At 44.8% G+C, this 72,089-nt stretch overlaps 2 protein-coding genes across 2 annotated transcripts; one reads left to right on the top strand and one right to left on the bottom strand.

The window, feature by feature from the left end:
- The first annotated feature begins 38,994 nt into the window (after positions 1–38,994).
- Positions 38,995–49,834, top strand: LOC125546105 (villin-2-like). Its single transcript, XM_048710248.1, has 25 exons — positions 38,995–39,275; positions 40,441–40,568; positions 40,692–40,791; positions 40,889–40,957; positions 41,036–41,272; positions 41,367–41,544; positions 41,633–41,765; positions 42,569–42,728; positions 42,818–42,974; positions 43,055–43,158; positions 43,265–43,423; positions 44,025–44,093; positions 44,181–44,249; positions 44,625–44,762; positions 45,043–45,171; positions 46,782–46,932; positions 47,071–47,081; positions 47,163–47,303; positions 47,389–47,514; positions 47,763–47,819; positions 48,027–48,125; positions 48,193–48,300; positions 48,366–48,609; positions 48,914–49,167; positions 49,332–49,834. Exons 2-25 carry the CDS (start codon positions 40,516–40,518, stop codon positions 49,443–49,445), a joined length of 3,060 nt encoding a protein of 1,019 aa, XP_048566205.1. The 5' UTR covers positions 38,995–39,275; positions 40,441–40,515; the 3' UTR covers positions 49,446–49,834.
- Positions 49,835–50,935: 1,101 nt separating this feature from the next.
- LOC125549325 (NADPH-dependent aldehyde reductase-like protein, chloroplastic) lies at positions 50,936–52,165 on the bottom strand. Its single transcript, XM_048712764.1, has one exon. It carries the CDS (start codon positions 52,090–52,092, stop codon positions 51,274–51,276), a length of 819 nt encoding a protein of 272 aa, XP_048568721.1. The 5' UTR covers positions 52,093–52,165; the 3' UTR covers positions 50,936–51,273.
- Positions 52,166–72,089: the final 19,924 nt, after the last annotated feature.

The following is a 72,089-nucleotide window of genomic DNA, read 5'->3' as shown; positions in this document are numbered from 1 at the left end:
GATAGTTTGTCAAGTTGGTGTTGTTTTAACCTTTGCAAGGACCGGGCGTAGCCACACTTGGTTCAACTAAAGTTGGAGAAACTGACACCCGCCAGCCACCTGTGTGCAAAGCACGTCGGTAGAACCAGTCTCGCGTAAGCGTAATGTCGGTCCGGGCCGCTTCATCCAACAATACCGCCGAACCAAAGTATGACATGCTGGTAAGCAGTATGACTTATATCGCCCACAACTCACTTGTGTTCTACTCGTGCATATAACATCAACGCATAACACCTGGCTCTGATGCCACTGTTGGGGAACGTGGTAATTTCAAAAAAAATCCTATGCACACGCAAGATCATGGTGATGCATAGCAACGAGAGGGGAGAGCGTTGTCTATGTACCCTCGTAGACCGTTCGCGGAAGCATTATATCAACGCGGTTGATGTAGTCGTACGTCTTCATGTTCGACTGATCCAAGTACCGAAAGCACGGCACCTCCGAGTTCTGCACACGTTCGTCTCGGTGACGTCCTCGCCTTCTTGATCCGGCAAGAGGGGCGAAGTAGTAGATGAGTTCCGATAGCACGACGGCGTGGTGACGGTGTTGGTGAAGAACAATCTCCGCAGGGCTTCGCCTAAGCACTACGAAAACTATGATGGAGGATAAACTAGAGGGGATGGGCTTGCCGGCAAATAGCTTGGTGTTTCTTGATGTGTCTTGGGTGCTAGCCCTACCCCTCTATTTATATGTTGAGCCTTGGGGTCGAAACTTGGAGTAAAAGCCTCCACAAAGTCGGTTTCACCCGAAAGGCAAGAGTCCTTCTCGGACTCCAGGGCCAGACGCCAGGGTTCCCGGCGTCTGGACCCAGACGCAAAGTATTACGCGCATTCTCCTAGGGGGATAGATTGGTAGGAAAAGACCATCGCTCGTCCCCGACCGCCACTCATAAGGAAGACAATCAATAAATAAATCATGCTCCGACTTCATCACATAACGGTTCACCATACGTGCATGCTACGGGAATCACAAACTTTAACACAAGTATTCTTTAAATTCACAACTACTCAACTAGCATGACTTTAATATTATCACCTCCATATCTCAAAACAATTATCATGCTTCAATCTTTTCTTAGTATTCAACACACTCAAAAGAAAGTTTCACAAATCTTGAATACCAAGCATATTATTATTAAGCAAATTACCATGCTATTAAGACTCTCAAAATAATTTAAGTGAAGCATGAGAGATCAATAGTTTCTTTAAGACAAATCCACCACCGTGCTCTAAAAGATCTAAGTGAAGCACATAGAGCAAAATTATAACGCTCAAAAGATATAAGTGAAGCACATAGAGAAAAACTACTTAGCTCAAAAGATATAAGTGAAGCACATAGAGCAAAACTACTTAGCTCAAAAGATATAAGTGAAGCACATAGAGCAAAACTACTTAGCTCAAAAGATATAAGTGAAGCACATAGAGTATTCTTTCAAATTTTAATTCATGTATGGATCTCTCAAAAGGTGTGTACAGAAAGGATGATTGTGGCATACTAAGACACAAAGACACAAATAATACAAGACGCTCCAAGCAAAACACATATCATGTTGGTGAATAAAAATATAGCTCCAAGTAAATTACCTATGGAAGTGGACGAAAGAGGGGATGCCTTCCGGGGCATCCCCAAGCTTTGACTTTTTGGTATCCTTGGATTATCTTGGGGGTGCCATGGGCATCCACAAGCTTAGGCTCTTGCCACTCCTTGTTCCATAATCCATCAAAAGAATTCACCCAAAACTTGAAAACTTCACAACACAAAACTCAAAATAGAAAACTCGTGAGCTCCGTTAGAGAAAGAAAACAAAAGACCACTTCAAGGTAATGTAATGAACTCATTCTTTATTTATATTAGTGTTAAACCTACTGTATTCCAACTTCTCTATGGATTATAAACTATTTTACTAGCCATAGATTCATCAAAATAAGCAAACAACACACGAAAAACAGAATCTGTCAAAAACAGAACAGTCTGTAGTAATATGTAGCTATCGCAATATCTGGAACCCCAAAAATTCTACAATAAATTGACGGACGTGAGGAATTTATATATTAATCATATGAAAAAAGAATTAACTAAATATCACTCTTCAAATAAAAATTACAGCAGTTCTCGTGAGCGCTAAAGTTTCTGTTTTTTACAGCAAGTTCAATAAGACTTTCCCCAAGTCTTCCCAACGGTTCTACTTGGCAAAAACACTAATTAAACACAAAAAACACAACCAAAATAGAGGCTAAATAATTTATTTATTACTAAGCAGGAGAAAAAAGCAAGGAACAAAAATAAAATTGGTTTGCCTCCCAACAAGCGCTATTGTTTAACGCCCCTAGCTAGGCATAAAAGCGAGGATAGATCTAGGTATTGCCGTAGTAATAAGATAGATCGGTGAAACTCATTTCATATTCTCTACGTTCGGCACCAAGTTTTCTTTGAGGCAAGCAAAAGTAATAAAAAGGGCTAAATTTAATAGGACAGAAGTCCCCAAGATCAATTTTAGGAGGTATAGGTTCCTCTTTCGGCCCTTCGTATTGTACAACCAATTCATCATTATAAGCATTCTTTTGACAGAACCTTGTGAGCCTAAACACAAGAGAGCATCCTAGCTCATTATTTCGAATAGCCAAATCATCATTAAGTTCAGAGATTCTATCAATTAAAATATTGATTGGTACCTTTTTCTGAGGTTTTCATTAAAGGCAACATAGTCAAGAGATTGAAAGCGCATAATTTCTTCTTGATCGAAGAGGATAGATTCTATGGGAGGACGATAAGCGTCCACCCTATAGTGCGCAGAGATTTATTTGGCTTCTATATTATAAATCTGAATTCATGAGCCAAAAAGATAGTAGCGGCACGCTTAACAGAGGAATGCTCGATATTAGAAAATTCTAGGAAAACTCTTTGTATAGATGGGTGCATATGCATAAATTGCCTTTCAAGTTCAACGATAAGCATGGCAATAGCATCCGCAAGACTACTAGTTCTATGGAGAATAGAACCGCCCATAGAGGGCAAAGCACTGGCACAAGTAAATAAATCTTGAATAACTTCTTTTCCAATAATATTACCACTACCGATTCGAAATCTTTTTGTATGGTAGGTAGGGGGTTCTTCAGCAGGAGCATCAGAATTTTCCATGATATTGTTATCGCCCATATTGGCGATAACTTCCCCAATTTCAGACATAACGACAAGCAAGCAAACTAGCACACGAGCAAACAAGAGCAAACGGGCAAAAAGAGGCAAATAGAGAGGGAGGATAGAGAGAGAGAGGGAGACTAAAACGGCAAGGGTGAAGTGGGGGAGAGGAAAACGAGAGGCAAATGGAAAATAATGTAATGCGAGAGATAGGATTGTGATGGGTACTTAGTTGTTGACTTTTTGCGTAGACTCCCCGGCAACGGCGCCAGAAATCCTTCTTGCTACGTCTTGAGCTTGCGTTGGTTTTCCCCGAAGAGGAAGGGATGATGCAGCAGAGTAGCGTAAGTATTTCCCTCAGTTTTTGAGAACCAAGGTATCAATCCAGTAGGAGGCCACGCTCAAGTCCCTCGTACCTGCACAAAACGATAGCTACTCGCAACCAACGCGATTAGGGGTTGTCAATCCCTTCACGGTCACTTACGAGAGTGAGATCTGATAGATATAATATTTTTGGTATTTTTGGTATAAAGATGCAAAGTAAAAAGTAAAAGCAAAGTAAAAAATCAAAGCAAGATTAAAGTGACGGAGATTGATATGATGAGAATAGACCCGGGGGCCATAGCTTTCACTAGTGGCTTCTCTCAAGAGCATAAGTATTCTACGGTGGGTGAACAAATTACTGTTGAGCAATTGACATAATTGAGCATAGTTATGAGAATATCTAGGCATGATCATGTATATAGGCATCACGTCCATGACAAGTAGACCGAAACGATTCTGCATCTACTACTATTACTCCACTCATCGACCACTATCCAGCATGCATCTAGAGTATTAAGTTAAAAATAGAGTAACGCCTTAAGCAAGATGACATGATGTAGAGAGATAAATTCATGCAATATGAAATAAACCCCATCTTGTTATCCTCTATGGCAACGATACAATACGTGCCTTGCTGCCCCTTCGGTCACTGGGAAAGGACACCGCAAGATCGAACCCAAAGCTAAGCACTTCTCCCATGGCAAGAACTACCAATCTAGTTGGCCAAACCAAACGGATAATTCAAAGAGACTTGCAAAGATAACCAATCATACATAAAAGAATTCAGAGAAGATTCAAATATTATTCATAGATAGACTTGATCATAAACCCACAACTCATCGGTCTCAACAAACACACCGCAAAAAGAAGATTACATCGAATAGATCTCCACAAGAGAGGGGGAGAACTTTGTATTGAGATCCAAAAAGAGAGAAGAAGCCATCTAGCTACTAACTATGGACCCGAAGGTCTGAGGTAAACTACTCACACTTCATCGGAGAGGCTATGATGATGTAGAAGCCCTCCGTGATGACGGCCCTCTCCGGCGGAGCTCCGAAACAGGCCCCAAGATGGGATCTCGTGGATACAGAAAGTTGCGGCGGTGGAATTAGGTTTTTGGCTCCTGTTCTGATCGTTTCGGGGTATGTAGGTATATATAGGAGGAAGGAGTACGTCGGTGGAGCATCGAGGGTCCCACGAGGCAGGGGCGCGCCCTAGGGGGGCGTCCCCACCCTCGTGACCGCCTCTTTGACTCCTTGGAGTAGGGTCCAAGTCTCCTGGATCACGTTCGGTGAGAAAATCATGTTCCCGAAGGTTTTATTCCGTTTGATATTCCGTTTCTTCGAAACACTAAAATAGGCAAAAAATAGCAATTCTGGGCTGGGCCTCTGGTTAATAGGTTAGTCCCAAAAATAATATAAAAGTGGAAAATAAAGCCCAATATAGTCCAAAATAGTAGATAATATAGCATGGAGCAATCAAAAATTATAGATACGTTGGAGACGTATCAGGTACGTGGTACGTTAAGTAAACCGACTCCAAAACAGTTATAATGGCAATTTTTCTCCGTTTTGGAATATTTAAGAAAATAGGAAAATAATAAGTAGACCAGAAAGGACACGAGGCTTCCACGAGGGTGGAGGGTGCCCCCTACCCCCTGGGCGCGCCCCCTACCTCATGGGCACCTCGTGTGCTCTCCGGACTTCGTTTTCTTGCACGATACTTCTTTTGGTCGGTAAAAATTCATTATATAATCTCCCGAAGGTTTTAACCATCGTATCATGAAAAAATCTCATGTTCTTGTTTCGAGCTGTTTTCTGCCAAGGTTGTCAAGGCGAAGCATCATGTTGTCTCCCTCCTCCTCCAACAATGAGGGTAACGATGCTTGGCTAATGAAGATAGAGCTGAAGAGAGAAGAACCCGGAGAGATCAACAAGCATGATGGGATCAGGAAGGCCATGGGGGATCAAGTTCCGGCAGTAGCAGAAGAAGACATCCTTCCACCTCGCCACAATCTCTTTACCCCAATAGAGATTGAGGCTTTCGAGATGATTGAGTTAGCTCGTATTCAAAACAAGTATCTCACAAGTGAAAATATTTTGTTGAAGGAGCATATCATCGCACTCAAGGGAATTATCCGCAAATTGGAGGATCTCTTATGCTCGATGTGCGACTACCCATCATCACCAACACCTTCTTCACCAACAAAGAAGAACCGAGCATCGGGTATGGGCACTCCCCTTGGCAACTGCCAAGCTTGGGGGAGTGCCCCGGTATCGTATCGCCATCACTTTTATCTTTACCGTTTTTCTTAGTTTGATCCTTTTGATAATATCTTGATCTAGTAGAATAAATTTTTAGTATGATCTAGTTGTGAGTTTTGCTTTATGGTCTTCCTATGTAATCGAGTCCGTGAGCTATATATAATAAAGATTAGTGTTGAGTCAAGGGCTTGATTATTTTGCTATGATCTTGAGGGAAATGAATAAAAGAGAAGAAATAAAGAGATCATATGGATCTTATGGAGAGTAATGACTTCACATATAAGAGTATGATGAATAAAAGTTGTTGAGAGTTGACAAACATAGTTTTGGTCATCGTTGCAATTAATAGGAAGTAATCAAGAAAGAGGGGTTCACATATAAATATACTATCTTGGACATCTTTTATGATTGTGAGCACTCATTAAAATATGACATGCTAAAGAGTTGACGTTGGACAAGGAAGACAACGTAATGGGCTATGTTTTCTTACATCTGAGATAAATTATATTGTCATGGATCATCCAACATATTGAGCTTGCCTTTCTCTCTCTTGCTAGCCAATTTCTTTGCACCAAGTAGATGTACTACTTGTAATTCCAAATATCCCTAAACCCAGTTTTGCCATGAGAGTCCACCATATCTACCTATGGATTGAGTAAGATCCATCAGTAAGTTGTCGTCGGTGCATGCAATAAAAATTTCCCTCTAATGTATGACTTATTAGTGTGGAGAAAATAAGGTTTATACGATCTTGTGATATGGAAGAAATAAAAGCGACAGACTGCATAATAAAGGTCCATATCACAAGTGGCAATATAAAGTGACGTTATTTTGCACTAAGATTTCGTGCATCCAACCATAAAAGCGCATGACTGTTGGGGAACGTAGCAGAATTTTAAAATTTTCTACGCATCACCAAGATCAATCTATGGAGTCATCTAGCAATGAGGGAGACAGGAGTGCATCTACATACCCTTGTAGATCGCGCGCGGAAGCGTTCAAGAGAACGGGGTTGATGGAGTCGTACTCGACGTGATTCAAATCACCGATGACCTAGTGCCGAACGGACGGCGCCTCCGCGTTCAACACACGTACAGTTAGGAAGACGTCTCCTCCTTCTTGATCCAGCAAGGGGGAAGGATAGGTTGATGAAGATCCAGCAGCACGACGGCATGGTGGTGGATGCAGCAGGATCCCGGCAGGGCTTCGCCAAGCGCAAGCGGGGAGGAGAGGTGTTACGGAGGGAGAGGGAGGCGCCAAGAGCAAGGGGTAAGGCTGCCCTCCCCCCCTCTTTATATAGGGGCCTTGGGGGCGCGCCGGCCCTAGGGAGATGGATCTCCAAGGGGGCGGCGGCCAAGGGTGGCTTCCCCCCCAAGCCAAGTGGGGGGCGCCCCCACCCCTAGGGTTTCCCAACCCTAGGCGCAGGGCAGGCCCAAGGGGGGGCGCACTTGCCCACTAGGGGCTGGTTCCCCACCCAATTCAGCCCATGGGGCCCTCCGGGATAGGTGGCCCCACCTGGTGGACCCCCGGGACCCTTCCGGTGGTCCCGGTACAATACCGGTAACCCCCGAAACCTTCCTGATGGCCAAAACTTGACTTCCCATATATAAATCTTTACCTCCGGACCATTCCGGAACTCCTCGTGACGTCCATGATCTCATCCGGGACTCCGAACAACTTTCGGGTTACTGCATACTAATATCTCTACAATCCTAGCGTCACCGAACCTTAAGTGTGTAGACCCTACGGGTTCGGGAGACATGAAGACATGACCGAGACGCCTCTCCGGTCAATAAACAACAGCGGGATCTGGATACCCATGTTGGATCCCACATGCTCCACGATGATCTCATCGGATGAACCATGATGTCGAGGATTCAATCAATCCGTATACAATTCCCTTTGTCAATCGGTACGTTACTTGCCCGAGACTCGATCGTCGTTATCCCAATACCTCGTTCAATCTCGTTACCGGCAAGTCACTTTACTCGTGCCATAATGCATGATCCCGTGATCAACCACTTGGTCACATTGAGCTCATTATGATGATGCATTACCGAGTGGGCCCAGAGATACCTCTCCATCATACGGAGTGACAAATCCCAGTCTCGATTCGTGCCAACCCAACAGATACTTTCAGAGATACCAGTAGTGTACCTTTATAGTCACCCAGTTACGTTGTGACGTTTGGCACACCCAAAGCACTCCTACGGTATCCGGGAGTTGCACAATCTCATGGTATAAGGAAATGATACTTGACATTCGGAAAAGCTACAGCAAATGAACTACACGATCTTTGAGCTATGCTTAGGATTGGGTCTTGTCCATCACATCATTCTCCTAATGATGTGATCCCGTTATCAATGACATCCAATGTCCATAGTCAGGAAACCATGACTATATTTTGATCAACGAGCTAGTCAACTAGAGGCTCACTAGGGACGTGTTGTGGTCTATGTATTCACACATGTATTACGATTTCCGGATAACACAATTATAGCATGAACAATAGACAATTATCATGAACAAAGAAATATAATAATAACCATTTTATTATTGCCTCTAGGGCATATCTCCAACAGTCTCCCACTTGCACTAGAGTTAATATTCTAGTTACATTGTGATGAATCGAACACCCATGCAGTTCTGGTGTTGATCATGTTTTGCTCTAGGGAGAGGTTTAGTCAACGGATCTGCCACATTCAGGTCCGTATGTACTTTACAAATCTCTATGTCTCCATTTTGAACACTTTCACGAATGGAGTTGAAGCGACGCTTGATATGCATGGTCTTCCTGTGAAACCTGGGCTCCTTGGCAAGGGCAATAGCTCCAGTGTTGTCACAGAAGAGAGTCATCAGGCCCGACGCATTGGGTATGACTCCTAGGTCGGTAATGAACTCCTTCACCCAGACTGCTTCTTGTGCTGCCTCCGAGGCTGCCATGTACTCTGCTTCACATGTAGATCCCGCCACAACGCTTTGCTTGCAATTGCACCAGCTTACTGCCCCACCATTCAAAATATACACGTATCCGGTTTGTGACTTAGAGCCATCCAGATCTATGTCGAAGCTAGCATCGACGTAACCCTTTACGACGAGCTCTTCGTCACCTCCATACACGAGAAACATGTCCTTAGTCCTTTTCAGGTACTTCAGGATATTCTTGACCGTTGTCCAGTGTTCCATGCCGGGATTACTTTGGTACCTTCCTACCAAACTTACGGCAAGGTTTACATCAGGTCTGGTACACAGCATAGCATACATGATAGACCCTATGGCCGATGCATAGGGGACGACACTCATCTTTTCTCTATCTTCTGTCGTGGTCGGGCATTGAGCCGTGCTCAATCTCGTACCTTGCAATACAGGCAAGAACCCCTTCTTTGACTGATCCATTTTGGACTTCTTCAATATCTTGTCAAGGTACGTACTCTGTGAAAGACCAATGAGGCGGCTCAGTCTATCTCTATAGATCTTGATGCCTAATATATAAGCAGCTTCTCCAAGGTCCTTCATTGAAAAACACTTGTTCAAGTAGGCCTTTATGCTTTCCAAGAATTCTATATCATTTCCCATCAACAGTATGTCATCCACATACAATATGAGAAATGCTACAGAGCTCCCACTCACTTTCTTGTAAATGCAGGCTTCTCCATAAGTCTGCGTAAACCCAAATGCTTTGATCATCTCATCAAAATGAATGTTCCAACTCCGAGATGCTTGCACCAGCCCATAAATCGAGCGTTGGAGCTTGCACACCTTGTCAGCATTCTTAGGATTGACAAAACCTTCCGGCTACATCATATACAATTCTTCCTTAAGGAAACCATTAAGGAATGTCGTTTTGACGTCCATTTGCCATATCTCATAATCATAGAATGCGACAATTGCTAACATGATTCGGACGGACTTCAGCTTCGCTACGGGTGAGAAAGTCTCATCGTAGTCAACCCCTTGAACTTGTCGATAACCCTTAGCGACAAGCTGAGCTTTATAGATGGTCACATTACCATCCGCGTCTGTCTTCTTCTTAAAGATCCATTTATTTTATATGGCTCGCCGATCATCGGGCTAGTCAGTCAAAGTCCATACTTCGTTTTCATACATGGATCCTATCTCGGATTTCATGGCTTCCAGCCATTTGTCGGAATCCGGGCCCGCCATCGCTTCTTCATAGTTCGAAGGTTCACCGTTGTCTAACAACATGATTTCCAAGACAGGGTTGTCGTACCACTTTGGTGCGGAACGTGTCCTCGTGGACCTACAAAGTTCAGTAGTAACTTGATATGAAGTTTCATGATCATTAACTTCCTCTCTAGTCGGTGCAGGCACCTCAGGAACATTTTCTTGAGCTGCGCCACTTACCGGTTCAAGAGGTAATACTTCATAAAGTTCTACTTTCCTCCCACTTATTTCTTTCGAGAGAAACTCTTTCTCTAGAAAGGACCCATTCTTGGCAACAAAGATCTTGCCTTCGGATCTGAGGTAGAAGGTATACCCAACAGTTTCTTTAGGGTATCCTATGAAGATGCATTTTTCCGACTTGGGTTCGAGCTTTTCAGGTTGAAGTTTCTTGACATAAGCATCGCATCCCCAAACTTTTATAACCGACAGCTTAGGTCTCTTCCCAAACCATAATTCATACGGTGTCGTCTCAACGGATTTCGACGGAGCCCTATTTAAAGTGAATGCGGCATTCTCTAAAGAATAGCCACAAAATGACAGCGGTAAATCGGTAAGAGACATCATAGATCGCACCATATCCAATAGAGTGCGATTACGACGTTCGGACACACCATTATGCTGAGGTGTTCCAGGCGGCGTGAGTTGTGAAACTATTCCACATTTTCTTAAGTGTGTGCCAAATTCATGACTCAAGTATTCTCCCCCACGATCTGATCGCAAGAACTTGATTTTCTTGTCAGGTTGATTCTCAACCTCACTCTGAAATTCCTTGAACTTTTCAAAGGTCTCAGACTTGTGTTTCATTAAGTAGACATACCCATATCTACTCATGTCATCAGTGAGGGTGAGAACATAACGATAGCCACCGCGAGCCTCAACACTCATTGGACCGCACACATCAGTATGTATGATTTCCAATAAGTTGGTTGCTCGCTCCATTGTTCCTGAGAACGGAGTCTTGGTCATTTTACCCATGAGGCATGGTTCGCACGTGTCAAATGATTCGTAATCAAGAGACTCTAAAAGTCCATCTGCATGGAGCTTCTTCATCCGTTCGACACCTATGTGACCAAGGCGGCAGTGCCACAAGTATGTGGGACTATCATTATCAACCTTACATCTTTTGGTATTCACACTATGAATATGTGTAGCATTACGCTCGAGATTCATTAAGAATAAACCATTCACCATCGGAGCATGACCATAAAACATATCTCTCATATAAATAGAACAACCATTATTCTCAGATTTAAATGAGTAGCCATCTCGAATTAAACGAGATCCTGATACAATGTTCATGCTCAAAGCTGGCACTAAATAACAAGTATTGAGGTTTAAAACTAATCACGTAGGTAAATGTAGAGGCAGCGTGCCGACGGCGATCACATCGACCTTGGAACCATTCCCGACGCACATCGTCACCTCGTCCTTCGCCAGTCTCCGCTTATTCCGTAGCTCCTGCTTTGAGTTACAAATGTGAGCAACCGCACCGGTATCAAATACCCAGGAGCTACTACGAGTACTGGTAAGGTACACATCAATTACATGTATATCACATATACCTTTAGTGTTTCCGGCCTTCTAGTCCGCTAAGTATTTGGGGCAGTTCCGCTTCCAGTGACCACTTCCCTTGCAATAAAAACACTCAGTCTCGGGCTTGGGTCCATTCTTTTGCTTCTTCCCGGCAGCTTGCTTACCGTGCGCGGCAACTCCCTTGCCTTCCTTCTTGAAGTTCTTCTTACCCTTGCCTTTCTTGAACTTAGTGGTTTTATTCACCATCAACACTTGATGTTCCTTTTTGATTTCCACCTCTACTGATTTCAGCATTGAATACACCTCAGGAATGGTCTTTTCCATCCCCTGCATATTGAAGTTCACCACAAAGCTCTTTTAGCTCGGTGGAAGCGACTGAAGGATTCTGTCAATGATCGCGTCATCCGGGAGATTAACTCCCAGCTGAGTCAAGCGGTTATGCAACCCAGACATTCTGAGTATGTGCTCACTGACAGAACTATTTTCCTCCATCTTACAGCTGAAGAACTTGTCGAAGACTTCATATCTCTCGACCCGGGCATGAGCTTGAAAAACCATTTTCAGCTCTTCGAACATCTCATATGCTCCGTGTCTCTCAAAATGCTTTTGGAGCCCCGGTTCTAAGCTGTAAAGCATGCCGCACTAAACGAGGGAGTAATCATCAGCACGTGACTGCCAAGCGTTCATAACGTCTTGGTTCTGTGGGACAGGTGCGTCACCTAGCGGTGCTTCTAGGACATAATCTTTCTTGGCAGCTATGAGGATGATCCTCAGGTTCCGGACCCAGTCTGTACAGTTGCTGCCATCATCTTTCAGCTTGGTTTTCTCTAGGAACGCGTTGAAGTTGAGGACAACGTGGGTCATTTGATCTACAAGACATATTGTAAAGATTTTAGACTAAGTTCATGATAATTAAGTTCATCTAATCAAATTACTCAATGAACTCCCACTCAGATAGACATCCCTCCAGTCATCTAAGTGAAACATGATCCGAGTTAACTAGGCCGTGTCCGATCATCACGTGAGACGGACTAGCCAACATCGGTGAACATCTTCATGTTGATCGTATCTTCTATACGACTCATGCTCGACCTTTCGGTCTTTCGTGTTCCGAGGCCATGTCTGTACATGCTAGGCTCGTCAAGTCAACCTAAGTGTATTGCGTGTGTAAATCTGGCTTACAACCGTTGTATTCGAACGTTAGAATCTATCACACCCGATCATCACGTGGTGTTTCGAAACAACGAACCTTCGCAACGGTGCACAGTTAGGGGGAACACTTTCTTGAAATTATTGCGAGGGATCATCTTATTTAAGCTACCGTCGTTCTAAGCAAATAAGATGTAAAACATGATAAACATCACATGTAATCAAATAGTGACATGATATGGCCAATATCATTTGCTCCTTTTGATCTCCATATTCGGGGCTCCATGATCATCGTTGTCACCGGCATGACACCATGATCTCCATCATCATGATCTCCATCATCGTGTCTTCTTGAAGTTGTCTCGTCATCCATTACTTCTACTACTATGGCTAACGCTTTAGCAATAAAGTAAATTAATTACATGACGTTTATGTTGACACGCAGGTCATAAATAAATAAAGACAACTCCTATGGCTCCTGCCGGTTGTCATACTCATCGACATGCAAGTCGTGATTCCTATTACAAGAACATGATCATCTCATACATCACATATATCATTCATCACATCCTTTGGCCATATCACATCACAAAACACTTGCTGCAAAAACAAGTTAGACGTCCTCTAATTGTTGTTGCAAGTTTTTACGTGGCTGCTATAGGTTTCTAGCAAGAACGTTTCTTACCTACGCCAAAACCATAATGTGAATTGCCAATTTCTATTTACCCTTCATAAGGACCCTGTTCATCGAATCCGATCCGACTAAAGTGGGAGAGACAGACACCCGCCAGCCACCTTATGCAACTAGTGCATGTTAGTCGATGGAACCAGTCTCACGTAAGCGTACGTGTATGGTCGGTCCGGGCCGCTTCATCCCACGATGCTGCCAAATCAAGATAAGACTAGTAACGGCAAGCAAATTGACAATATCGACGGCCACAACTGCTTTGTGTTCTACTCATGCATAGTAACTATGCATAGACCTAGCTCTGATCCACTGTTGGGGAACGTAGCAGAATTTTAAAATTTTCTACGCATCACCAAGATCAATCTATGGAGTCATCTAGAAACGAGGGAGAGAGGAGTGCATCTACATACCCTTGTAGATCGCGCGCGGAAGCGTTCAAGAGAACGGGGTTGATGGAGTCGTACTCGACGTGATTCAAATCACCGATGACCTAGTGACGAACGGACGGCACCTCCGCGTTCAACACACGTACGGTTAGGAAGATGTCTCCTCCTTCTTGATCCAGCAAGGGGGAAGGGGAGGTTGATGAAGATCCAGCAGCACGACGGCGTGGTGGTGGATGCAGCAGGATCCCGGCAGGGCTTCGCCAAGCGCAAGCGGGGAGGAGAGGTGTTACGGAGGGAGAGGGAGGCGCCAAGAGCAAGGGGTAAGGCTGCCCTCCCCCCTCCCCCCTCTTTATATAGGGGCCTTGGGGGGCGCCGGCCCTAGGAGATGGATCTCCAAGGGGGGGGCGGCCAAGGGTGGCTTCCCCCCAAGCCAAGTGGGGGGCGCCCCACCCCTAGGGTTTCCCAACCCTAGCGCAGTGCAGGCCCAAGGGGGGGCGCACCAGCCCACTAGGGGCTGGTTCCCCACCCAATTCAGCCCATGGGGCCCTCCGGGATAGGTGGCCCCACCCGTGGACCCCCGGGACCCTTCCGGGTCCGGTACAATACCGGTAACCCCCGAAACCTTCCCGATGGCCAAAACTTGACTTCCCATATATAAATCTTTACCTCCGGACCATTCCAGAACTCCTCGTGACGTCCGTGATCTCATCCGGGAACCCGAACAACTTTCGGGTTACTGCATACTAATATCTCTACAACCCTAGCATCACCGAACCTTAAGTGTGTAGACCCTACGGGTTCGGGAGACATGCAGACATGACCGAGGACGCCTCTCCGGTCAATAACCAACAGCGGGATCTGGATACCCATGTTGGCTCCCACATGCTCCACGATGATCTCATCGGATGAACCACGATGTCGAGGATTCAATCAATCCGTATACAATTCCCTTTGTCAATCGGTACGTTACTTGCCCGAGACTCGATCGTCGGTATCCCAATACCTCGTTCAATCTTGTTACCGGCAAGTCACTTTACTCGTGCCATAATGCATGATCCCGTGATCAACCACTGGTCACATTGAGCTCATTATGATGATGCATTACCGAGTGGGCCCAGATATACCTCTCCCTCTCTGTCATACGGAGTGACAAATCCCAGTCTTCATTCGTGCCAACCCAACAGATACTTTCGGAGATACCTGTAGTGTCGTGGTTTTGTCACGGCAGATGTCCTAGAGAAAGGACTTAGTCATGGAGCCATCGCGACGGGTTAGCTTGAAGGGGTTAAAGCGGACACAAGGACGCAAGAGAGTTTATACTAGTTCGGCCCCTTCGATGAAGGTAAAAGCCTACGTCTAGTTGTGATGGAATTGATGGGTGTTTCGATGACTAGGGAGCAAATAAGCTTCGCCTATGTCTCGAGTTGCCGTCTGTTGTCCTTGAACCGCCGCCGAGTCGTCCCCTTATATACATGGGTGACGCCCGTCGGTTTACAGAGTCCTAACACCGGCTCATAGATGTGTCCGGTTTGGTCTCTACTTATTCCTAACTTACAATACAAGTTACATATTGACGCCGGTTTACGGCTACAGGCTCTCAACCGATTATGGGTCTTGAGCCCTCATCTATCTTCATGGGCTTTAACATGCTTAACTACTGATGAAGTTAATCCGGCCCAGATAGGCCGGTTTACGCCCAGTAGTAATATCCCCAACATTAGGCCCCAGATTGATTTGAACAGGTTCATGTCAATCCTTAGCAAAAACTTCATCTTCAACTTCTTCTTGTAGTTTGGTGAACCGCCGTGATGTCATCTTCTCTGATTGTTGTAAGCCGGCGTGACATCATTTGTCATAAAGAAATTATCCATGATACCTTCCTGTTTAATAGATCTGCGATAATCGAGGCGACAGCTCTGTTTCCAAACTTGCGGCCCCTTGATTTTCGCGACTGACACTTGTCCCTTGCTTTATAAATAGGACCGAAGGGTCATTTCTTTTTCCCCTTTGTGCCCTTCTGCTTCATCTTCCTCGCGTCGCCCAGTCTTCGGAGCTCCGCCGCCGCCATCGACCTCCGCACCAACCTTGGCCGCTGCATCACCCTGAACGTACCAGAGCACCACGGTGACCTTCCGCTTCTTCCTCAGCTCCGGTAAGTCTTCTATCCTTTTCATCATAGATCTGTTCTAGGGTTTCCATGTTCTCCAGTGTTCATCGCTTGCTTCTTGTTCATATGATAGATCCTTAGACGAGTCTGTGAATCTTCGCTCTGTGTAGCAGTAGTTTTTATCCTCCATCTTCACTGTCGGCATATTAAGACCATAGATCTTATCCGTACCTTTGCTTATTGATTTGGCACTGCTCCTTTTGGGCCTTGAATATTTATCTCCTTTATAAACATGTTCCAGATCCAAAGCTGTAGTATAATCTTGTGAAATCTGTTTTTGCGTACTTACTCATCTGCAGTCTTGACTGTTCAATGCTTAGATCAGGCGGTTTAACTTTGTAGAAAAATTTGACAAACCGGTATATATCATTAGTCCCCTTGTTGAACCGCCAGATGTTGGTTGCTTCATGAAACTCCGGTTCAGATAGTTCTGTCTCCGGTTTAATAGTGCCCATACCAACGTACCTTGATCAAATGCATTTTTGAACCGGGATCTTCTACCTTGTAGATTCCATCATGGCCAAGCAAGTGTATGAGTGCAATTGGGTCCCTTCTCGCGTCACAGAGGATCAACTGGACGATTTAGTCCTGATTGGCGCCTTGGGCAGTAAAGACACCATCCATTGGAGGGCTCCTGGCAAAAGAATGCCCACCACACCTCGAGAAGGAGAGGTTGTTGTTTTCGTAGATCACTTAGCCCGGGGCTTTAAGCCGCCCGGTTCTAAATTTTACCGGGATGTTTTAGCCGATTTCCAACTCCATCCGCAAGACACTGGCCCCAACTCTGTTACAAATATGTGCCACTTCCAAGTGCTCTGTGAGGTGTTCTTTCAAGAGGAGCCCATAGTGGAATTATTCAGAGATCTTTTCCATCTAAACCACCGTACTGAGTTTACTGATGGCTCCAATACGGAGTTGGGTGGCATGGCGATTCAAAAAAGGAAAGAGGTCACATACCCTCACGCCAAGCTGCACAGTCACCCCAAGGAGTGGAATCAGACATGGTTCTACTGCAAAGACACCTCCCCTGCTGGTGAGAATCCCTTGCCTGGCTTTCGTCCGGAGCGGCTCAGCAATACACACCCTTTTCCTCAAAGATTGACTGCCTAGGAGAGAAGAAAATATGCTCCCCAACTGTCAAAGCTCAGAGCCTTTATGGCCAACGGTTTAACAGGGGTTGATCTCGCTCGCTGTTGGATATCATGGAGCATACTGCCTCTTAGTCAGCGCTCCGGTTTGATGTGCGAGTATACTGATAATGTTGATGACCCACTGCGACATTCAAAACTCCAGCTCTCCGGTGAAGAAATCACAGAGGCTGTGCGTAAGATACTGAATGAACCGGAGCACGTCTGCGCTAGAACCGGCCTGCTTCCCTTCTGTGCCACCAACAAACCGCCAGCTGTAAGACTTTGATTTTTCTCTTTGCTGAATCTGTTATTGACATGTCTGGTCATTGTTTTTAATATCAGTGTCTGCATAATCAGGGAGATGATCCGTTTTGGAGCAAAAAGCTACCGCAGGAAAAACCAGAGAAAACAGATAAACCGGAAAGAGCAACCCGGCAAAAGACTAAAGTTGTGAAGAAGACTGCCCACCGGAAAAGAACCACTGCATCTTCTAATCCGGCCCCTGATGACGAGGTGGATAATCCGGACTTTGAGGTAGAGCTTGACTCACTTGGTTGATTTTTCATGCGTCTTATTGATGATGATATTTGTCAGGATGATGCCGAAGCCAGCCACACGGATGTTTCAGAGGTAATTATTCTCTCTTCCGATTCAGAAACTTTGCCTTCATAAAAAATCCGTCAAGCAAACCGGAAAGTTAAATTTTCTCATCCTCTTGCTTATTTGGATCCTAAACTTCTTATGAAGACTCAACAACACGAAGCTCGCCGCACCACCTGGCACAGCGGCCAGGTAGTTACCTCCGCCGGTTTACCGAACAGTCCGGTTCGGAAACGTCATTCCGAGGTCTCTAATTCGCTTGTCAGTGCTTGTCCTAAAGCGGGCTGCTTTCATCAACCTCTTAATCCGTCTGACTCCGATTACCAGGTTATTTCCCACTCATCTTCTGGCGAGTCATCGGCTACTCAGCTCCCACCGCTCAAAACGGTGCTTGGGTAAGCTATATTTATTGTGATGTTTGCAGTATATTGCCTTAGAACATATGCTGTATTTAATTTTGTTATTCTTCTCAGGGCCAAACCTAGGCCAAGCAAGAAGGCCCACCTGGACAAAGCGGCCGAAGAAGATGTCATTCTTGAACCAGGCAAAACATCCAATCTTGAAGTAGCTATTCCTGAGGATATTCCCAATGATCCACCGCAGCCAGATGATGATCTTATTGCTGAAGAGACACCTACTGATACCTCATGTCCTATCCATCAGCCCACAGGTTCCATCCGGATTGAACGCTCCACCGGTCCAGCAAACCCTGCTGACAAGCCAACAGCTCTAGTGCAAACCGGCGGTACCAAGGATGATGAGGTTGTCATTACTGGTACTGGCCATACTGAGCCAAGCAACCCTATTGCCTTATCCAAACATTCTGCCAAGGAAGAGTTTGCTGCTTTTGGCAAAGGCAAGTGGAACGCCGATCTGACAACTTACGCTGCTCTGAACGCCCAAGATATCCATTCCGGCTATCTGAACCGGCTATATACCAGCCGTGACTATGAAGCCGGTCTGGTTAACATGATGAAAGATAAATATGAGGTAACTTCCATATGCTCCTTCCTGCTTGTATGCTTTCATTCTTGCTGACTCTCCTAGCCCCTAAGGGCCGGTTTGAAATATTCTTTCAAACCGGGACTTAATAATATAAACCTTGATGCTTTGAAAATTTGCTGATGTAGCCCCCAAGGGCCGGTTCAACTTAGTGTAGTTAAACCGGTACTTTAAATAATTGAAACTGCCGCATCAGAATACATATGATCAAATAGCCATTAGCCCCCAAGTGCCAAGTTGAATGCTTGTATTGATCTTGGGACTTTGTAAACATTTGAAAGATGAAGATCTAATACACATTAGCCCCCAAGTGCTAAGCGCATAACTTGTTATGTGGTTGGTACTTGAATCCTTCTACCGATTTGTTGAAACATATATCTGTATGCCTGCAGGCGGAGCTGAAGGCGAAAGAAAACCAAGTCATCGATCTGCAAGAAAACCTGAAAACCCAACAGACTGAAACCTCCAAAGCAAAAGAGGAATTGGCCAGTGCCTTAAGCACCATGGAACAACTTAAGGAGAACTTCAAGAAGATACGGGCGGATTGGGCCACTGAAAAGTCCGCTTTGATCAAACGAGCAGAGGATGCCGAGGCCGCACTAAAACTAGTGACGGATGAACTGGCCAGCATAAAGCGGCACGTTCATGCCATGACCACTGCTATCTTTGGTAAGTCAGCTTGCCTTCTGAATTGGTTCTGCCTTCTTACAGAGTCGCCGGTTTATTAATCCTTTATGGTATTTCAGGGACACGCATTGGTCACTTGGGGTCAGATGTGCGGAAGAAATTGAAAGCCGCCTATACCTTGGTTGAACAATTGTAGACTGGTGCCCAGCGGATCATCTGTACCGCGTCTCATAACAAACCGGCGCCCACTTTGATTCAAGATACTCTGATGAAACTGTCGGTGCTTCCTGCCCGGGTTGAAGAGCTGAAGAAATCTGCTGCTCGAACCGGTGCAATCAATGCTTTAATCCGAGCAAAAGCCTGGGTGCCGGATTTTGATCCTATTGAAGCGGCTCAGGCCTATCCCAACTTGAAGGAAGATGGGTCAGAATTTGGTGAAGCGGATTTGCGAGCAATAAACCGGGAGGTACGTCCGCTAGCTTGTCAACTGGCTGAGGAAGCAGACTTGTCTCATTATCAAGCCCAATATGACAGTCAGAACAAGCGAATAGCTGCACCAATCCATGAATAGAAAAATCTGATCCCTCCAATCCGTAAGCATACTTACGCTCCCGATATTGACCCGTCATTGCTAATCCATGATGAGGCTGTTTTTCAAGCATTAATGGGAATAGACTGGACAACTGTGGATTTCCAGCCACTGGGTAGAGACACGGAAGCTGAAGCGGCGCAAGATGACCCACAACCATCAGGCCAGGCTGGTGGTCAAGCTTAAACCGGAAGCCGGTTTAAAAACTTCCTCTCCTTTGTGAAAAACAATTATGTTATTATGGGCACCATGTTGCCTTGTAATAGGCTAGCTGATACCTTTGATGTTGATATGCCTTCGTGCATAACTTGTTCTTCCTGTGGTAATGAACTTTCCAAAATACTTTCTGAAATAAGAAATTCGTCAAGTGCCACCGCGGTTGTACCGTCAGGCGGAGTATGATGTCTGTATATATAAAATCAAAACCTCCAAAACAAAATTTTAAGTATATGATCAAATTTTTTGAGATACATAATACCTGCCATCGTTGAGTGTGAAGTCGGCTTGGCCAACCTTGAAGCGGAGTTTTGCAAACCCACACTGTTGGAGGAAATAACAACTCCTGTATATATGTATAATCAAATATGAAATATATCATACCTGTGACATTGAATCACATCGTTGGTTTTACCAACTTTTTGTAGTAAGGGTGATAACCCAAATCTTGAGTACTGATAACTCCTTCCATATTGTGCCGGTTTATAATAAAACCGTGCCGGGTTGTGATAAACACCGTGTTACTCCATAAGAGGATGTTAACAACAAGGATCAAACCGGGCAAATAGTCTCCGGATTGACGTGAACTATGTTCCGTCAATTGATTGGTTAAAAAACTTTGTCGGTTTAAAAAACGCAATAAAAAGCAAAAAAACCCTTCAAAGAAAAATATAAAACAAAGACAAAAACGTTTGCCAAAAAATATTCATTTAAGCTGATCAAATGGTGTTACCATGGCCAAACACGACCAAGCTCCCATTAGGTGTAACTATGGTTCTAGTTAGCCAGGTCCCCAAGTGATTCTTGTGGCATTTATGCCGACCAAATGGCGTGGTCATGGTTCGGGTTCGACCAAGCCCCCAAGTGATTCTGTGGCCTTAGGCCGATCAAGAGGCATGACGGTTCAGACATGACCAAGTCCCCAAGTGATCTGGTGGCTCTCGCCTATCAAGAGGCATGGTATTTATTCGGACACGACCAATCCTCCAAGTGATATAACACGATGCTTTTAGCAAAGCGAACTCAAGGGGTAAACCAGAGGCCGCTTTAGATCAACTCCGTGTAACCTCACATGATGTAAAAGAACAGATACCCCGCTTTAGCTGAGGTTCCAGTTTATTATATTTAATCATAATATATACATTGTCGTAATATGTACATAAGTATAGCCAATGGCTCAGGTATAGTAAGGCCGAAGATGAGCTATATTCCACGGCCTGTTAGTCTCCTCCTCTGATGTACGTGAGTCCTTATGCTCTCGAATATCGATCAGATAGTACAACCCGTTGTGCAGATTCTTGCTGACCACGAAAGGCCCCTTCCAAGGTGGGGATAGCTTATGCATATCAGACTGATCTTGGATGAGCCGAAGCACCAAATCTCCTTCCTGAAAGGCTCTGGTTCTGACCCGGCGACTGTGATAACGACGAAGATCCTGCTGGTAAATCGCCGATCGGGCGGCTGCGATGTCACGCTCTTCATCCAACCGGTCCAAAGCATCTTGCCGTGTTGTCTCGTTGTCCGCTTCAATATAAGCCGTGACACGAGGTGAATCATGACGGATATCACTGGGGAGAACCGCCTCCGCTCCATAAACCATGAAGAACGGTGTGTATCCTGTTGATCTGTTGGGTGTTGTATTGATGCTCCATAACACAGATGGTAATTCTTCTACCCAACAACCCGGCGTTCTCTGCAAAGGAACCATGAGCCGGGGCTTGATGCCTCTCAAGATCTCTTGATTAGCTCTTTCTGCTTGACCATTGGACTGTGGATGTGCCACTGATGAAACGTCGAGCCGGATGTGCTCCCGTTCGCAGAACTCCTTCATAGCACCTTTGGACAAATTGGTACCATTATCTGTGATAATACTGTGCGGAAAACCAAACCGGAAAATCACCTTTTTGATGAACTGAACCGCCGTGGCCACATCACATTTGCTAACAGGTTCTGCCTCCACCCACTTTGTAAACTTGTCAACCGCCACCAGGAGGTGGGTCTTCTTATATTTGGACCTTTTGAAAGGCCCAACCATATCCAGCCCCCAAGTCTCAAACGGCCAAGTAATTGGAATCATCCTCAATTCTTGAGCCGGTACATGAGCACGTATTGAAAACCTTTGGCAACCATCACATCGTCTGACCAGATCCTCCGCATCAGCATGAGCAGTTAACCAATAGAAACCATGGTGAAACGCTTTAGCCACCAGAGACTTTGAACCGGCGTGGTGACCACAATCTCCTTCATGGATCTCACGCAAAATTTCACGGCCTTCTTCAGGAGACACGCAACGTTGAAAAGCTCCTGATACACTGCAATAATGCAACTCGCCGTTGATGACAGCCATGGACTTGGATCGCCGGATTATCTGCCGGGCCAGAATCTCATCTTCTGGCAACTCGCCCCAGTTCTTGTACGCCAGGTAAGGAAGCGTCCAATCTGGAATAACATGAAGAACTGCCACCAATTGAGCCTCCGGATCAGGAATAGGCAAATCCTCTTCACTAGGGATCTTCACCGACGGGTTGTGCAGCACATCCAGAAAAACATTGGGCGGGACCGGTTTGCGCTGAGAGCCCAGCCGGCTTAAAGCGTCCGCCGCTTCATTTTTTCGCCGGTCCACGTGGTCCACCTGATAGCCTCTGAAATAACCTGCAACAATATCCACCTCACGACGATATGCTGCCATGAGTGGGTCCTTGGAGTCCCAAGTGCCAGACACTTGCTGAGCCATAAGGTCCGAATCACTGAAGCACTTAACTCGACTTAGATTCATCTCCTTAGCCATCCGAAGACCATGGAGAAAGGCTTCATACTTAGCTGCATTGTTAGTACAAGGGAACATTAAACGGAGAACATAACAAAACTTATCACCTCGTGGGGAAGTTAATATGACTCCAGCCCCCGAGCCTTCCAACTGCCTGGATCCGTCAAAATGGATGGTCCAATACGTATGATCCGGCTTTTCTTCAGGTGCTTGCATTTCCGTCCAATCATTGATGAAATCAACAAGTGCTTTAGACTTAACCGTTGTCCGAGGCACATACTTCAAACCGTATGGCCCTAGCTCTATAGCCCACTTTGCAATCCGGCCAGTTGCTTCCCGGTTCTGGATGATATCTCCCAAAGGAGCAGAACTGACCACCGTAATTGGGTGCCCTTGGAAGTATTGCTTAAGCTTCCGGCTTGCCATAAAAACTCCGTACACCAGCTTCTGCCAATGCGGATACCTTTGCTTGGACTCAATGAGTACCTCGCTGATATAATAGACCAGACGTTGAACCGAATGCTCCTTGCCTGCCTCCTTTCGCTCCACCACAATAGCCACGCTGACCACACGAGCATTAGCAGCAACATATAGTAGTAACGGCTCCTTGTCAATGGGAGCGGCGAGCACAGGCGGATTGGCCAATTGTCGCTTTAAGTCCTCAAATGCTTCATCAGCAGCAGAACTCCAGACGAACTGATCCGTCTTCTTCAACATCTGATACAAAGGGATCGCCTTCTCACCAAGGCGGCTGATAAACCGTCTTAACGCGGCAATCCGGCCTGCCAGGCGTTGAACATCATTAATGCACTTTGGTTTAGCCAGGGAGGTGATGGCTGTGATCTTCTCCGGGTTAGCCTCAATTCCCCTGTTGGACACCAGAAAACCCAATAACTTGCCCGCCGGTACACTAAAGACACACTTGTCCGGGTTAAGCATCATCTTGTACGTCCTTAGGTTATCAAAGGTTTCCTTCAAATCGTCAACCAGAGTCTCCTTCTCCCTGGATTTAACCACGATATCATCCACGTAAGCATGTACATTACGGCCAATCTGCTTGTGAAGACAATTTTGTACACACCGTTGATAAGTTGCCTGGGCACCTTTGAGCCCAAAGGGCATAGACACATAGCAGAAGGCTCCAAAGGGAGTTATGAATGCCATCTTCTCCTGGTCCTTAACTGCCATTTTGATCTGATGATAGCCAGAATATGCATCCAAAAAACTTAAACGCTCACAACCCGCCGTAGCATCAATGATTTGATCAATACGGGGGAGGGCAAAAGGATTTGCTGGACAAGCCTTATTAAGATCTGTGTAATCCACACACATGCGCCAGGTGCTGTTTTTCTTAAGGACTAGCACCGGATTGGCAAGCCACTCAGGGTGAAAAACTTCAACAATAAAACCAGCTGCTAAGAGCCTGGCTACCTCTTCTCCAATCGCCTTGCGTCTTTCTTCGTTAAACCGGCGGAGGAACTGTTTCACCGGTTTGTATTTAGGATCCACATTAAGGGTGTGCTCAGCGAGTTGCCTCGGTACACCTGGCATGTCAGAGGGCTTCCATGCAAAAATGTCCCGATTCTCACGGATGAACTCGATGAGCGCGCTTTCCTATTTCGGATCCAAGTTGGCATTGATGCTGAACTGCTTGGACGAATCGCCAGGTACGAAGTCAACAAGCTTAGTTTCTGCTGCCGATTTGAACTTCAGGGCCGGATCATGCTCCGTAGTTGGCTTCTTCAATGGAGTCATGTCCGCCAGATCAACATTGTCTTTATAGTACTTCAACTCCTCGGTGGCACAAACCGACTCTGCATAAGCCGCATCTCCTTCCTCGCATTCCAAAGCGATTTTGCGGCTTCCGTGAACCGTTATTGTCCCCTTGTGACCCGGCATCTTGAGCTGCAAATACACATAACAGGGCCGAGCCATAAACTTGGCGTATGCCGGTCGCCCAAACAGGGCATGATATGGACTTTGGATTTTCACCACTTCAAACATCAATGTCTCCGACCTGGAATCATGATCATCCCCAAAGGCCACTTCCAGAGCTATCTTACCAACGGGATATGCTGATCTGCCAGGCACTACACCGTGGAATACTGTATTAGACGGTTTGAGATTCTTATCTGTTAGTCCCATACGACGGAAGGTCTCATAGTACAGGATGTTAATGTTGCTTCCTCCATCCATGAGCACCTTGGTGAACTTATAACCTCCCACCTGAGGCGCCACCACCAGAGCCAACTGACCCGGATTATCGACCTGGGGTGGGTGATCCTCTCTGCTCCATATGATTGGCTGTTCGGACCAACGTAGATAACGGGGTGTGGCCGGTTCAACAGAGTTGACTGCCCGTCTCTACACCTTCCGGTCTCGCTTGTCCAAGCTAGTGGTAAAGACATGGTACTGCCCACTACTCAACTGCTTTGGGTTGCTCTGGTAACCTGACTGTTGCTGATGTTGGTTGTAACCACCCTAGTTGTTCTGACTATTTTGACCATTATGTCCGCCCGGATTACCATTAAATCCTGAACCGGAACTTCCTCCATCGTAACCCGGCCCGGACCCTGAGCCACCGCCAGATCCGTGATCACACCGGAAATTATTAGAATTCTTGAACTCCTACATAATAAAGCAATCCTTCCAAAGGTGGTTTGCTGGCTCCTCCTTCGTCCCATGTCTTGGACAGGGCTGGCTTAGCAGATAGTTCAGGCGGTTTGGGTTAGGGTTGGGTGCTCCACTACGATTTTTCGGCTTACCCTTGCGCCGCTGGCCATTGTCCTGTGCGTTGGTATTAGCCAAAAAATCCATGTTACCATCCGCTTTACGCTTGCCTCCTCCACCATTGCCTACCCAGTGATGCTGCTGACCTTTGGAGCTGCTGTTCTTCTTCCCCTTCCCTGTCTTGTCATCATCAGATTCGGGATCCTTGGTACTATCAGAATTATCATATTACCAAAGCGGCCATGAGGGTCCCCATGTCAGTGCAATGACGCTTCATCCGTCCCAATTTCAACTTCAGGGGCCCAAACCGGCAGTTGCCTTCTAGGGTTAATACTGCGGTGTCAGCGTTGATGCGGTCTGAGGAGTGCAACACTTGTGAAACCCGGCGCACCCAATGAGTCGTTGATTCTCCTTCCTCCTGGATGCATGCAGCTAAGTCCACTATCGACATAGGCTGTTTACAGGTATCCTTGAAATTGTTGATAAACCGGGCTCGTAATTGGGCCCATGAGACTATAGAATACTCAAGCTTTTTAACTAAGTACGGGCCGTTCCTTCAAGCATCATGGTGAAGTATTTCGCACACGCCGTGTCATCCACATCAAGCATCTCCATGGCCATCTCATAGCTCTCTACCCATGTCTCTGGAGGTTGATCCGCCGTATAATTTGGTACTTTGCGTGGGCCTTTGAAATCCTTGGGCAGGCGCACGTTGCGTAAAGCGGGGATAAGGCAAGGCACCCCCCAAAGAACTAGAAGTAACACCAGGTTCGATCGAGATGGTTGGACGAACTGGTGTGAGCTGCCGAGCCTGATGCTGTGCGGCTAACTCGGCCTCCCTGCGCGCTCGGGCCCGGTTCACCACTTCCTGAGCGTCATCAGCACCACCCGTCGGGTTGTTGCCATGGGGTGCTCCACGTCGTTCATTACTCGACACTGCTGGTTCATCCATATGTCTGCTATAGCTCCGGCTTGGACGGGGGGTCGAGTGGATCCGGTCGCGGCTGTACGAGTACGCTTCCTGTTGGGCCAAAGTTGTCCTTAGAAGTTCCTTCACCCGTCGCGTCTCTACTGCCTGCGGTGAGTCACCTTCAATTGGAATGGCCTCCAGTCGTGCAGCAGCGGCAACAAGATTGTCCATTGGGTTGGAGTAGTGACCCGGAGGTGTTAAAGCATCCTGAGGTATAACGGTATTTTGACGAGGCGGGTCCATCTGACGGGGCTGAACCGGTGCACCGGTCCCAGGGGCTTCTGCCCGGTTCCCCTCCAGCGGATTGCTGGCTCTTGGTCCTGGAGTGTTGAAAAGGTCTCTGGCCTCGAAAACCGGAGGTAAGCGGGATCGGTGCTTCCTCCTCATGACTTCATGCGACGCGCTCTGGTCCAACATAAGCCTGTAAGCCTATGCGTCTAAAGCGGCCCGCTCTGCGGCCATCCTGGTATCCTCAGCTGCCAGATCCGTCTTGGCTTGGGTGATTTGTTCCTTTACCTTTGCAATCTCCGTGTTGTGAACGTCCTGATCTGGCGGATTAACTTCCGCCATAAGCACAGCCAACGCATCAAATAGTTCTGATAGAACCTGAGCCGGTGGGCGCACAGGGCCTCCTGCCCCGGCAGCCATCGCCGCTGCTGAACCGGAGATCGTTGACGCAGCTGTCGAAGAATGAAGCGCTGCTTGTGTTCCGGTCATGAATATTCCAACCCGGTTAGGCAGATCAGAGGGGTCCGGAATACTGTCGCCATCGGAACAGCTCTCAATCCGGCCATCTTGTAGCTGATAAAGAGATTCGGTTTCTCCGGTCAAAGATTCGTCACCGGAACAAACGGCAGTCGCCCCGCGAAGGTCCGATCCGTCCTCATAACTTCCTCCATGGATCACTCCCACGAAGGCACGCTTCATGGCCGGTTTAACCCGGGCGGATCGCGCACGCTGAGCCGTCTCGACGAGGTCGGTGCAAATGTCCGGCTCAGGGCCCGGTTCACCGATCTTGCCAATGAAAACATGAATACTACCAAAGGGGACCCGGTACCCGTACTCAATTGAGCCGGCCTCGAGGCCCCAGCCTGCGTCGTCGATGTAGAGCTTGCCGCGACGACTCTTAGTCATCCGGCCTACAGCGTAGCCCTTGAGTCCTTTAAAGCGGCCCTCCAAGAACCGGAAACCATCATGCGATAGCCCCACGGTGGGCGCCAACTGTCATGGTTTTGTCACGGCAGATGTCCTAGAGAAAGGACTTAGTCGTGGAGCCATCGCGACGGGTTAGCTTGAAGGGGTTAAAGCGGACACAAGGACGCAAGAGAGTTTATACTAGTTCGGCCCCTTCGATGAAGGTAAAAGCCTACGTCTAGTTGTGATGGAATTGATGGGTGTTTCGATGACTAGGGAGCAAATAAGCTTCGCCTATGTCTCGAGTTGCCGTCTATTGTCCTTGAACCGCCGCCGGGTCGTCCCCTTATATACATGGGTGACGCCCGTCGGTTTACAGAGTCCTAACACCGGCTCATAGATGTGTCCGGTTTGGTCTCTACTTATTTCTAACTTACAATACAAGTTACATATTGATGCCGGTTTACGGCTACAGGCTCTCACCGATTATGGGTCTTGAGCCCTCATCTATCTTCATGGGCTTTAACATGCTTAACTACTGATGAAGTTAATCCAGCCCAGATAGGCCGGTTTACGCCCAGTAGTAATATCCCCAACATGTAGTGTACCTTTATAGTCACCCAGTTACGTTGTGATGTTTGGCACACCCAAAGCACTCCTACGGTATCCGGGAGTTGCACAATCTCATGGTCTAAGGAAATGATACTTGACATTCGGAAAAGCTACAGCAAACGAACTACACGATCTTTGAGCTATGCTTAGGATTGGGTCTTGTCCATCACATCATTCTCCTAATGATGTGATCCCGTTATCAATGACATCCAATGTCCATAGTCAGGAAACCATGACTATCTTTTGATCAACGAGCTAGTCAACTAGAGGCTCACTAGGGACGTGTTGTGGTCTATGTATTCACACATGTATTACGATTTCCGGATAACACAATTATAGCATGAACAATAGACAATTATCATGAACAAAGAAATATAATAATAACCATTTTATTATTGCCTCTAGGGCATATTTCCAACAATGACAACCTCTGCTTCCCTCTGCGAAGGGCCTATCTTTTATTCTTGTCTTATACTTCATGCAAAGAGTCATGGTGATATTCACCTTTCCTTTTTACATTTTATCCTTTGGCAAGCACAATGTGTTGGAAAGATCCTGGTATATATAGCTAATTGGATGTGAGTTTTCATGAACTATTATTGTTGACATTACCCTTGAGGTAAAACGTTGGGAGGCAAAACTATAAGCCCCTATCTTTCTCTATGTCCGATTAAAACTTCATAACCAAATATCGCGTGAGTGTTAGCAATTATGAAAGACTAAAAGATGGTTGAGTATGTGGACTTGCTGAAAAGCTCTTATATTGACTCTTTCCTATGTTATGATAAATTGCAATTGCCTCAATGACTGAGATTAGAGTTTGTTGGTTCTCAATGAAGTTTATGATTCATACTTGAAATTGTGATTGAATTGTTACTTTAGCATAAGAGATCATATGATAATATATATATATATGTTGTTGTTCTAAGAATGATCATGATGCCCTCATGTTCATATTTTATTTTATCGACACCTCTATCTCTAAACATGTGGACATATTTCTCGATTTCGGCTTCCACTTGAGGACAAGCGAGGTCTAAGCTTGGGGGAGTTGATACGTCCATTTTGCATCATGCTTTCATATCGATATTTATTACCTTATGGGCTGTTATCACACATTATGTCACAATACTTATGCCTATGCTCTCTTATTTTACAAGGTTTACATGAAGAGGGGGAATGTCGGCAGCTGGAATTCTGGGCTGGAAAAGGAGCAAATATTAGAGACCTATTCTGCACATCTCCAAAAGTCCTGAAACTTCACGGGAGCACGTTTCAGAATATATGAAAAATATTGGGCGAAAGAAGTACCAGAGGGGGGCCACCCACCATCCACGAGGGTGGGGGGCGTGCCCTACCCCCTGGGCGCGCGCACCTGCCTCGTGGGCCCCCTGGTGGCCCTCCGATGCCAATCTTCTGCTATATCAAGTCTTTCGTCGAGGAAAAATCATAAGCAAGCTCACGGGACGAAACTCCGCCGCCACGAGGCGGAACCTTGTCGGAACCAATCTAGGGCTCCGGCAGAGCTGTTCTGCCGGGGAAACTTCCCTCCGGGAGGGGGAAATCATCACCATCGTCATCACCAACGATCCTCCCATCGGGAGGGGGTCAATCTCCATCAACATCTTCACCAGCACCATCTCATCTCAAACCCTAGTTCATCTCTTGTATCCAATCTTTGTATCCAAACCTTTGATTGGTACCTGTGGGTTGCTAGTAGTGTTGATTACTCCTTGTAGTTGATGCTAGTTGGTTTACTTGGTGGAAGATCATATGTTCAGATCCATTATGCATATTAATACCCCTCTGATTATGAACATGAATATGCTTTGTGAGTAGTTACGTTTGTTCCTGAGGACATGGGAGAAGTCTTGCTATAAGTAGTCATGTGAATTTGGTATTCGTTCGATATTTTGATGAGATGTATGTTGTCATCCCTCTAGTGGTGTCATGTGAACGTCGACTACATGACACTTCACCATTGTTTGGGCCTAGAGGGAGGCATTGGGAAGTCATAAGTAGATGATGGGTTGCTAGAGTGACAGAAGCTTAAACCCTAGTTTATGTGTTGCTTCGTAAGGGGCTGATTTGGATCCATATGTTTCATGCTATGGTTAGGTTTACCTTAATACTTCTGTTGTAGTTGTGGATGCTTGCAATGGAGGTTAATCATAAGTGGGGTGCTTGTCCAAGTAAGGACAGTATCCAAGCACCGGTCCACCCACATATCAAATTATCAAAGTACCGAACACGAATCATATGAACGTGATGAAAACTAGCTTGATGATAATTCCCATGTGTCCTCGGGAGCGCTTTCCTTCATATAAGAGTTTGTCCAGGCTTGTCCTTTGCTACAAAAAGGATTGGGCCATCTTGCTGCACCTTATTTACTTCTATTACTTGCTACCCGTTACAAATTACCTTATCACAAAACTATCTGTTACCGACAATTTCAGTGCTTGCAGAGAATACCTTACTGAAAACTGCTTATCATTTCCTTCTGCTCCTCGTTGGGTTCGACACTCTTACTTATCGAAAGGCCTACGATAGATCCCCTATACTTGTGGGTCATCAAGACTCTTTTCTGGCGCCGTTGCCGGGGAGTGAAGCGCAGTATGACGACATGCCTTCTGTCATGGTCGTCCTTGACGTCGTGATGCATGCCTTGGCATTCTCGAGCATCACGCAAGTGTCAGGCTCGGCCGTCACATCCTCCATGATGTCGCGCACGGCGTCCTCCGTAGGGGCGCGCGGATGCATACGCCCACAAGTAATAGATATATTCTTTTGTTGTTTAAGAAACCTGTGATAGTCAATTAATAGTGGAGATAATAATAATGACATAGTGCACATGATTAATGATTTGTTATTGAGGAATATCTCATTTTGTTTTGGAAGGTTATCGAGGAAAATATTATGTCTATATTTTAGGAAGGTAATCTCAAATATATGATGCGAGTTTTGAATTCTTAATTACCTAGTGGAGATAATAATAATGACATAGTGCGCAGGATTAATGATTTGTTATTGAGGAATATCTCATTTTGTTTTGGAAGGTTATCGAGGAAAATATTATGTCTATATTTTAGAAAGGTAATCTCAAATATATGGTGCAAGTTCTGAATTCTTAATTACCTATTTATTTACGCGATTGGAATGAATCAGAACCTGCCAAAGTAAGAACGAAACAAGATATCTCGTTTAATAAGATTTGGTTTTTTAATGGGAAGGAGAAAAACCAGTTGGTGGGGGTGGTGGGAGGTGACGAATAAAAACCGTATGAAAATAAACCATACCAGGCTACCAACTCCTCCATTAGGAGTAGAGATATACCATTTTTTGCGGGGAGATTATAGCTAGATATACTTGGGAGGACGAACATCTGCTCTGTGTATGAGCAGTGAAAACGAAAAAGAAAATGGCACCAAGGATGCACAAGTTTTCTAGGTGTGTGCAAAATCTCATGGTGATATGATAAAAAAAAATCAGAGTTCTAAGATAGGTTTAATATTTTTGGTTTTAGAGCACTCATGTTGTACCGAGCTCCTCCAATGTCATATTGGCATTAAATTATCACGCACACAAAAAATTTGTTCATCTTTGATGTACAGAAACTTCAGACTTTTTTGCTATTTTATTTGAACTTGTTGTTCACCGGGGAGCACATGAGCCCGGGATCAGCTATGGATTTTTAGATACTTAGGGTCTTTTTACAAAAGGAAACAAGAAAAACTTTTTAATTAAAAATATTTATTTTTACAAAGGCCAGAAGCCCTAGATTAAATAAGTCCAAGTCTTATAAGAAAACCCCTAAAGAAAATGAAAAATACAAATAAGTCCAAGAAAATTCGGTGTGGTATCCAAACCTCCACAAGTCGATGTCATGTCATGATTCGATCTCGATGTTGCACTTGCTCCGCATCACTGTCGACCACCATGAAGTCATCTGACGTTGTCATGATACTCCAAGCACATATTGTTGCACAAGAGAATAAGGCGAAAGCCGAACACGAAAACTGAATGCCACATCGACTCTGAAAGCACCATCGCAAGATGTTATTGAAGAGACCATTGACGGGGTTGTGAACTAGGGTGGAAGCATTATGGTCAATGAGACAATGACTCACCCCCACAATACGAAGGATTGGATATGGGAAACCCTCACATGTCCATAGGTACTTATGTCACTGTGCCAACACCTCAGTTCCCTTACGAATGATAAGAGGAGACTAAAATGTACTAATAAACTAGACCAAATCTCCCAACAAGCAGATACCCTTGCTCAAAAGTCGCATTGAGGCCCCTTGGGGCAGGTAGGGTTTGTATCTGACTCTTAGTTAAGAGTCAAAGAAGAAAACTTTAGATTTTAGGGTTTGAAGGGGACTAGATTAGTAGAATTTCTGATCAACATAGAAAATAGACGATGGCGGGACGATCTTGTTGACATTCTCTCTGTAGATGCCTTACACATGCGCCCATGTTTGTGTAATCGACATGATACAAGCACTCGTACCCATCGGGGCCTCGATGTCGTCTCTGATCGGCCCACCATGGCTAGTTGTGTGTCATTGACATCCTTGTATATTATACTCGATTTCGTACTTAGAGCATCTCCAGCCAGACTAGGCAAATTTGACCCCCTAAAAGTCCACGGGCAATGTCGACCCGCTCCTCATTTGTCTGCCCGGGCAAGCACGCCCCTCATATTTATGCAAGTGCATGCACATAGATCATATAACACACAACCAATTCATAACCAATTCAAAACAAAACAAAACAAACCATTATTCAACAATTCAACACAATCCAAAATAAAAAACAATAATTCAAACATAAGCACTACACAAATGAAATAGTCGCTTCCCTTGTTGCTCTCGTTGATTTCCTTTTCTTGTTGTGATGCCACTTCTTGGTTTCGTTGTCTAAGAGGCTAGTGTCCTGCAACATGATGCTTGGCTACTCTGTGTCCCTGACTAGCCTCATCTTCTCTTTCTCAAGATCAATTGTCTCACAATTCTTTGCCTTTTTCAAGATCCATCTTCAACCATTTTCTCATGCTTCTCCGTGTGTATCATCTCCTTCTCAATGATCATCCATGGTGCGGGCGGACGACTGAGCAGGTGTTGAAAACTAGGATAGAGGAGGAGGTTAGCGGCAAAGGCACGAAGCAAGGGCGAAGGAGGGCGAGGGCGCAGACGCATGAAAGGGGGGCATGTGTGGGAGGAAGGGTGGTCTATTTGGTCAATTTGAAGGGATTTGTGATGGGCCCTCCAGGTTGGATCCGATGTGGCGAATCACATATAGGCTATGTTTAAGGGGTGCCGGACAATACGAATATATGGACCGAGCTTAAAAATCCGTCTCATATATGAGCTAGGTTTGAAGGGTGCTGGACAACACTAACATATGGGCTGAGTTTGAAAATCCGGCTGAGTGACTTTTTTTGGTCCGGATGGTGTGCGCCCGGATATAGAGGGAGGCTTTCAGTCAAATCGGCTTACCAAATGATTTTGAACACCAAAGAGCATAGAGAGAGCTGGTTAGAGGAGAATGCAGGAGCATCGGACCTGAACAAGAGCAGCAATGCATGGACCTCACTGTGGCATATGAAGGTCCTATCAAAACTGAAAATTTTCGCTTGGAGACTGGCGCGACAGTCGATCCCGGCGGCTGCACTGCTGAATCACCGTAATATGTCTACCTCATCGGCATGTGCGCTCTGTGGAGAAGAGGACTCGTGGAGGCACGCGCTTCTAGACTGCACGATGTATCGATGCGTCTGGGCGCTCTTTGATGAAGACATGGTGGCGAAGATGAACCTGAACCAAAATACCAATGCGAATAACTGGCTGTTTGAGTTATCTGACGATCTGTCGCAGAAAGAATTTGTGCTCTTGGTGGTGACACTCTGGGCTGTGTGGAGGTCAAGGAGAAAAGCTATCTATGAGGGCCTGTTCCAAAGTCCGGCGTCAACAAATATATTTATACAATCTTACATAGATGATCTGGAAGCCATTGCTTTGACACGAGAAAATGTACTCAGGAACCAGTTGTGCGCCCAGCTCACTGGATACAACCACCAGAACTATTTTCCAAGATTAATGTTGATGCCTCGGTGGCTAGGAACCGGGGCCGAGGGGCTGTAGCGGCCATATGTCGAGATCATGAAGGTAATTTCCAGGGTGCTTCGTCCATGCTGATCAAAGGGGTCAGTGGTCTCCCATCTCTGGAAGCCTTGGCGGTTCGGGAGGCTCTAGCCCTCGCCGATGATTTAAACTTGCAAAGAATTCATGTGGCATCCGATTGTAAGGTGGTGGTGGACGACATCAAGCATCGGAGCAAGGCTAGCTATGGAGCAATCATATATGAAATCATTGATCACAGTTCTTCTTTTAGTGTTTGTAATTTTGTCCATGAGTTTAGGAGCTCGAATTTCAAGGCTCACAATTTAGCGAAGCGGGGTTTGAAGTTAGGGGTGGGTCGCCATGTCTGGTTAGGGCACCCCGGAGATCTTGATGTTATCCATGTAAACATTATGACAACTTGAATAAAAGCTTCGCGAGATTGTCTAAAAAAAATATGAGGGCGTAGTAGGGTCCGATTGGAGATGCCATTACATATATGATCTGACTCTGACACCAAACTCTTCGCTATCATAAGTCCAATTACAAATTTCAAGTTTGTTTTTCAAATTTCAAATCTCTTAGTAGTTTTTTTGAGAAAAGTATATTTTTCATCCCTCAACTCTTCACAAGTCTAGATTTGGTCCCTCAACTTTAAAACCGGACAATACGCACCCTCAACTATTGAAACCGGACAAGGTTCGTCCTTGGACTCTATTTTGACCGGTTTTGCAGCCGACTCACCCGGTTTTGACTGAGCTGACTCAAATTCCTGTTTTTTTCCAAACCCACATACTTTTTCCAAGTTTGCACATTTTCTTAAATTTATGTATATTTCAAATCAGTGTACTTTATCCAAATCCACGTACTTTCTTCAAGTTTGCGTAATTTTTTCAAATTCACATACTTTTTCCAAATCCGCATAGTATTTTTTAGAAAAACATGTGAATTTAAATAAGTATGCGAACTATAATAAAAGTAAGCAAATTTGAAAAAAATACGCGAACTTGAAAAATGTACGTGCTTTGTAGAAAAATACGTGAATTTAAATAAGTACATGAACTAGAATAAAAATACGTGAATTTTCAAAAATATGCGAACTTGAAAAATGTAAGCAGTTTTGTAGAAAAACATGTGAATTTAAATAAGTATGCGAACTATACTAAAAGTAGGTGAATTTGAAAAAAATATGCAAACTTGAAAAATGTACGTGGGTTTGTAGAAAAATATCTGAATTTGAAAAAAGTACATGAACTAGAATAAAAGTACGTGAAGTTGAAAAATATTCATGAATTTCAAAAAGGTTTACACGAATATTGTAGAAAGTTCGTGAATTTAAAAAAAATACGCGAACATGAAAACATTACAAGAATATTGAAAAATAGGCTAACTTGGAAAAGGTGCATGGATTATTGGAAGCACATGAATTGTAGAAAAGTTCATGGATTAGAAACAGTAAAGGGTTTGAAAAAATTACGCGAACTGAGAAAGGTACACGAATTTCAGAAAGGTCTACAGACTTAAAAATAATAATGTTTTGAATAAAGTATACGAATTTCAAAGAGTGGACACATATGAAAATATACGTGAATTTAAAAAAAATCACGGATCAAAAAAAATACGCGAATTTGAGTCAGCACCGGTCAAAACCAGGGTGAGTCAGCTCCAAAACTGGTCAAAACCAAGACCAGGGACGAGGCTTGTCCGGTTTCAATAGTTGAGGGTGCAAGTTGTCTGGTTTCAAAATTGAGAGACCAAATTTAGACTCGGTCAAGAGTTGAGAGACGAAAAGTATACTTTTCTCTAGTTTTTTTTGTGTGTGTGGGAAAATCTGTTAGTAACTACATGAGCAACGTCAACATGTACACGGTGTGGATTGTGGAACCTGCCGGAGCGAGCACGGTCACGTGAGGCCGGAAGAAATCTAATCATGGAGCCGGCCGGGTCTTAAAGCATGGATCGATGGATCGTGCCGTTCCCAACCAACGACCGGAGCCGGAGCTGCCCCTGCATGCGCCTCAATTATGGGGATCTTTCTGGCCTGAGCTAGCAGATCCTCTGCCACTGCGCCGGTGCAGAGGCTGCGGTGGCGCGCAAAGCAGCAGGCCGTGGCGACGCACATGGCATGCCGGCCGGCCGGCCGGCGACGCCGCCGCGGAGCCCCGACCGAAGGGCCGATCGATCAATTTAAGTCACGCGCAGCGCTGCACGTACGGCTGTTGGGTTAAGAGGGCATCTTCAACGCAAGCAAATGGAGTTGCCAAACGTCGGTAAACACGTTTGAACGCAATTCATCAAGCTGAGTGGACACCAAGCCTTGAACGAGTTCATGGTTTTTCTTTACAATGCAGAGGGGTCGCTTAACGAAAAAGAAAAAGAAAAAACGTCGGAGGTGAGGTCGACGACCCTGCCCTGACGCTACCAGCCTCGTCGTTGTTGGCGGTCGGCGCCAACCGGCCGGAGCCGTGGACATGTGCCTATTCGGCATCGTCGTCATGCTTTGCCAGCCCCTTGCCGTCCTCGGCCTCGAACTCCTCAAAGAGCCGCTCCCATCGTGCATTGACGTGAGCACTGTCCGGTTCTTTGTCGACGGCAGTTGGGCTTGCAAGGAGCTCCGCCATGGCAGCGACAGCCACACGCCCCACTTCCACTCGAGTCACCGCCGCATGGTGCTCTTCAGGAGTGCCAGATTGAACTGCTTATCCGCATGCAACATGGTGTCCAGACGTCGCGCCGCACATGGCGTCGACGACCACCGCCTCCTCCTTCGACCCCGACTTGGAGCTCGGAGGTTGGCCCGCCTCAATCCGAGCCTGGTGCTTGGCGCCCGCCACGATTTGCAATGTGCGCCCCGCAATAGCGCCTTGTACCACATTATCGCCACTCTGGACCAAGCCAACGACAGAGGGTAGACAACAGATGCAAAAAATGAGTTTGGATGACGGATGCGAACAAGTGGGTTCGGACAACATACAATGAATTTGGACTAGGGGCTCGTACAGTAGGGCTAGCGGTAGGGTTTTAGGGGTGGCCGGCCGACTTTAGATAGTTGGGACATGTAAAGCGGCGAAGTTCAATGGGGACAGCTGTAGCAGGCTTCTTGGGCAGCACACCACCTTGAATGCGGATAGGCAGACGACCGGGTTGAAACAGTTATAAATGCGGAGGATTCTAGAGCCGACATGGTTTTGGGTGAATCTGAGGTGTTAGAGTTCGAGGTGGCTATCGTCCAAAAACTCCCCCATAGCTTCCTCCAATTTTGGACCTGGGCGTGGGATTTCAAACGTTCGGACCACCTCGATTGAATGATCTACATCGGAGATCTGAGAGATGGAGCTGGCATGGCATATTGAGATTTTATGAAGTCATCACATGCGCCTCAAAGTCGACGGGAATATCTTCTTCTACCGAAAGTCTAAGATAAATCCAACTAAGCACCAATACTAACTCTAAGATTTAAACTCTGATGGACCGGGGATATCGCCGTCTTCCTAACCATCGAAACCACATGTTGATTCGCCGTCTATTTTGAGATTTGATACCCGTTTCCGTTAGAGATGGCCCGGCAATCATCCACGTGTTCATAATCTTGGATCGGGTAGTAAACAGTAGTACTGGTAAAATCCTGCCCCGGCCAGGCAGGAGTAAACAGTACTAGATCGATGTGGTAGTATGGAATCGAATCGAATTAAAGAAATCGCGACGGCCCATCGGGAGCGGGAGGAAGATCGAGATCGCTGTAGTATATGTTTGCGCGACAGATGGAATGATTCGAGCACGCCATGTTTTTTTTCACTTTGCGGAACACGAGCACGCGGTCGAGTGAAGAATCGCCGAGCGTCAGGACCTGCTGGGTGCAATACTTGTAGCCATCCTACTGTATATATACGAGTATTCTTTTTTTTTTCTAGAGGCGAGGGAGTATAGATATAGTTTTTGTTGTTGTTGAATAGGAATGCACCTATATTATTATCTGGACTAGTTTGGAGAAGACTGACACCGACACGACCGGATAAAACAAAGGGGCTCCAGCCGGCCAAACCGCAGGACGCATCGTGGCCATGCATACATTTCTCTGCGCCGTCTCAAACGCAAGAAAACAAACAGAAACGTGTCGCCGTCATCAAATCAGAGGCAGAGAAACCACGAAACGTGCAAGGAATCGTCAACCGGCCGGTTGGAAGAGGAAGAAGAAGAAAACGCATGCCACAGACATTCTCCTCCCTTTTCTTTCCAAGAAGAAGAAGGAGAGAAACAAGATATATCTTTCTCCCGCCGGACAAGGCAGCCGAATATACTATACTATGCGTATCCCCTAAAAAAAAGAATATACTGCAGTATGCGTCACCGGCCAGTGTGTATGTGTATGTACTGCTCTGGCCCTGCAGCGCGCGCCATGTGGCACTTATTGCGCAGTGTGTACACTTGTACCAGGCCAGGCCAGGTCGGGGTCGGGCGAGGGCGGCGACGAGTGATGATGGCCGCCACTGGGCGACCGACCGACCGACCGGGGCGACCTTGGCTGGGCTGGCTGGATGGCTGGATCCATTGCCGTGCCATGCAGCGACCATTATTACCCCCGGTGCGGTGGCACGAGCCCCGCATCGACGCGGCACCACCACCCCAGCTCAGCCCAGCCCAGCCAACCCGTCCTCCCTCCCTCCTCCCCTTCCCTCCCCTTCCCTCCCTTCCTTCCCACACACGCGGTGGGACGGCCCCTTTCCCTCCTCACTCTCGCCTCGCCATCCCGTCGACGAGCCCCTCCCTCCCCCTCGCCACCGCCGGATCAGCGGCCACCGCGCTCCTCCTCCCGGGCCTGCGGCGGCGGCGGATCTACGCGGACGGCGCGGGGGCCCTCCATCATCGTCGGCGGCCCCACCGGCACCCCCTTCCCCGGGCAAGGGTGAGTCGCCTTCCCTCTACTCGCCTCGCTCTGCAGATCCTCCCCTCCCCCTCCCTTCCCCGCCCGCGAATTCCGGCAGCGTGCGCCGAGGGCCCGTGAACGGAGGCCCCGGGGGCCGGGATCGTCGGCAGGATCGGGGATCACGCGCTCGGATCCGCCCCGCTAGATCGTGAGATCCGGGCCATTACGCCGTGATCCCGGCGTTACATACGCACTCTCCGGATTATAATGAATGCTCATTCATTATACGCACTCTCCGGATTATAATGAATGCTCGCTGAATTTCAGACTGTCACTCTCCCTCCGCACGCTCAGATTTTTTTTTTTGCTCATTACATCGGCCAGGCCGGCTAGCTGCCGGCCACCGTATGCAAGTTATTGCGTTCCCTATGCCAAGTGGAATTCACAGCTCGGACGAAGACTAGCATCGCCTGGAGCGAGGGGCACATGTTTCCTGAAAATCGATTTAACTGGACCAGACATAAGTGTGTGTGCTTGCACCTCAGCCGCCGCTGATCCTGTCCTGGGGGGTAAACAGTTGGAACTAGCAGTATAGCACAAGTTATCGTCGAGAGATGGTACAATTGGAACTCATTTTTCGAAGAGATCAAAAAGCCATTCAAATGCATCAAGTCCTTGCAGTAATAAGACACACCTTGGCCATGTGCTGCTTCTGTGACCATGGCGGACTCCTATGCGTGCAGGGGAAGCTGTGCTCTTCTCTGCTCACTTTGGAGCAGGGTGGAAAGAGGAGGCTTCCGTGTCATGGAGTTTGGAGAGAGAGAGAGTGAGGCTTCTGGAATTTTTTTTTTGACACCAACATAAATCTCAACACATGTATTTTTACAGCGTAAGCTTTTTTAATAGAAATCATGCGTTGATGGATATATGTTGTCAAAGAGAGAGCACATCAATGCTGATTATTTTAGACCTCTATCTAGACAGATGCCCAGCGCTGATTCATGAGCATTGTCCACGGCTTGATGCATTCTACTCTCAGCATCTCACACACGACTTCATTAGTTATCTTATCTGCACTTGATTGGAGTTTTTTCTTCTTCGATTTCCTTGTTGGAGTAACTGAATGTGTTTTCATATTACAATTGTTGTTTGATTTGGTTCAGCGTGTTCCCTTTTCAGCTTATGACCTACTCTCAAATTTCAGGGCCCTTGCTGTATAGTGGAGCCATTGCTGCTATTTCATCACCTTCAAAGTGAGCCCTGGTAAAGTTGCTTCCAAATGTCGACCCCGAAAGTGGTGGATCCTGCTTTCCAAGGGGCTGGCCAAAAAGTGTATCCTTCCACATGACTGTCAGCCAGTTAATTATCTTTGATTGAATTGATTTTGTTCCTTAAGCTCACAAATCTGGACTGTACTTCTTTATTTATGTATGCGTGCCCCTTGACGTCACTTAGTGGGATAGAAATATGGCGAATTGAAGATTTTAAGCCAGTTGCATTGCCAAAATCTGATTATGGTAAATTCTATTCTGGAGATTCATATATAGTTTTGCAGGTGATTGCTTTGACTCTTGCATTCTCTGATGCATCATTGGTCTTTCTATTTTTCTATCATACAAAAGTTACTAAGCTATTTCTTTGTATTTTTCTAGACAACTTCTCCTAAGGGTGGTGCATATCTGTACGACGTCCACTTCTGGATTGGGAAAGACTCAAGCCAAGTACACACCGTGTAAAATTCAATTTCTGTGACACTCAGAAATACATTTTCAACCAACTGACGACTTGTCGCTGTGCAGGATGAAGCTGGCACTGCAGCAATCAAGACGGTCGAACTCGATTCTGTACTTGGGGGTCGTGCAGTCCAGTATAGGGAGCTCCAAGGTTATGAATCTGACAAGTTCCTGTCATACTTCAAACCTTGCATTATACCTATGGAGGGTGGTTTTGCCTCTGGGTTCAAAACGCCAGAAGAGGAGACGTTTGAAACACGGTTATATATTTGCAAAGGAAAAAGAGCTATTAGAATTAAGCAGGTATGGGATATTTTACACTCTTCCTGCATATTCTTTTCAAATTTCAGCTTGTCAATTCTGTATGCTACATTAATATGGTGCCTACATTGTTCAGGTTCCCTTTGCACGGTCATCATTAAACCATGATGATGTGTTTATCTTAGATACTGAAAATAAAATTTATCAATTCAATGGTGCAAACTCCAATATCCAAGAAAGGGCTAAATCACTGGAAGTGATCCAACATTTAAAGGAGAAGTACCATGGGGGTGTGTGTGATGTTGCAATCGTTGGTAAGGGGATATTTAACCTGGCATCAGTATCTTTGTTAACTGATGTGCCTTTTTCTCTACTCACGTGGTTTAACTCTAATAATGCCAGATGATGGAAAACTACAAGCGGAATCAGACTCTGGTGAATTCTGGGTCCTTTTTGGAGGTTTTGCACCTATTGGGAAAAAAACTGTTAGTGATGACGATGTTGTACTGGAAACTACAGCACCCAAGCTCTACAGGTATTTATTAATAGAAGTGACTTTTGTTGATACTTAATGGTAGCAACCAATCCAAAGGAAATAAGATAATTAAAGGAAACTAATCATCATGATTCAAAATTCTATGTCTACTGTTGCTACTTGCTGGGGCCATGTGCATGACATTATTGTTGTTTATGTTCTCACATTTGTAAGATAAGCACGTACAAGTTAATAATTATTTAGAAATGAGCGTATGGTTGGCATTTAAAATAAATAAATTGAATCTCTATTCATCGCTAGACGATACAGATGAATGCTTAGTTATAGCTTGTTATTTTCTTCAGTTGTGCCTCCTACACTTAAAAATGGCTTCTAGCCAGTCCTTGGCTACATACCTTTTTACATGATAGGCTACATGTCTTTTACACCCATAAATTTTGCTTTCTACTCTATAAGATATTAACTAAACAGAAGTATCTTTTCGGGAGCAGCAACACAGTAATAAGATTTTATTAGCATCAGTAATGATGATTGTAGCAGCAAATAGTCCACAACACAACACAATACAATACAGCGACCCACAGACTGTCATAGCTTGCCTCAAGTTCTTGTGTCCCTAATCTGTGTATTCCACATTCCTTCTGGAAATAGCCCGGACCACCAGCTAAAGGCCTTTAAAAGACCGCTAGGAGGTGGGGGTGCAAAGGTAGCCAGGAGGTTTGCCTAGAAGCAGTTACTTGTCAAATGTTTATAGTTGCAGTATCTGTAAATATCACTTGATGTTGGAAGACGTGGCTCTATTGATATTTTACTGTTTGCCCTGTCCATTGTTCTCCTTGCAGTATCAATGGCGGTGAATTAAAGTTTGAAGATATACCTCTTACAAAAGCAGTCCTTGAGAACACAAGATGTTTCTTACTTGACTGTGGGGCTGAAATGTTTGTATGGGTTGGTCGGGTAACACAACTCGAGGACAGAAAAGCTGCCACTAAAGCAGTTGAGGTGAGCTTACAGAAAGTCTCTCCTTCTCTTTTTATGTTTTTGATTGTCATTTCAGATTTGCAACACTGTTATGGTTTTGCCTCTTGTAGGAATTCATCATTAATCAGAAAAGGCCAAAGACAACAAGAGTGACACAAGTGATTCAGGGTTATGAAAGCCATGCATTCAAGTCAAAATTTGAATCATGGCCTGCGGGTACTGCAACAGGGAACTCAGGTGCAGAGGACGGGCGGGGAAAAGTTGCAGGTAGTTTATTCAGTTACAACTAACAGGATAACAAAAATTCTATTTTGATTATTGCTGATGATCTTTGGCGTTTCTTCTAGCTTTATTGAAGCAACAAGGCGTTGATGTAAAGGGAGCTCCAAAAAGCAGCACTCCAGTAAACGAGGAAGTTCCTCCTTTGCTTGAAGGTGGTGGAAGGCTCGAGGTTTGGCTGATCCTATGTTCTACTTTATGAGTTGCATTCATTAAAATATTTATTCCCAAAATGCATTAATGAAAATGCCCTTACAAATAAATTGTTCCTATTTCAGGTGTGGTGCATCGATGGAAATGCTAGGAGTCCACTTCCAAAAGAGGACAATGGAAAATTTTACAGTGGAGACTGTTATATTGTTCTTTATACATATCATTCGGGTGACAAGAAAGAAGAATATTATCTCAATTACTGGATTGGGAAGGAAAGCACAGCGGTAATAATACGTTGCATGCTGCCCCACTTAGCTAATGCCTAACCTTTTCTTTTCACTTGATCCTAATTGTTGATGCTCTTTTCAAATAATAATTTCTTAGCGTGATAATGAATTAGTGATTGTCTTGGTGATTCGGCGTTTGCTGTTTTATATATCGTGCATTTACTTACATTATGGTGTACTTTAAATAAAACCTATGCCTAAGCCTTTCTGTAGAATTATTTATATTCACTGTCAATGCAAATGTCGAAGCCACATTGCCTGATCATATTAGAAAGGTTATAAATAGATAAATCAGGGTGCATGCATAAAACAGGTGTTGCAGCAACTAGTCTCAGAATGTTTTTGCTGGAAGGGTTCATCTTTAAACTGCAGATGTTGCTAGGATGCTCCAGATCTGCCTGCCAAAATCTTTCCATACATAGCTTAAATTTAAGTGTGTCTGTTCTATGTTAGAATAGATTTCCAAGGACAAACTCACGTTATTGGTATTAAAAGAGTTAACTGATCTCTGTTTATCACATTTTTACATCAACATGACTCATGTGCTTTTAAAAGTGAGCTGGTGTCTATGTTTACCTTTTTGGTGTACTCTGTGCAGGATGATCAAGTGATGGGAGCTGAACTAGCCAATACAATGTGGAATTCACTGAAAGGAAGGCCTGTTCTGGTGCTGCATTTTATTTCACATTTAAACAAGTGTATATAATATTTATTCCCAAGAGAAGAGTTTAATTTATTTGTAGTTGTACTGTAGGGTCGTATTTATCAAGGGAAGGAACCACCGCAATTTGTTGCTCTTTTCCAGCCCATGGTTATCTTGAAGGTATCACTGTTTCTGAATTTATCTTTTTTTTTTGACAATCACTCACCACCTGTGTGGTGGCTTCCCTTTGATACTGTTATGCTAAAAGGACTGCATAGTTCAATTCTTAGTATAAAATAATGTACAACAACAACAAAGCCTTTTGTCCCAAGCAAGTTGGTATAGGCTAGAGATGAAACCCAACAGAAACCTATGAGAACCCATAAATGAAGTGATCAAGTACAAGTAAACACAGTGAAGGAAAGTAAATTAAAGTTCTGGTACATGGATTGCTGATTTCCATGCAGTTCTAGCCAGAGCCAAATCGCTGGGTACATTCCAGTCTCTGAGTCTAAATAATATATGTAAAGTATTTTTCTTTTATTAATCATGTAGGGTGGTATCAGTTCTGGATACAAGAAGATTACAGAAGAAAAGGGTGCGGCCAGTGGAACTTACTCTCCCGAGGGCATAGCTCTGCTTCGGGTGTCTGGAACAGCTATCCATAACAATAAAACGCTTCACGTTGACGCGGTATAACCTGCCCCCCTGTTATTTTTGTTGATATCTAGAATGAGTGAATGACACATACTCCCTCCGATCTATATTAATTGTCGCTGATTTAGTACAACAAAAGCTGTGCAAGTGAGAATATTGGGCTTCGAGCTACCAAGATTAGTCTTTCAAAAGTATACCTTTGTGCCCATTTCTAAGAAAAAATATACCTCTGATGCACAGAGAATATTCGCAAAATCTACAACTGTACATAAATTCTGTTATTTTTCCCTTGAGCTAATTGGTTATTATTTTACAGCTAGCTACATCTTTAAGCTCCACAGACTGTTTTGTATTGCAAACTGGAAGTGCTATGTTTACATGGCATGGCAATTCTAGCACTTACGAGCAACAGCAGTGGGCAGCGAAAGTTGCTGAATTCTTGAAGGTACATGACCATCTTTAAACAGAGATCTTTTCAAATGTCTATGCACCTTTTGCAGAAGTCTTTATAACGTGATTTGTTATTGAGTTTGTTGAATGACAGATTCACCCATGACTCATCCATCTTACAGATACAAGTTATTACCACATACATATAAGATGTTAATAGTGACACTAACAGTTTAACTCGTGAAAAATTCAAGCTTATACGCTGATTTTGAATGGAAATGGGAACCTTATAAAGGTGACATATGAAGATTGAAGCTCATCATTCTGGTGGCTTGTGGTAACATGTATCACAATGTCAGTGTCAACTGAAATAAAGCTATTGCACAATTAGCAAAAAGTGCCGGTCCAGTTAGTTATATAATATAATTTCTCTGTGTACTGACGCAGTTCAGCACTACTACTGATTGCAGTTCAGTACTTGTACTGATTGCTGGCTTTTGCCAAAATTTACGAGGTAAAAATTCAATGTAATCTCTTTGGATGGAAAATTTAGATACATGCCACTGTGTGTTCATATTAGAGATGTGCTACTAAAAGGACCCCTCTTCGAGATATGCCATTGCAGATTGTCTGTTTTACCGTTTGAATCTCAAATTGTCTGATTTAAAAAATACGTCAGTATGGATGGAACTACCCCTGTTTCCTTTGTCAACCTCACACCAGTCCTGACTTCTTCCACGTCATTCCATAGTGTTCTCCATGGACAGACTCCGTTGCTTGCCAGGCTATTTGAGGCTGTACAATCTCATCGCGTTACATCATTGAGGATGCCGCTGTTGCAACATTGAACCATGGAATTTGCAGTAAGGTTGCTTCTGGAACTTTGGATACAATCTTCAATCATTGTGTCCCACCACTCTCTGTTGATGCCACCACTTGAAACTGCTGGGTAAACTCCAGTCACACCATTGTCGTAACTGAGCTGCTTCCACCACATATTCTTGCGCCAATATTATCGAGTTCCCGTTTCTCCTTTTTTTGGGTGCCATCTGAGCCATCCTTGCACCAACCTGTGTAGAACCGTTGCAGACTTCACTGTACCGACCTGTGTAGAGCCGTTGCAGACTTCACTGTACCCTAGTTGTAGTATTAGCGTCCCATCCCAACGTTCTTGTACATAAAAATACAGCCATGCTCTTTCCACGTGTTTCCTGAACACAGCCCATCTCCAAAGCTCTGGCGTCCTATTCGTAATGGCATATATCTGAAATCAGCCACTTAATGTCACATCACGAAGGACCTTTTCAATGGCACATCTCAAATACAGCCAATCTGCAGCAGCATGTATCTAATTTTTTATTCGACTCTTTACTGGTCGGCACAACCTTTTCGGTTACATGCCCCTGTTTATTTATGGAAGACATTTCTAAATGTCTATTCACTGTAGCTTGATGGATGGTCATAGTGTCACGGTTACCTAAAGAGTTCTTCTGTTTTAGTAATCGTGATACAGCATAGTTTTAAAAATATCACATCGAATTAAATGAACGTGGTTATGGATTGCTGCAAAGTTGTTCCATAACAATTTTTTTATGAAGCATTGTTTCATGAATCACTGCCATTCCCAACTATCCCTTGCTAAGATTTCTGTATCCAATATTGCAGCCTGGTGTGACCGTGAAACATTGCAAGGAGGGAACAGAGAGTTCTGCTTTCTGGTTTGCTCTTGATGGAAAACAGAGCTATACAAGCAAACCCATCATGCAGGATACTATTGTCAGAGATCCTCATTTGTATGCCTTCTCAATTAGGAAAGGTTAGTCATTGTAGATTTCTTACTTTGACTTCTTTGCTCATTATGTCAATATCTATATGGTACATGTACTTGTCCTAATTATCTTTTGTTGCTTGGTTTCATTCATGGTAACATGGTCATCAATTTACCATTGATCAGGGAGACTGGAGGTATTCCTCTTGCCCTTGATTTTCCTAAATTAGACTTGCTTATAGCAATTCAGGGTATGTGATGTCAATGAGCTTCGGCAGGTTACCGAGATATTCAATTTTTGCCAAGATGATTTGTTGACTGAAGACTTGATGATTCTTGACACACACGGAGAGGTCTTTATTTGGATTGGTCAGTGCGTGGAACCAAAAGAGAAACAAAAGGCGTTCGAAGTTGGCCAGGTGAACTGAAGCTTTGACCTTGTTATTATAGTTTGCTGTCGTTTTACAATCAACACTTGATTCTTCTTATACCTCTTTACCACAGAAATACATAGAGCATGCGATGTCGATTGAAGATCTTTCCCCGTATGTACCACTTTACAAAGTCTCTGAAGGGAATGAGCCATGCTTCTTCAAGACATACTTCTCTTGGGATAACACAAAATCTGTGGTATGCTGTCGGATATCTTATGCTGCTATATCTTTGTGTGCTATTGTCTATTATTAATTTATAGTGATGATATGATCTACTTAAGTTAATTAAAGTGAAAACCTACTGAACAGTTGTGGTTTCATGTACTTCTGAAGGCAGTCTTCGTTGTAGTTCTCCTTGTTCACTTCTACTTGTGTATGCTATTCGTGTTGTTTATTCTGTTAGCGCTTGTTATGGGCTATTAACAGGTATCTTGTTTTGTGCAGATTCATGGGAATTCGTTCCAAAAGAAACTTTCACTTCTTTTTGGATTACGCTCAGAGGTAATTTGGGTAACACTCGCAGCATTGCTTGGATGTATAACAAGTATAGTATAGCTGAATTGCTTTTACAGAATGAACTTCATAAACCCAATATTTAGACAATTGATCATGCTGTAGTACATGATACAAATTTCATGAATTCGTTGGAGATGCAAAATATAGAGAATATAATAGTAGCATGATATTGATGCCATAATTACTTTACAGGGTGCATCTAGGAGCTCTGGTAATGGTGGACCCACTCAAAGGGCATCTGCATTAGCAGCTCTATCATCTGCATTCAATCCATCTTCGCAGCCGAAGCAGGTAAATGCTCAGTATTTTCTCTACCAAAATATTATGAGTGATTAATTAACTAGGCAATCCCTTCCAGGCTAATGATAGTAGGCCTCCAAGCTCGGGTGATGGACCCACTCAACGTGCCTCTGCACTGGCTGCCTTGTCCTCATCTGCATTCAATCCAGCTCCGCAGCAGAAGCAGGTAAATGCTCAATATTCTCTCTACCAGAATATCATGTTATTAACTAACTAGGCAATCCCTTTCAGGCTACTGACAGTAGGTCTCCAAGCTCGGGTGATGGACCCACTCAACGTGCCTCTGCACTGGCTGCCTTGTCCAATGCGTTTAATCCATCCTCAAAACCAAAAACTCCACCTCCGTCACGTTCAGGTCAAGGGTCACAAAGAGCAGCTGCAGTTGCTGCGCTATCCTCTGTGCTGACTGCTGAGCAGTCTGGATCATCTGAGAATCTCAGAGCTAGCAAGACGAGCACAACATCAGAAAAGACTGGTACAGCCATACCCCCCTTTTAAATTTCATCTTCTTAGAGAACAATAATGACTTGTGGATTGTCCGATTTGTGTTTTCTGTAAAAGTGTTCCACCAAGACTTCAAAACAATTGTGCTCGTCTCTCTGCAAATAACTTTGGAATAGTGAATGCATGTCCACTGTGCTGTATATTTAATTTGCTGGTATACTGGAGTAACTGCGTGATGTTCACCAGACTAGTGGGGAGATCCATAGATGAAGTGAGCCCTTATGGACTTGCTGGTATTTCTGTTTTTCAAAGCTTGCTACCTTTAATCATTGCAGAAGCGGAGGTCGTCGTAATATCTCCAGCGGAGGCATCTCCTCGCTCTGAAGCTGGGGAATCCTCTGAATTTCAGTCAGAGAAAGATGCTGCAGTGCATGAGGTGCCACCTGAGGTAGATGTAGCACAGCCTGCGGCGCCGGAGGTGCCAGAGGAACAAGAAACTGAGCATGTTGGTGAAGCAACATTTAGCTACGACCGCTTGATATCTAAATCTACTGATCCTATCCGCGGGATAGACTACAAACGCAGAGAGGTTTGTTCTCGAGAACACTTTATATCCAGAGTCCACATGTACTGCTAGGTTATTCTTCCGAAGCACTTTTTAGGTTTGCTGGTTTAGCGTTGTTTCTTAGACTAGGGTTAAGCTTGTTTAGGTTGCAGCTGAATTGCTGATGTTTTTGGCTGTTGCTTCTCTAGGCGTACTTATCGGAGAGCGAGTTCCAGACTGTCTTCGGCATCACCAAGGACGCGTTCTACCTGCAGCCAGGGTGGAAGCAAGAGCTTCAGAAGCGGAAAGCCGACCTCTTTTAAATAAGCGGCTGCTTCCGGTTCTCCCGCAGAATGAGATCAATCAATCATGTGCTTGTTTTTATCCCTCTCATCATGATTGATTGATTGGCACGATCCATTGCTGGTCATCTTTGTGCGAACGGCTACCTGTGGCTTTGGTTGGTTGGTTTTGTGAATTTTATAGGTCATTCTTTCGTTTGTACATGGACTGAGTGCTGTGCTGTTTGCAAGGTCCTAATATGCTCTAGCTTGTTTTGTGATTGTCCATATGTGTATGGTTTTTCTCGGTTTGTTTTATTTACATGTTTATGGGCAGTCTCCCTGGGTATGTTTTGGAAGGTCGTCTACACTGTCATTCTGATGTACCACGGACAATTATGTTACCTATAATGTCTAGTTGTGCTGTTGAAGATTTTTGCAACTGGGAAAGAACCCTCCATCAAAATTATTGTCCATTCTTCTGAACAAGCCTGCATGTCTTACAATTAAGGAAGACATGCGGGCTCATAGAAGCTCCCATGTCAAACCTTTTGTATGTTCAGTTCAGTTGTGTTTTTGATTAAAAATATCACAAAACCACAAGTCATGGAGTTGGTGTTAACTGCAACAGACTCCCTCTGTAAAGAAAGGAACGCAATGCATTTAATATAGTAAATGCTTGGCATATATTCAGCTAGAGCATTTGATACAAACTTTGGAAATTGGCTTAGCCAATTATCAGAACAGGCAACTTCAATATAAACGCCTCTGGCTGCTAAACTGTGAGCTGCTACATTACAGCTAAAGTGTGAGTGGCTATGTTACATTCACGCTTACAATGCACTATGACATGTATAAGAAATTTAACCTCTTTAAACAAAGCGCCTATAGTTTACAGGTCATATTCATCACAAATACTCCCTCCATTCCAAATTAGTTGACTCAGATTTGTCTAGATACGGATATATCTAGACATGTTTTAGTGTTAGATACATCCGTATCTAGATAAATTCAAGTCAACTAATTTGGAACGGAGGGAGTAATAGTTTGCATTAGCACCATGCAATCTGTTTCAAACATCACCTTTTGACAACCCATTTGAATAGCAGCATGCATAGCTTGCTGAAAGCTAAAAGTACAGCATGCAGCAGGTTTGAAACATGCTGCAAGTTACCTGCTCCTTGATTTTGGAGAGGTGTGCTTAATATCACTGCTCGGTTGTAACTGATAGCCTAAATGAATGGTGGATCTCACATTTATGTCGGTGCATTGTGTCGGTGGCCAATGGGCAATTGGCTAATGTCGACCAGGACCAAGCTTGACCATCTGCAACTAAATGAGCTCAAATGTAGGTCTGAATGGTCAAGCTATTTGCAGATCAGGGTTTTGGGTTTGAAGCGAATTTGCGCAGAAATGGGTCAAAGCAGTGTTGGACTCGAAGTACTTGGGCATGGGCGATTTGTGTTTGGTTTTCTAGCAAAGCGCCTTTGGACATCAATATTCTCGTACCCCCACCCAAGGGAAATGAATAGTATGTAAATCCATGAGACTTCATGTAAAAACAATGTAAATCCTGGAGACAATATATGGAAAGGGATTGTACCGAAAACAAATACTCCCTCCATAAAGAAATATAAGAGCATTTAGATCACTACTGAGTACAGACCAAATACGGAGCACACACACCCATGCATAGCATAGGAACACAAATGTTTGTCACTCGAACACAGAAACTCCTTACCACTCCGCATGAGTGGTAAGCTATATCAAAAACGATGAACACAAACTCCTTGATCATGCAGAGAACACGCTGACGGAAGCAGATACGACTAGCTCATTTCGCCAAGGACGAGCGAGGGAGGGAGACTGTCTAGATGGTGCCGCCGTTGCAGCGCAGCACCTGGGCGTTAACCCACCCGCCGGCGTCGCTGGCGAGGAAGCCGACGAGCGGCGCGATGTCCTCCGGCTGGCCGAGCCGCCCCAGCGGCGCCTCGGCGATGTACCGCTCGGCCTCCTCCTCCGTCTTCCCGTTGTAGAACATCGGGGTGGCCGTGGACCCCGGCGCCACGGCGTTGGCGGTGATCCCCGTGCCCCGCAGCTCCTTGGCCAGGATCCTCGTCATCGTCTCCACCGCCGCCTTGCTGGCCGCGTACGCCGCGTACCCCGGCCGCAGCGACCCGACCCCCGACGACGAGAAGGTGACGATGCGGCCCCGCCCGTCGCGCGCCAGCCGGTTGGCCGCCTCCCGGAGGCACAGGAAGGTGCCCCGCGCGTTGACGCCGAACGCGGCGTCGTACGTCGCCTCGCTCGTCTCCGCCAGCGCCGGGTACGAGTAGTCCAGCACCGCCGCCGTCGTGACGAGCACGTGCAGCTCCCCGCCGAACGCCGCCGCCGCCGCGTCGAACAGCGCCCGCACCTGCGCCGCGTCCGACACGTCCGCCTCCACCGCGATGGCATGGCCGTCGCCGTGCGCCGCGTTGATGCCGGACACGAGCTGCTTGGCCGGCGCCGGGTCCCCGACGTAGGCCACGGCCACGCGCGCGCCCAGGGCCGCCAGGTGCTTCGACACGGCCGACCCGATGCCGCCGGCGCCGCCCGTCACGATCGCCACGCGCCCGTGGAGCATCAGCGGCGCGGTCACGCCGCTCGCGGCGCCATTGCCGTTGCCGTTGCCGTTGGTCTCGGCCATCCCTGCGCGCGTCTCACAGTGGGCGAGCGTGAGCTGAGCAAGACGAAGGACAGGGAGTGCATGCGTGTGTTTGTTGCAGGAGGCAGCGCCACGTATATAAGGTGGAGATCGCTCTACAAAAGTAGAAAAAAATAGAGTGGGGCAAGCACAATCATATAGCGAATTGAATTACAGAGGACGTACTGCTGGTGCAATGCTGTGCCCATGCGGAGAGCGCAGAGATTTATGAGGGTGGGTATATGTCCCAAATTTAGTATGGACTAGCAAATCTACTGTAGAGTTCTAGGTTTACAGTCTATATTTACGTATAGACTGATTTCTAGAGTACAACTTCCATTGATGAAAAGTACAAATTACATGCAAAATAGTGTCCCTCCGTTCATAAATATAAGATGTTCTAACCTCTTTTTTTTCTTCTGAATTGAATGTATATAGACTTCTTGTTTTAGTGCATTTGTTCACCCGTTTCAGTCATATGTAGTCCGTATTAAAATATGCAAAACTGCTTACATAAATGTAAACGAAGGAAGTGCAACTTAGTGAAAAGTACAAGTTGTAATGTTGGTAAATTGAAACTGAACCGACTTTGACATAAGAAAATGTCATCCAACTTAGATGATGAAGATGTCGGAACCGGATCCTCTAACTTAGAGCATCCTCAACAGCCACCCAACGCGTGGTGTGCTAAAAAAGCGTTTGCAGCGCGTTGATCGTCTGTTTTTACGCGGCACGAAGCACTGACTCTAGCGGCCGTTGTAAAGTTTAGCGCGCGCGAGTAGCTCCAGCGGGCGCTGCAAAAATACTGCACGCGCGCTCTCGCACAAATAACATATGCACTCCAAACACAACCAAGAAGATCAACCGCAAACAAAATAAATCAACAATAAATAGTTCAATTCCGTTATTACAACTCAAACAAATAGTTTATCTTTCACTACAACAAATAGTTCAACATTACAACATCAAACGCACAAATCATGATGCTTTTTGTCGGACATTTCATGCCCACCACTCCTTGATGAGATCCTTCTGAAGATCATCATGCGTTTCGGCACGTCGAATGGCATGATAGGAAGCAACAAAACGGGCCACCCTGGCAGCCCTCCGCCGCACTCGCATGGGATGTCCCAAGAGATCATAGTGAGAGTAGTCTAAATCTTGGCCACGCTTATTCTCGATGATCATGTTGCGCATGATCACACAAGCATGCATGATGTACCAAAACATCTTTTGATCCCAAAATCTAGCCTGTCCTCTCACAGTAGCAAATTGGGCTTGCAAAATCTCAAAAGCTCTCTTCACATCTTGTCTAGCCACCGTCTGAGCATTGTGGAAATCAAGATTTTTCTTACCTTTCGGTTTTTTCAACGGCTTCACAAATGTTTGCCACTTTGGATAGATGCCATCTGCAAGATAGTAGCCATAGTTGTATGTACGGCCATTTGCTACAAACTGCACTAGTGGCAGTTAATCATTTGCAATCTTATTCATCAGTGGTGACCGATTAACAACGTTGATGTCATTCAAAGATACAGACATTCCAAAAAAAGCATGCCAAATCCAAGTCTCTTGATCGGCCACTACTTGAAGGATTATAGTGGAACCCTTTTTTGGGCCATGGAATTGGCCATGCCATGCGAGTGTCCAGCGCGCGGGAGCGGGCGCAACAAATAAATGGCACGCGATGACGTTTCGGTCTGCGTGCTAAACTAGTTATGCCGCACGCGCGGTTTTTGCGCCTCCGCTGGAGCGCCCGGAGCGGTAGCGCGCGTAAAAACCACTAATTTTTCAGCGCGACGGTTATATAGCGCGTCTGTTGGAGATGCTCTTAGAGAAGGAAACTCACGATGCTGCACTGCAAGCCTAGTGTAAAATGAAGAAGAAAAGTTAGGGACTGTTAGCAGGTTGTTTACTGTTGGTATTTTTACTGTACATATACATGGTCTATAATTAATTTTATTTCAACATCAATTTGTTTGTATGTAACTATCTAAATGTACACAATAGATCTTTAATTTGTAAATCAATTTAAGTCATTTTAGCTTTATCATATGGATTGAAAGAAGGCATGGATTGAAAGAAGGCAAGTCAGGATACTTTAGGTTCTCTAACTTTCTTTATGTATGTTAATTAGCGGATCCAGATCGGTCATGTCATACGAAGTTTCTCGAGCAATACTTTAAGTTTTAACATGAAGTGTTATGATGTTTTATATAACGAGGCTAGGAAATTATGGTTGTGACATGATGATTAATGTCGCCACAATTTTGAATTATCCCATCAACCTATTTAGCGACAAAGACCTCTCTCTATGATTCTCAATCTCTCTTCCCACCTAAGGGCATCTCCAAAACAGACCCTCAAACCTCCGCAAGTATCCGGACCATGGTGTCTAGACACACTTTGCCATCCAATGCGATCCTACATCGGTCTGTCAAGCGGTCCGAACGTACCTTTTCCGGCAAATCTGAGACAAACGTAGGAGAGTTTTGCGGGAGTCCGGACACCTGCATGACCAACAAAAAGCCGCCACATACCGTTTCTACTCTGCGTCTGCCTATAATGACTAGTATTTAGCGAAATGCAATGTGCTAATTACAGCGGATAGCTAGCATTTTGGCGGAAGGTAGTACTGAATAGTATAATTTATTTGGTGGAAGGTGCTAATTAATATTTTTATTAAACAAATTAGCCAGTTATTTGACTGGAAGGTGCTCATTTCATTTGGCGGGCTTCCGCCATTGGATGGCATGCTTGTTAGCCTGGCTTAGATTTGGCGGAAGGTTGGCTTCCACCATGATGGTGTGCTTAGTAGCCTTGTTTAGTGCTTGCTTAATGCTTTTAGTAGGTTCATTTAGCCAAATGTTTAGCCAGATGTTTTGAATATATGTGTCAGTGGACGAAGAAAATTTACGGGTGTTCATGTGGATATGCCCTAAACAAATCAGAAATGACAAGCTACATATCTTGTTCATTTGTTGTACATACTGATTGCCTCCCCCCGGTTCCAGGCGCAAGACGATACAATGGACCTCGCCGGTGACATGGACAACGAGCTCGACTACGGTGAGGAGGACGAGGAGGAGGAGGAGGAAGAGGAGGAGGAGCCGGCTCCTGCGCCGGTGAGGAAAGGGAAAAAGAAGAAGCGGGGGGCCAGGACCGGCGAGCCGCGTGTCAAGTGGACGTCCAAAGAAGACAAGTGCCTCGCCAAAGCATGGAAGACCATCTGCCTCGACCCGATCACCGGCACAAACCAGAGCGCCGACACTTACTGGGAGCGTATCAAGTCGGAGTTCGACGAGCGCAAGTTGGTCGGCCCCTACTTCACCACCATCCACATGAAGCGTGGCTCGAAGGTCATGGCGAACCATTGGGCGCTCATCCAAACGGCATGCAACAAATGTCATGGGATCGTCGAGGAGATCGCCGCTTACTCGGAAAGTGGCGCCAACGTCGAGGGCCGCGCCAACTTCCACGCCGACCCCCGCGCCACCGCCAAGCCCGAGTGAGGATGCCTCCACGACGCCCAGCACAGAAGCCGCGCCGACGCCGACCAGCCCGAGCATGCCGACTCCTATCAGTCCGATGCCGGAGTAGCACGATGCATTGCCTACACGTCCTTCCTTTTGAACGCCGAACTTTCGAGTATGATTGATCACCGAACTGTGGCATGGTGATCACCGAACTTTGTGCGTTGAACGTCGAACTTGTGACATCTTTTTGTGTAGCGGGAAATGGCATGTTTGAATTTACGCGTCTTGAGGCCGAATCTGAGGGCGTATGACTGGGAACTAGATCGCCCACAGGGCTCAAAAAACGCCGGCCGAAGGGCCAAACCACAATCCCCTGTGTGTTTGGGGGTCGAACGAATGGAGATGCTCTCACCGTTGCATATGCTCTAAACAGATCGGAAATGACAAGCTACATATCTTGTTCATTTGCTGTACATACTGATTGCTGCCCTCGTGGTAGTTGACACATTAAACAAGAGCAGTTCAATTCTCTGTATCATCATGTCAGACCTGACACAGTGGAGTAAAAGCTGGTCCGCAGTGTACCGCACATAATAAATTGAGGACGAATCAAAACCCATGTCACAGATTGGCAGCACATGCAGTAATCAACTTGTCCTAGCTTAGCTTTGTTTCATCATTGTTTATTTCCTGCTTAGCCATTTTTAGCTTCTCTTGGATAGCTGGAATCCCCGACAGGATTGTGTATGCTCTACCTCTGTATGTTGCTCTATTTATAAAATGAGACGAAAGTCTTTTTTTTTAATCATTAGTCTCTTGATTTTCTTCCCGTTTCTCAATGCACTAGCCCTTCTTGAGTGCCCACTATATCTGAGTACTTGTATGCTGCTTTCAGTCTTCCCATCTTGTGCGTTCCCTTCCCTTGGAGCCCATCGAAACTTGTGAGTGAGTGAGTGACTATTTGTGTTAGAACAGCCATTGCATCAATCAATCACGGTTCCACTGCCCCCATTTTTGCGAGACCAATCTGCATGGAGGGATGAGCAGAATCTGACGGTCTTGTCTTGTATTTACACATGCAGCAAGCAACTGTAGTTGAGGACGGACTAGCAGTGTCTACAGCAATTGGGGTGTCGGCTGGCTGCGTGTTAATTTGCCCTTGGAACCACGGAGGTGAAAGTGAAACCATCAAAACACCACTGCCCGTGCCACGTGGTGCTGCTGCCATTAGCTAAGGTTGATTCCTTCGCGAAGCAGATCAAGAGAGGATGTTCATTTGCACCGCAAGTCGTCGAGAATTGCAGGCTCCGCCAGCGCTGCCCATGAGGTGGACGAACCCAGCGCGCTGCTGGACATCAAAGCTGGCCAAACTGGCCGGCCCGCAAGCACACCGGCACGGTCCGTCATGGACCAGGCATGGCACGGGCTAAACGTGCCGTGCCCAGCACATGGCACGCCTGAGGCTGTGTCTGGGCCTGTATGCTGGGCACGCGGGGAGGCACGGTATGGCCTGTTTATTTTTTTATACTTTTGAGGTTTTTTTTAATACTTTTTGGAATTATATATGCAGCCCAGCATGTTAAATAGGCCAACGTGCCAGCCCGTTTACTAATTACGCCGTGTCTGGGCCTGGAGGCGCAACACACGGGTCAGCACGACACGGCCAGCTTACTAAACGTGCCCCCGAGGCATATGACAGATGGAGAGCTGTGTTCAATCTTTCAAGCGGCAGTGGACTCGTGGCGACATGCGTTATTGGACTGTAACATGTCCAAAAGCGTTTGGGCATTGCATGATGACGATTCTCTACTTTCAGTTTATGGCGATGAGACAACCAATCCCAAATTGCGGCTGTTCAATTTATGCAACACACTCAACAAGGAGCAGTTCATCTCGGTATTGGTCACCCTATGGGCGATATGGTGGGCTAGGCGGAGAGCGATCCATGAGCACGAACTACAAAGCCCGCTGTCCACGCATCAGTTCATCATTAGATATCTGCAGGAGTTCCAGGATATTGCGGCAAAGAAACAAGGTGCTAGACCCACAAGAGATCAGTTCCAGGACACAATGCAACTTGGATCCCACCGGCAGAGGGAGAGGTCAAGATGAATGTAGATGGGGCGCAGCCGGGCTGTTTTTGGGTGCTTCTGCTGTGGTGTTCCAAGGTGTGACTGAACCGGTGACTTTGGAAGCATATGCTTGCAGGGAGGCTCTCGCATTAGCCGAGGATTTGGTTGTGAACAAAGTACGCATTGCATCTGACTGTCTGAGAGTCATAAACGACCTAAGGAGCTCGGTGCATCTCGGCGATTATTGCATGATCTTGCAGGAAATCAACGACAGGAAGCAACAGTTTCAGAGTTGTGAGTTCGTCCATGAACAACGTGCAAGTAATGGTGAGGCACATAGATTAGCTAGAATGGCAACTATTTTAGATTTTGGCTGTCATGTGTGGCTCATCGATCCACCGGATCATCTTTGTATTCCTATAAACATTGAGATATGAAATAAAGCGCGTTGTTTCTAAAAAAACTAAACATGCCCCCGTGGGTTGTGCCATGTCTGGCATTATTAGTATGGGCCAGGTCGGGCCGTGCCGGGCCAGCCCGTTTGGCCAGCTCTGCTGGACATGCGAGGTAAATCATCATCAGCGCCTCCCTCACCTAAAATTTGCATTGTACACGTCGCCACACTTCAACAAAGGTCATCGGGATGGCTAGAAAGATACAATGAAATGTGACTAGGCAAGATAATAAAGAAAAGGTGAAGACAAATTTCGTTAGCACAATACCGAAATTGCAACTCTAGGTGAAACTAGAAGGAGGTTTTAATATTATGCATATTAAATCATGAGTATGAACAAGGATGGATATTGAACACATATACTGAAATTGTGCACGGGCGCTACTTAATTGCACATTGCAGAGAACCAAAATTATAGCAAAGGGTTAGCTTTACATACACAGGACTACCCCTAAAGTTGCATAATATAAATAAGTGTAACTGATTATAACAAACAATATGAAATAAACCCATGAGTCAACTACTGAGGGGACAAAGAGCCTCCATACCTCCAGCGACGGCTTGAAGCTGCTGAAGTTGTCGACAGTGAGGTCCAACTGAGCGACGCCGCAAAGCTAGAGCACCCTCGCCCTGGTTGGCGCAGTCTCTCTGCCTAACCATCGCCGTCAACACCGAGACGGCCAGCGTGGGGGGTAGAAGGCCACGAGAGCCATATCTTACTTGCCATCCATCACTATTAGAGAAAACCTTATACACAAAATTTTAGCAGCAACGCAATACAAAAAAAGACGCTACTGCTAACTTTCAGTAGCGCGTGTTCAAAACACGTCCAGTGCTAGTTAGTTAGCAGTAGTGCGGCCTAGCCGAACCGCGTTGCTACTAAAAGCGACTGACATTACCCACCAACCTAGATTTAGCAGCAGCGCCCTTCTACGACCCGTGCTACTACTAAAGTAATAGCAGTAGCGCGCTTTTTTTCTTGTCGCTACTGCTAATTTTGAAACTGGCCACATGACGGGCCTCACTTAGCAGTAGCGCGCTTAACCACCCACGCTACTGCTAAGACGCAGTGCCACCTTTTCCCTCCCCTCCCCCTCCCCCTCTCCCCATCTCCTCTCTTCCTCACTTTCCCCTACCCCCCACCTCCCCCCCACTTTGCTTCTTCCTCAATACTTCTCCCCCATTACTCTCCCTCTTCTACCTACCTTTCGCTCTCTTTATTACTCCTAGCTAACTACACCACCTCCATTAATGCATCTCCTTTCTGTTTTTCCTTCCCCTCCACTAGTTGAAGTTGTCTCCTTCCAAATTAGCTAGCTAGGTAGATGTAGCATTTAGTGAAGTGACCTATGTGCCCCCTAACTAGATCTAGCTTTGTCAAGAAAAGCTTTGTCCACTTTTGATCTCCCTACTACATCATCATCTCCACCGTGTGCTTGATCTCGAGATAGGTGTGATTAAAAATTCATACTTTTGCAAGAATGGAAATATGTGTATGTGTGTGCGATATGATAATTGGGCGATATGATTGAAATTGTGTGTGTGGCATGAGTTGACACCGAATTATGCTTGTGAGTTGCCTATGTTTTGCCGAAATGTCGATTTATTTCCGTTTCGGCGAATTCCGGGCAAACTCTCTAGATGTATATGTCCTATTTTTAGGGAAGGTCATGCCGAATTTTTGTATGACTTTGATGCATGCACGTATTTTTATAATCAATTTGTTTATTATTATTATCGCGCAGGCGTTCATGATGGTCAGTGGAACGATGGTGGACAGGTGGTTGCGGTCGGTGGTGCGGGACATGAAAGAAAATAACCTGACAGAGGTTTTATGTCCGTGTCGAAGATGCAAAGGAATAGTTTGGCTCGACCCCCATGACGATGGTCGTGTCGTAGCGCACCTGCTCATGACTGGTTTCATGGATGGCTATACTCGGTGGATAATTGAAGATGAGGATGATGATGTTGAGGACGCTGACGGGGCAGGCAATGATGACACGGGGCAAGACGAAGAGATGATCGATAATGGCGTCAGGGAAGAGGCCGAACATGGTGGAGGAGAAGGGGCCGGACATGGTGGCGGAGAGAACGTGGACTCCACGCCGCAGAGTTCATCGGTACTAAGTTCACGGGACCCTCATGTTCAAGCATTGCTTCGCAAGGAGACGAGTACTGAGAGAGCTGCTTCTAGAGAGGAGGCTAAGCTGCAGCAACTCGTGGTAGACTCGAACACTTCATTGTATGATGGTTGCAATCCTGAGATGACCCGCTTGAGTTTCATGCTCCAACTCCTGAAGACGAAGGCTAAAAACAAATGGACTGACACTAGCCTTGATGAGCATCTCAAGTACCTAAAGGATGTTCTTCCCGCGGGGAATCTATGTCCTACTAGTGTGGATGAGGCCAAGAAGACCGTGTGCCCTCTTAATCTGCCGCATGTTAGATACCAACCATGCATCAACAATTGCATAATTTATCAGAAGGAGCATGCGGAAAAATAAGTTGTCCGGTGTGCAATGCTTCTCGATACAAGAAGGCCGGGAAGAAATGTCCCCAGAAAGTTGTATTGTACTTACCGATCACTCCCCATCTCCAGCGGTATTTCGTAGATCCCAAGGAAGCAAAGCTCATGCGCTGGCACGCGGAGAGGAAGAAGCCCGATGATGCAGATGGTCTGAAGCTGAGACACATCAAGGATGGAAGCCAGTGGAGAGCGTTGAACGGCTTCTATCGGTATTTCGAATGTGATGCAAGGAACATTGTGCTCGGCGCGTGTACCAATGGTATGAATCCGTTTGGCAACCAGAACACCAACGATAGCACATGGCCCGTGTTTGTATGGATGTACAACCTCCCCCCATGGAAATGCATGCAGTCGAAGTACATTCACATGAGCATGCTGATTCAAGGGCCAAAATAACCAGGAAATAATATTAATCTGTATCTGGGGCTACTTCAAGAGGAGTGATACGTCTCCAATGTATCTGCTTTTCCAAACACTTTTGCCCTTGTTTTGGACTCTAACTTGCATGATTTGAATGGAACTAACCCGGACTGACGCTGTTTTCAGCAGAATTGCCATGGTGTTATTTTTGTGCAGAAACAAAAGTTCTCGGAATGACCTGAAAATCAACGGAGAATATTTTTGGAATATATAAAAAATACTGGCGAAAGAATCAAGGCCAGGAGGCGCACACCCTGTCCATGAGGGTGGGGGGCGTGCCTCCCATGCCTAGTGGCCCCCCTGGTGCTCCACCGACGTCCATCCTGACTCCATATATTCACGTTCGGGGAGAAAAAAACGGGGGAGAAGGATTCATCGCGTTTTACGATACGGAGCCGCCGCTAAGCCCTAAACTCTCTTGGGAGGGCTGATCTGGAGTCCGTTTGGGGCTCCGGAGAGGGGAATCCGTCGCCATCGTCATCATCAACCTTCCTCCATCACCAATTTCATGATGCTCACCGCCGTGCGTGAGTAATTCCATCGTAGGCTTGCTGTACGGTGATGGGTTGGATGAGATTTATCATGCAATTGAGTTAGTTTTGTTAGGGTTTGATCCCTAGTATCCATTATGTTATGAGATTGATGTTGCTATGACTTTGCTATGCTTAATGCTTGTCACTAGGGCCCGAGTGCCATGATTTCAGATCTAAACCTATTATCTTTCCATGAATATATGTGAGTTCTTGATCCTATCTTGCAAGTTTATAGTCACCTATTATGTGTTATGATCCGTTAACCCCGAAGTGACAATAATCGGGATACTTACCAGTGATGACCATAGTTTGAGGAGTTCATGTATTCACTAAGTGTTAATGCTTTGGTCCGGTACTCTATTAAAAGGAGGCCTTAATATCCCTTAGTTTCCAATAGGACCCCGCTGCCACGGGAGGGTAGGACAAAAGATGTCATGTAAGTTCTTTTCCATAAGCACGTATGACTATATTCGGAATACATGCCTACATTACATTGATGAACTGGAGCTAGTTCTATGTCACCCTATGTTATAACTGTTGCATGATTGATCGCATCCGACATAATTATCCATCACTGCTCCATTGCCTACGAGCTTTTCACATATTGATCTCTGCTTAGTTACGTTTCCGTTGCCACTGTTACAATCACTACAAAACTGCTACCGTTACTTTTGCCATCGTTACCGTTGCTATCATATTAATTTGCTACTAAATAATTTGCTGCAGGTATTAAGTTTTCCAGGTGTGGTTGAATTGACAACCCAGCTGCTAATACTTGAGAATATTCTTTGGCTCCCCTTGTGTCGAATCAATAAATTTGGGTTGAATACTTTACCCTCGAAAACTGTTGCGATCCCCTATACTTGTGGGTTATCAAGACTATTCTCTGGCGCCGTTGTCGGGAAGCATAGCTCTATTCTTTGAGTCACTTGGGATTTATATCTGTTGATCACTATGAAGAACTTGAAAGATCAAAGAACCAAGATTTTTCCCTCAACTACGAGGGGAGGTAATGAACTGCCATCTAGCTCTGCACTTGATTCACCTTCTGTTTTGAGTAAACTTGCGACACCTACACATGCTATTGATTCTGATAGGTCGCATGTTATTGATGATGCCACGTCTGCTTTGCATGATACTTATGATGGAACTACTTCTATGCTTCATAATACTGTGCCACTAGGTGAATTTCTTGATGAACAACTTGCTAGGGCTAGAGAGAATGAAATTATTGAAACCAATAATATTGATGAACGCGATGATGAAGATTCTCCCCCTAGATATGAATTGCCTGTTGTGCCCGAGGGTTATGTTATGGATGAAGAAACTACTAGATATTTTCTTGCTTGCAATGATAGATATGATCTTAAGAAATTATTAGCTAAGATGAAAGAAAAATCTTTGAATGCTAGAATGAAATATGACCTTGCTTTTGCTACTTCTCCTATATGTATTTCCGATAAGGATTATGATTTCTGTGTCAATCCTGAGTTAATTACTTTGGTTGAATCTGATCCTTTTTATGGCTATGAATCTGAAACTGTTGTGGCACATCTTACTAAATTAAATGATATAGCCACCTTGTTCACTAATGATGATAAAACTCGCTATTACTTTATCCTTAATTTATTTCCGTTCTCATTAAAGGTCTAAAACATGGTTTAATTCTCTTGATCCTGGTTGTGTGCGTAGTCCCCAAGATATGATTTATTACTTCTCTGCTAAATATTTCCCCGCTCTTAAGAAACAAGCTGCCTTAAGGGAAATATATAATTTTGTGCAAATTGAAGAAGAGAGTCTCCCACAAGCTTGGGGGAGGCTTCTCCGATTACTTAATGCTCTGCCTGATCACCCTCTCAAGAAAAATAAAATACTTGATATCTTTTATAATGGACTAACCGATGCTTCCAAAGACCACCTGGATAGTTGTATTGGTTGTGTTTTCAGGGAAAGAACTGTTGATCAAGATAAATTGCTATTGAATAATATGTTGAGTAATGAAAATGATTGGACACTTCCTGAACCAACTCCTAAGCCAACTCCGAAGAAAAGGGGTATTCTATTTCTCAGTCCTGAAGATATGCAAGAGGCAAAGTAATCTATGAAAGAAAAAGGTATTAAAGCTGAAGATGTTAAGAATTTACCACCTATTGAAGAAATACATGGTCTTGATAACCCGACACAGGTAGTAAAGGTAAATTCTCTCTATAGATTTGATGAAGGTGATATTCCTCGTTATAAGTCTGCTAAGCAATGCTTGGATGTGTTTGATAATTTTATTGTTAAACAAGAAAACTTCAACGCTTATGTTTGGTAGACAATTGAAACGTAGTGCTTATATGATTGAACACTTGAGTGATTATATGGCTAATGTTAAAGGTGAACTTAAACTTATTAGTAAACATGCTTCTATGGTTACCACTCAAGTAGAACAAGTACTTAAAGCTCAGAATGATTTGCTCAATGAATTGAATAATAAGAAAAATGATAATGCTGTTAGAGTTATGACCAGAGGGGGTAAAATGACTCAGGAACCTTTGTATCCTGAGGGCCACCCTAAAAGAATTGAGCAAGATTATCAGAGAGCCACTGTTGATGCACCTAGTTCTTCTAAGAAGAATAAAAATAAAAATGATAGGACTTTGCATGCTTCTAGTGAACCTGTAGTTGATACACCTGAGAATCCCAATGATATTTCTATTTCTGATGCTGAAACACAATCTGGTAATGAACATGAACCTAGTGATAATGTTAATGATGATGTTGATGTTGATGCTCGACCTAGCAATGTCAATGATGTAGAGATTGAACCTGATGTTGATCTTGATAACCCACAATCAAAGAATCAACGTTATAAGAGAGATTTTGTTGTTAGGAAGCATGGTAAAGAAAGAGAACATGGGTTCAGAAACCCATGCCCTTTCCTCCTAAACCATCCAAGAAAAAGGATGATGAGGATTTTGAGCGCTTTGCTGAAATGATTAGACCTATCTTTTTGCGCATGCGTTTGACTGACTTGCTTAAAATGAATCCTTATGCTAAGTATATGAAAGATATTGTTACAAATAAAAGAAAGATACCGGAAGCTGAAATTTCCACCATGCTTGCTAATTATACTTTTAAGGGTGGAATACCTAAGAAACTAGGAGATCCAAGAGTACCAACTATACCATGGTCTATTAAAAGAAACTATGTTAAAACTGCTTTATGTGATCTTGGAGCCGGTGTTAGTGTTATGCCTCTCTCTTTATATCGTAGACTTGATTTGAATAAGTTGACACCTACTGAAATATCTTTGCAAATGGCTGATAAATCAACTGCTATACCTGTTGGTATTTGTGAGGATGTGCCTGTTGTGGTTGCAAACATCAGTATTTTAACGGACTTTGTTATTCTTGATATTCCCGAGGACGATAGTATGTCTATTATTCTTGGAAGACCCTTTTTGAATACTGCGGGGGCTGTTATTGATTGCAACAAAGGCAATGTCACTTTTCATGTTAATGGTAATGAGCATACGGTACACTTTCCGAGGAAACAACCTCAAGTCCACAGTATCAATTCTATTGGAAAAAGTTCAACTATTAATATTGGAGGTTTTGAATTTCCTCTTCCTACTGTCAAGAAGAAATATGATATTCTTATTGTTGGGGACATGCATATCCACGTTGAGGTAACCTAGTGTTATTCGAAAATTCTCCAGTTTCATGTTATTAGAAAAGAGTTTGTTAACAAGACTTGATCAACCTTGTTAGTGGATTCCTTTTGATGAGCATGAGACGAATGAAGCTAGAAAGCACAACTCTCTGTACCCTCCTTTTACTTTCTGTTATTTAGATTAAATAAAGCAAAAATAATATTTTCTGTCTGTTTTCTGAATTATCCTTGCAATAAAAAATACCCAAAAAATAAAAGTTCTCCAAATGCCCTGAAAATTTAATATGATTTTTTCTAGAATATTTGAGAATTATTGGCATTGAGAACACACCAGGGGGACCCACCACATGCCCACGAGGGTGGAGGGCGCACCCCTGCCTCGTGAACCCCACATGGGTCCCCTCCACTTACCCTTGCACCCACACACTTTGTCTTGCTCCAGAAAAAAATCACCCACCAGCTCAAACCCGAGTTCTAGCTCATCTTGCTGCCATTTTCGATATCCTTGCTCAAAGCTCCATTCACAAAACTGCTTTGGGGGATTGTTCTTCGGTATGTGACTCCTCCAATGGTCCAATTAGTTTTTATTCTAGTGCTTTATTTATTGCAAATTTTTGCTGGTTAGGTGACCCTGTTCTTGAGCTTGCATGTCAAATTTATATGGTCCAAAGTAGTTTTAATGCATGATATGGCCTCTAGGCACTTGTAGGAGTAGTTGCAATCAATCTTGTTGAGTTTGGTTCACTTGTATTTTAAGTTACTAAAAATTCAAAAACTTTTCAGAGGAAGAAATATGTTTAGAAAAATGTACCAAGGTGGTTCCTCAAGGAAGCAAGGACCCAGGCCCACGATACGTGAGCCGGACCATGAACTACCAAGAGAAGCTCAAGTGTGGCCTTGTGAATGGCCTTCAGAAGATTTTATGGTTCAAGGAGGAATTAAGGATGAATTTGACGCGTATGTGCGTAATGCTGAACTTGAGGGCTTCGTGTTAGATAAGTGCCCGCAACATTACTACCTAACTGACTCCTTTGTCAGAAGGTTTAAATTCACATCCTCACGCAATTCTCGCATGGTCCTATTTGATCTTTATGATAAATCTTATACCATGGATTTAGAGGATTTTAATACTGCTTGTAAACTCCCGCAGTGGGGTAGTGCTAGTGAACGTCGCAAATCTGAATATAAAGACTTTCTTGCTAGTATAACTATGGGGGAATCTAGGGAAATCATGCTAGCTACCATAGGGAGCATTCATTTTCCTGCCATACATTATTTTGCTCTCTTTATAGGTAGATGCATTAATGGTAAGGATGAGGCATGTCACATGTGTGTTCCCAACCTCAATGTTCTCAAGAGTGCTGTATTAGGAGATAGACAATATAACTTGGGGGCTATTGTTGCACGTAGGTTGCATCTTAATAGTTTAACTGGAGATTTGTTTGGTGGAATTTATGCAACTCGTGTAGCTAACTATCTCGGTGTACCCATACATGGAAATGAAATTGAGTTACCTCCTGCTTATTTAGATTTTAATGCTATGGTTCGCCATCAGTTTATTGAGAGGAATGAACAACCTCTCCAATATCGACTAATCTTTGACAGGCGTTGCACTGCATGTTGCTCTCCCTGCTCCTACTTTGTTTGACTTTCATACAAAAGGGAGATATGTTATAACCAGGGAGGAGGCGAACGAGTACGAGAGGAGGACGGAGGCAGCTCGCCTCCAAGCTGCAGCTCATCAGGCAATAGCCGCTGCTCCACAGTACGACCTCAGCTACAACTTTGGGTTTCCACCAGGCCAACCGTGGCCATAGACCAACTTAGGCCAAAAGCCTAAGCTTGGGGGAGTACATATTCCTCACCGACATTACATTCATGTTCACACACTCATGATAGTTGTCGGTGCTCATACTTTTTCATTGTATCATCCATGTTAGTTTATTTTCTGTTTTAAGCTTTCTTCTTGTGTGTTTGAAAAACCTTAATAAAAACAAAAAAAACTTGTAGCTTTTAGCTAGTTTACTTTCCATGCTTGTAGTAGTAGTAATTAAAAGAAAACCCGAAAAGATTTCTCGTTCTTCTTTTGCTTCTTGGGAGCTTTCCCATGTAAATAGTTTTATTTCTTTTCTTTTCTTTGGGGGTCGAGAGGAGAAGACCACGATGAAAATGTTGAGTGGCTCTCATATGCATTATTGTTGATCTAACGAAGAGCCCATACTACCTTGTCTTCTCCCTTGAATTGAATGCTCGCAGATTTCCGCTTAGTCCAATGCACGTGCACTATTATTATTATCCACACCGTTCGGTCGTGCAAGTGAAAGGCAATAATGACGATATATGATGAACTGATTGAGATAAGAGAAGCTAGTATGAACTTGACCTCTCTTGTTTTTGTAAATATGATTAGTTCATGGTTCCTGATTCAGCCTATTATGAATGAAACATGTTTGCAATGACAATTAGAGATTATAGTTGCTTATGCCATGCTTAATTATCTAGGAGTTTATAATGGTTTAACTTGCGTGCCAACATGCTATTAAAATGGTTGTGATGTGGTATGATGGGGTGGTATTCTCCTTTGAACGATTCGAGTGGCTTGACTTGGCACATGTTCACGCATGTAGTTGAAACAAAATCAACATAGCCTCCACGATATTTATGTTCATGGTGAATTATATCATGTTCATGCTTGCACTTAGTGTGGATTAATTTTAATGCATGTTCATGATTGTTGTCGCTCTCTAGCTGGTCGCTTCCCAGTCTCTTTCTAGCCTTACTTGTACTAAGCAGGAATACTGCTTGTGCATCCAACCCCATAAACCCCAAAAGTTATTCCATATGAGTCCACCATACCTTCCTATATGCGGTATCTACCTGCCGTTCCAAGTAAATTTGTATGTGCCAAACTCTAAACCTTCAAATAAAAATTATGTTTTGTATGCTTGAATAGTTCATGTATCAACTAGGGCTGTCTGTATCTTTCATGCTAGGCGGGTTATTCTCAAGAGGAGTGGACTCCGCTCCTCACTCACAAGAAAATGGATGGTCACCGGGATGCCCAGTCCCATGCTCAAATCAAATCAAAATAATTGCAAACAAAACTCCCCCAGGATTGTTGGTAGTTGGAGGCACCCGTTGTTTCGGACAAGCCATGGATTGATGTTTGTTGGTGGTAGGGGGAGTATAAACTTTACCATTTTGCTTGGGAACCACCTATAATGTGTGTAGCATGGAAGATATCGAGATCTCTCGGTTGTTATGTTGACAATGAAAGTATACCGCTCAAAATATTATTCATCTCTATTTCAAAACCGAGCTCTGGCACCTCTACAAATCCCTGCTTCCCTGTGCGAAGGGCCTAACTATTTTCTTTTATGCTGAGTCATCATCCTCTTATTAAAATCACCAGTTGGAGAGCACCGATGTCATTTGCATTCATTACTATTAATATATTGTGACTGGATCTCTTTTACCATGAATTACAATGTTTAGTCAGTCCTTGATCTTTAAAGGTGCTTTGCATTTATGTTTTGCGGTCTCAAAAAGGGCTAGCGAGATACCATCTTGTTATATCATATCATGATTGTTTTGAGAAAGTGTTGCCATCTGAGATTTATTATTATTTCTCGCTAGTTGATTATGCTATTGATATGAGTAAACATGAGACCTAAATGTTATTGTGAATATGGTTAGTTCATAATCTTTGCTGAAAACTTGAATGACGGCTTTACATATTTGCAACAACAAGAGCAAACAGAGTTTGTAAAAGTTTGTCTTTATCACTTTCAGTTTGTCAACTGAATTGGTTGAGGACAAGCAAAGGTTTAAGCTTGGGGGAGTTGATACGTCTCCAACGTATCTGCTTTTCCAAACACTTTTGCCCTTGTTTTGGACTCTAACTTGCATGATTTAAATGGAACTAACCCGGACTGACGCTGTTTTCTACAGAATTTCCATGGTGTTATTTTTGTGCAGAAACAAAAGTTTTCGGAATGACCTGAAAATCAACATAGAATATTTTTGGAATATATAAAAAATAATGGCGGAAGAATCAAGGCCGGGGGGCCCACACCCTGTCCACGAGGGTGGGGTGTGTGCCCCCTGCCTCGTGGGTCCCCTGGTGCTCCACCAACGTCCATCCCGACTCCATATATTCACGTTCGGGGAGACAAAAATGGGGGAGAAGGATTCATCGCGTTTTACGATACGGAGCCGCCGCCAAGCCCTAAACTCTCTCGGGGTGGCTGATTTGGAGTCCGTTCGGGGCTCCGGAATAGGGAAATCCATCGCCATCGTCATCGTCAACCTTCCTCCATCACCAATTTCATGATGCTCACCGCCATGCGTGAGTAATTCTATCGTAGGCTTGGTGGACGGTGATGGGTTGGATGAGATTTATCATGTAACCGAGATAGTTTTGTTAGGGTTTGATCCCTAGTATCCATTATGTTCTGAGATTGATGTTGCTATGACTTTGCTAGGCTTAATGCTTGTCACTAGGGCCCGAGTGCCATGATTTCAGATCTGACCCTATTATGTTTCCATGAATATATGTGAGTTCTTGATCCTACCTTGCAAGTTAGTCACCTATTATGTGTTATGATCCGTGAACCCCGAAGTGACAATAATCGGGATACTTACCGGTGATGATCGTAGTTTGAGGAGTTCACGTATTCACTAAGTGTTAATGCTTTGGTCCGGTACTCTATTAAAAGGAGGCCTTAATATCCCTTAGTTTCCAATAGGACCCCGCTGCCATGGGAGGGTAGGACAAAAGATGTCATGCAAGTTCTTTTCCATAAGCACGTATGACTATCTTCGGAATACATGCCTACATTACATTGATGAACTGGAGCTAGTTCTGTGTCACCCTATGTTATAACTGTTGCATGATTGATCGCATCCGACATAATTATCCATCACTGCTCCATTGCCTACGAGCTTTTCACATATTGATCTCTGCTTAGTTACTTTTCCGTTGCCACTGTTACAATCACTACAAAACTGCTACCGTTACTTTTGCCATCGTTACCGTTGCTATCATATTAATTTGCTACTAAATACTTTGCTGCAGATATTAAGTTTTCCAGGTGTGGTTGAATTGACAACTCAGCTGCTAATACTTGAGAATATTCTTTGGCTCCCCTTGTGTCGAATCAATAAATTTGGGTTGAATACTTTATCCTCAAAAACTGTTGCGATCCCCTATGCTTGTGGGTTATCAAGGAGTTAGACACGTTGTGGAAAACACCGGCCAAGACATGGGACGCCAGCAAAGGCGAGTATTTCTACATGAGAGTCGCGCTGATCATGACGGTGCATGACTATCTCGGTTACGGATATGTCACAGGCCAGGTGTGCCATGGATATTGCGGATGCACGCGGTGCATGGATGATACGATGTCTTAGTAGCTAACATGAAGGAAAGATGGCAGGTCTGGGAAAATCGTGTACATGCGGCATCGAAGATGGCTCGATCCGGACGACCTGTGGAGAAACCGTGGAGATCTATTCAATGGTCACACTGAGCATCGAGGACCTCCACTTAAGCGGAGCGGCGCCGAAATCGATGAGCTGTTGAAAAACTGTGAAAAGTGCCCCGCGTCGGAAAAGATGATGAAAAAGGCGCCGAAGCCGCTGCTGAAGGTATGGAAGACAAGGTCTGTGTTCTGGGACTTGGAGTACTGGCACAAACTCGACACAACTCATTGCCTTGATCAAATGCATATATGTAAGAATGTCCTTGAGAGCTTGCTCACGACACTGATGAACATGTCGGATAAGACCAAGGATGGGCCGAAGGCAAGAAAAGACCTGCAAGATTTGAATATCAGGGAAGATCTGCACATGTCACCCCGCAAAAAGTCAGACGAGACAGATACAAAGATAGAGGCGCGGGAGAAGAAGGGCAAGAAAGTAAAGGAAGAGGATTATTGCCCCCCTTCTTGCTTCACCTTAAGTCAGGCTGAGATCGATCAGTTCTTTAAGTGCCTTATCGGAGTCAAAGTTAGTTCCAGTTACTGTGGAAAGATAAGAAAAATATCTAGACACGGACAAGAAAAGGTTTAGTTGGATGAAGTTCCATGACTGTCATGTGATGATGACACAGATACTACATGTTGCCCTTAGTGGGATAATGGACAAGCATGTCCGTGACACGCTTATTGGTCTCTTCAATTTTTTCGTCGTCATCTCTCGAAAGTCGATCAAGGTGAAGCAGCTCCAAAGGCTACAGGAAGAGATAGTTGTGATACTGAATGAGCTTGAGATGTACTTCCCGCCCACATTGTTTGATGTCATGGTGCATCCGTGTGTCCATATTTTGAACGACATAATAGACCTGGGGCCGTCATTCCTACACAACATGATGCCGTTTGAGAGGATGAATGGGGTCATTAAAGGATTCGTTCGTAACATGTCCCGTCCGGATGGAAGCATCGTCCAGGGCTATCTAACACAAGAGTGCATCTCTTTCTGCGGGAATTTTATATATGGAGCAGACCAGCTGCCTGGTGTTCGTGTTGGTTTGCCCGTTAACAAGCATGATGGGAGGCTGCTACCTCTTGAGCACTGCGTTGGTTTTCCCTTGAAGAGGAAAGGGTGATGCAACAAAGTAGCATAAGTATTTCCCTTAGTTTTTGAGAGCCAAGGTATCAATCCAGTAGGAGACCAAGCGCGAGTCCCTTGTACCTACACAAACAAATAAGAACCTCGCAACCAACGCGATAAAGGGGCTGTCAATCCCTTCACGGTCACTTATGAGAGTGAGATCTGATAGATATGATAAGATAATATTTTTGGTATTTTTATGATATAGATTGAAAGTAAAGATTGCAAAACAAAAGATAATGGAAACAA

The sequence above is a fragment of the Triticum urartu genome, chromosome 3 (assembly GCF_003073215.2).
Source record: "Triticum urartu cultivar G1812 chromosome 3, Tu2.1, whole genome shotgun sequence".
NCBI lineage: Eukaryota > Viridiplantae > Streptophyta > Magnoliopsida > Poales > Poaceae > Triticum > Triticum urartu.
This window is presented reverse-complemented; position numbering and strand designations above follow the sequence as displayed.

Bases quoted from the DNA above. Each gene is read 5' to 3' on its own strand.
- LOC125549325 (XM_048712764.1), bottom strand. From the start codon at position 52,092: ATGGCCGAGACCAACGGCAACGGCAACGGCAATGGCGCCGCGAGCGGC.
- LOC125546105 (XM_048710248.1), top strand. From the start codon at position 40,516: ATGTCGACCCCGAAAGTGGTGGATCCTGCTTTCCAAGGGGCTGGCCAA. The intron at 40,792-40,888 runs GTGATTGCTTTG...GTATTTTTCTAG, and splicing joins ATTCATATATAGTTTTGCAG to ACAACTTCTCCTAAGGGTGG. The intron at 49,168-49,331 runs GTTTGTTCTCGA...TTGCTTCTCTAG, and splicing joins TAGACTACAAACGCAGAGAG to GCGTACTTATCGGAGAGCGA.